The 71124-nt window shown below is 39.5% G+C and overlaps 6 protein-coding genes across 14 annotated transcripts in view; 4 read left to right on the forward strand and 2 right to left on the reverse strand.

Moving 5' to 3' along the window:
- The first annotated feature begins 8807 nt into the window (after positions 1–8807).
- Positions 8808–17087, forward strand: LOC121982470. Of its 4 annotated transcripts, XM_042535552.1 has the most exons (5): positions 12939–13033; positions 13144–13368; positions 14267–15116; positions 15859–16078; positions 16788–17087. In XM_042535552.1, exons 3-4 carry the CDS (start codon positions 14272–14274, stop codon positions 16031–16033), a joined length of 1020 nt encoding a protein of 339 aa, XP_042391486.1. In that variant the 5' UTR covers positions 12939–13033; positions 13144–13368; positions 14267–14271; the 3' UTR covers positions 16034–16078; positions 16788–17087. The 4 variants fall into 4 exon arrangements, with proteins under 4 accessions (XP_042391484.1, XP_042391485.1, XP_042391486.1 ...); XM_042535550.1 differs by lacking the exons at positions 12939–13033; positions 13144–13368 and adding an exon at positions 8808–9031; XM_042535551.1 differs by lacking the exon at positions 13144–13368 and having other exon boundaries at positions 12905–13033.
- Positions 9420–11969, reverse strand: LOC121982472 (putative HVA22-like protein g). Of its 2 annotated transcripts, XM_042535555.1 has the most exons (7): positions 11702–11841; positions 11436–11485; positions 11254–11352; positions 11128–11184; positions 10988–11051; positions 10533–10745; positions 9433–9865 (listed from the first exon to the last, which is right to left on the reverse strand). In XM_042535555.1, exons 2-7 carry the CDS (start codon positions 11465–11467, stop codon positions 9545–9547), a joined length of 786 nt encoding a protein of 261 aa, XP_042391489.1. In that variant the 5' UTR covers positions 11468–11485; positions 11702–11841; the 3' UTR covers positions 9433–9544. The 2 variants fall into 2 exon arrangements, with proteins under 2 accessions (XP_042391488.1, XP_042391489.1); XM_042535554.1 differs by lacking the exon at positions 11436–11485 and having other exon boundaries at positions 9420–9865; positions 11254–11326; positions 11702–11969.
- Positions 17088–17632: 545 nt separating the features above from the next.
- LOC121982473 (ER lumen protein-retaining receptor erd-2.2-like) lies at positions 17633–20271 on the forward strand. Of its 2 annotated transcripts, none has more exons than XM_042535557.1 (6): positions 17633–17896; positions 18443–18669; positions 19212–19352; positions 19422–19502; positions 19861–19985; positions 20088–20271. In XM_042535557.1, the coding sequence occupies exons 1-6, from the start codon at positions 17674–17676 to the stop codon at positions 20134–20136; spliced, it is 846 nt and encodes a 281-aa protein (XP_042391491.1). In that variant the 5' UTR covers positions 17633–17673; the 3' UTR covers positions 20137–20271. The 2 variants fall into 2 exon arrangements, with proteins under 2 accessions (XP_042391491.1, XP_042391492.1); XM_042535558.1 differs by having other exon boundaries at positions 18443–18642.
- A 17157-nt stretch (positions 20272–37428) lies between these two features.
- On the forward strand, positions 37429–38484 carry LOC121983394 (protein STAY-GREEN, chloroplastic-like). Its single transcript, XM_042536332.1, has 3 exons — positions 37429–37646; positions 37751–37927; positions 38005–38484. The coding sequence occupies exons 1-3, from the start codon at positions 37515–37517 to the stop codon at positions 38359–38361; spliced, it is 666 nt and encodes a 221-aa protein (XP_042392266.1). The 5' UTR covers positions 37429–37514; the 3' UTR covers positions 38362–38484.
- A 25559-nt stretch (positions 38485–64043) lies between these two features.
- LOC121983395 (protein STAY-GREEN, chloroplastic-like) lies at positions 64044–65100 on the forward strand. Its single transcript, XM_042536333.1, has 3 exons — positions 64044–64191; positions 64293–64469; positions 64539–65100. The coding sequence occupies exons 1-3, from the start codon at positions 64081–64083 to the stop codon at positions 64917–64919; spliced, it is 669 nt and encodes a 222-aa protein (XP_042392267.1). The 5' UTR covers positions 64044–64080; the 3' UTR covers positions 64920–65100.
- A 1099-nt stretch (positions 65101–66199) lies between these two features.
- The window catches only part of LOC121982474 (ubiquitin carboxyl-terminal hydrolase MINDY-1-like), a 7802-nt gene continuing 2877 nt past the window's right edge, over positions 66200–71124 (reverse strand). The window contains exons 5-14 of one of the 4 annotated variants that reach the window (XM_042535560.1): positions 69228–70224; positions 69059–69113; positions 68887–68968; positions 68642–68722; positions 68364–68468; positions 68222–68268; positions 67463–67637; positions 66673–66772; positions 66470–66523; positions 66200–66382 (exon numbers count right to left, since the gene is read on the reverse strand). In XM_042535560.1, coding sequence (XP_042391494.1) covers positions 66486–66523; positions 66673–66772; positions 67463–67637; positions 68222–68268; positions 68364–68468; positions 68642–68722; positions 68887–68968; positions 69059–69113; positions 69228–70224 — 1680 coding nt within the window. In that variant the 3' untranslated portion in view covers positions 66200–66382; positions 66470–66485. Of the gene's footprint in view, positions 66383–66469; positions 66567–66672; positions 66773–67462; positions 67638–68221; positions 68269–68363; positions 68469–68641; positions 68723–68886; positions 68969–69058; positions 69114–69227; positions 70225–71124 lie in introns of those variants that run through there. The other 3 variants (XM_042535559.1, XM_042535561.1, XM_042535562.1) reach the window with 3 other exon arrangements.

Raw genomic sequence — 71124 nt, forward strand, 5'->3', positions numbered from 1 at the left:
TTTTTTTTTTTGAGATGTACATGATATGCACGAAGCACGATATAAAATTTTTGGCATACCATAATCCTAGGTATAATCCATCTCATGAATAAGAATTAAAAACTAACTGTCCCCGGCAACGAATCCTACTTGTCAAAACTAACTGTTTCTATAAAAAATATTTTAAAAAATGGAGGAAAAAACAAAGGAGTATTTTTCTTTTTCCAATGGAATCAAAAGGCATCCATCCCATCAACGCCTTTAAATGATTTAGTTGTTTTTGATGTTATTATTTTCTTGTCACATACATTCTTTATTATATACAATGTTAAAAAGATAGTCATAAATACTATAATATAAATTTATCTTGTTTAATAATAATTTAGGTGGTAACAACTTTGATTTTATAATTATTACAATATAAATTTATCTTATTTAATAATATGTAGCTATTATTTGTAGTTGTTATAACTATCATAGCGGTTATAAAATAATGACTATTATAATGTGTACTTATCTTATTCGTATAATTGATTGATGTGATTAGAAGATAATATTATGAAAATAACGTAATGAGACGGATGAGAGACAAATAGGGTGGTATACCATTATTTTAATTTTTATCCAAAAATTTATAATAATCTGGAAACTGATCTTACCATAGAGGTCTAGCTAATTCTGATTCTACCGGACCTCATCGCTCTACTAATACCTCCTCCTCCTTGCTTTGCGACGATGGTTGAATTGGTGTTGCAGCGCTTCCCTAACACGGAAGGAGGCCAGAGATGTTAGAGTTAGTTGGCTTCTTTGCGACAATGGCTAGATTCGTGTCTTGCCGTTTTCGGACAGGATCAACTGTTAAAAGTAACTCCACTATTGAAACTCTGTTTGACCTATAGGAGTATACTCGAGTTCTTCTAACCTCTATCAATGGACGACATTGGAATAGAAATGCATGGGAAAATTAAATGAGTACAATTTCACAGTCCCAATGCTAATTAAATTTGGGCTGGGATTTTGGGAGTCTGATAGAACACCTGAAACTGGTGGCGTACCTGACCTGTTGGCTAAAAATTAAACCTATATTTAGATTAGATTAGATTCGATTAGATTAGAATAGATTACGAGGAAAAGAAACTGGCCTTGGCATTGTTATGGCTTCCATTGTTCTCTGACAATCGTACCATGTAAATCATCAGGAAGAAAGCTGGAATTAAGCCGTGTTTGGATCGATCAGCAACTGAATTTACTGTATTATATTACTCTTTGATGGTTGAATGCTATTTATTGGGAGCATGTTTGTTGGCACTCGACTTCCCGGGTGGTGATCATGATGATGCACCGAAAGATGATTATATTAAACCCCTAGGGGGTGTTAAAGCCATTCAAAGGCTGGAACTTCTTATTCAGATCAGAGATCATCAAATATTGCTTCGTCGTGAATCGACGCAAAAGGTTCAAGAAGAAAGCCAGGGAGAGGGGAAAAAATGTAACATAGAGATGACCTCGTCCTTCTTCCATGGACAAGCAAAGCAGATCGCATACCTTTACGTTGGAGATCGAAGGAAGGGTGAGGCGTCTGAAAGCGGAATAAAAAAATATAGATATATTATATTAACGGTTCTTTAGTGCCGGTCTCATAGATATGGAAGAAGATATATACGTCAAACACATGATAAAATATAAACTCCAAAAAAGAGAGAGAGATAGAATGAAGGAGGCTTACTCCTTATTTTCTCCTTCGCTAGGAAAGAGGTTTTATTTATCTCCTTTCATATCTGGACTGACTCAGGTTAATGATGTCGTTATGTATTTTTTTTAAAAGCTTTCCAAATTATTTGAATGTTTTTTACAAACTGGTAAAATAAAAGGGGCTAAGTGAAAAATATTCTCAAAGCTTCGTTAATGAATGCCCTTAATTTGCCATCCAAGGAATATTGTTTTGTTGTTTCTGCAGCGATGAATAATGGCTGCTTCTATAATATTTTATGGATAATAAATTCATATATATATAATAGGTAAAAAAACTCCCATAATTATTAAAATCATAAAAAAAATCTGCTATGTTTAAAAAATAAAATAACATCCTAATGTATTTCTTATCCTAAAATATTATATCAATTATATCATATTAAAATAAGTTAGTTAAACTTAATTAAAAATATTATCTATACAATGCTTTTATATCAAAAAAACATTAATTAAAAATGTTTGATTTAATTTAGGTAATATAATTAAATATGTTTATTTGAAAGTTTTAGTCATTGTTTTTAGAATCACGATCTTATGCCGAATCGATTTAGGGTTAATTAGGATCGGATCGTAAAATCATATGATCCTACCAAAAATCCTTAAAATCTTATCATACATAATTAATAATTAGAAAAAGTACCCTTAAAATCTTATCATACATGATTTGTGATGTCTATTGTTTTAGAGCCTAAATAATCTTCATGAATAAATTTGTTGATTCTTTAATATTAACACCTAACTATGAACTAATCAGTAGATGAACAATGATATTGATTATGACTTTTGTACAATCTTAATTTATTTGTATTGAAAATTTGAGATTATAAGACTCACTCGTTTTATATTTTGATTTGCTAGATTGTCTCAACAAACTTAGTTAGTTTGTTAATATGTATAAGAGAAAAAATTCATCTCACGGAGTTCGAAGACATGTATGCTACTTGCAAAAGAATGAAGGAAGAAATTATTAAATGTAAAAAAAAAAATTATCACATAAAGTAGGAGAGGAAAGAAAAGTTAATTGAGAAAGATAGGCAAAGAGAAGAAAATCTCAATAAGATGATTCGTAAACTGAATCAAAAGATGGAATATACAAATAAATTTTATCTAGGAGGATTTGGTCCCTGAAAATTGTGATATACAATGTAAAACTTAAATTACTTACATGAGAATTAACAATCTATACTGTTACTTATAGTTTGAGCATTAATTAAATTTACTTGATTGATGTAAATTTTTATTTTTCTCAATGTCAAGTGAATGATGCTTTTAGATTTAGAAATTAGTTTTTAAAATATTTTTAATTAATTTTAAATGTGTACCGAATATATAAAAAAATATAATATAATTAAAATTAAAATAAAATTATATATGGATTTATAAATTAAATTATAAATAGATTTATAAATCGATCAAGATTATATTTGATATGTTATTTGAGAGATACTAATAATAACGAATTTAAAATAAAATTTAAAGATAAAATTTATATTTAGCGGATTAGCATGAACATGATTATCCAATACTCAAGTTAAAATCAGCAAAAAAATTAAGGTTGAGTCCTTTCTTGATTCGGCGAGAAGTCCTTTCCTTGACTCGCTGAGTCAACTTAGGCGAGGCATGCGTGGAATACTTATCCACCTCGAATCCTTATTTACCAATACATCGTCCGCTTAGATTAAATAGCGCGTGTAATTATGAACAAACTATTACCATTTATATTGAGAATTTAAAATTTTCAAATTTGATTATTTTTTTTCCGGCTAATATATATTCAGGATTAATTATTTATGGTATGAAATTTCTCTATATTAATAATTAATTAGTTAAACGAATTATTTTTTCCATAAATAATTTATAGAAATATTTGCCCAAAATATTTCTTTCTTAAAACGAACTCGATTATAACTATATTAATCAGCAAACTCCGATTATCATCGGCAACCATGGAGACCGAGCTAATTCCAGGACTGTCCGCCTCCCCTTCTACTCCATCTCCGTTGCTCGAGGCGTCTGCAGGTGGTGGAGGCGCGAACTCTCAGCGTCGTCGTCCTTCTATCACCTCCGCAAGGCTGCCGGCCTCGCTCGCCCCGTCTTCATTATGCTCTTTTATGATATTCCCTCGTTCCCCCTTTACAGGTGGCGTCTAGCCTTTTACGAGCCAGCCACGGGCGCCTGGGGGGTCCGTCCGTTGACAGACGACAACCTCCGCGGCAAGCAGCACTGCTGGCATGTTGTGGTCGTCAGGCGAGAGCTGGTGCTAGTCGGTGGATGGGATGAGTCAAACTGGAAAGACACCGCGAAAGTCAACATCTACGATCTAGTCACCGGCGACTGGCGTCCCGGGGCTCCGATTCCGCGCCCCATGCAGGATGGCTGCGACTTTGCCGTCGGGCCACGGAACGCGTTCGTATCCGGCTGGAAGGACGATCTATCGTCAATGCTAGTTTACGACATGACAATTGACGCGTGGATGGAGTGTCACGTGGTGACCCAGGGCCCGAGCTGGTGCCCGTGGTTGGGATTCATGTCGGCCGCCGACCTCACCGCCCACGAGGAGGAAATGATGTACGAATGCCGGGAGAAAGATGAGGACGAGAAACTAGAGGTGGTCACATGGTGCGACGGCGACAAAGCGAACTTGTGGCGGAGCTTGGGATTGTCGTCGGACAACTTATTTAATTACCGCCGACAATTCTTTGTCTTCCAATTCTAAGAGGACTAGTACTGGGTTATAATATTAAGTACGAATAAAATTTACGCTCACGAGGTGTAAGATATAAAAGATATGAAGTATCAAAACTTTTATATATAAATATTTTTATTGCTGACCGTACTTTCAGACTTCCGACCATACCTTTTAAGATATTTTATCTTTATAGAATTTAAGGTTGATTTTTTTTTTCAGATGTACATGATATGCGTGATATAAAATTTTTGGCATATCATAATCCTAGGTATATTCAATCTACATGTCAAAACTAACCGTTTCTATAAAAATATTAAAAATATGGGGGAAAAAATAAAGAACCCCTTTAAATGATTTGGTTGTTTTTGATGTTATTATTTTCTTATCACATACCTTGTATATTATATATAATGTTATAAAATAACAGTTATAGATTCATAAATACTATACGGGGTAACAATTTAATTAGTTTTATAGTTATTACAATATAAATTTATCTTATTCAATAATATTCATAATATAGTAGTTATTATTTGTAGCTGTTGTAACTACCATAGTGGTTATGAAATAATGACTACAACTTATCTTATTTGTATAATTGATTGATGTGATTAGATGGTAGGAGATAATATTATGAAAATAACGTAATGAGAAGGATGAAAGACTGATAGGGTCCTTCTTGCTTTGCGACGATGGTTGAATTGGTGTTGTAACGCTTCCCTAGCACGGAAGGAGGCCAAAGGTGTTAGGGTTAGTTGGCTTCTTTGGAGGATGTCAAGATTGGTGTCACAAGATCAACTATTAAAAGTAGCTGCACTATTGAAGCTCTATTTGAATTATAAGAGTACACTCGAGTTCTTCTAACCACTATCAATGGACGACGTTGGAAATGAAATGAGAAAATTAAACGAGTACAATTTCACAGTCCCAATGCTAATTAACTTTGGGTTGGGATTTTGGGAGTCTAATAGAACACCTGAAGCTAGTAATATAACATCTGAAACTGATGACGTATCCTGTTGGTTGACAATTAAACCTACGTTTAAATTAAATTAGATTGCGAGGAAAATAAACATTTAAATTTGTAAAACACATGATTTTTAAGATAATTTTATCGATTTTACGCCGTTAACAAAGTGGAACCATTCGATAAAACGATATTGTTTTGGAATGATTTTAGATTTGCACTTTTCTATGAATGATTTATATTAATTTGTTATCTTGTGTTTTATTTATCTTTTGGATTTAAACTTTATACTTGAATTTATTTTTGTGTTATGTTTATATGATAAATATTTAGTTGTTTAAAAGTTTAAAATTATGAGTAGTTTATTATTATATGAATTAAAAATGTTCTATATGTAGATTTATGTTATAATTTTGATTAAAATATTTAATGATCAATTATATATACAAAGAATATATAATTTTTTTTTTAAAATTGATTTAAAGTATGATATAAAATAATATGATTTCATGATTCAATTTTACGATCTAATTTTCTTCTCTCTAATGATTTTATCTAAACTCTCGATTTTGATAACACTTGTCCTTATTTTCTCCTTCGCTCAGACTGGAAAGGAGTTTTATTTATCTACTTCCATATCTGGACTGACTCGGGTTACTGATGTCGTTCCGTATCTTTTTTTAAAAGCTTTCCAAATTATTTGATTTTTTTTACAAACTACTAAAATGCAAGGTGCTAAGTGAAAAATATTCTCAAAGCTTAATGAAGTGTCCTTAATTTGCCACCCAAGGAATATTGTTTTGTTGTTTCTGAGAAATAAAGGTTGCATCTATAATATTTTACGGATAATAAATTCAGATATATATAAAAACAAATAGGCAAAAAAAATCCCATAATTATTAAAATCATAAAAAAAAAACACCTCCTATGTTTAAAAAATAAAATAACGTCCTAATGTATTTCTTATCCTAAAATATTGTATCAATTATATCAAATTAAAATAAATTAGTTCAATTTAATTAAAAATATTATATATACAATACTTTTATAGTAAAAAAAAATCATCAATTAAAATTATCTCTAAATTTAATTAAATTATATATAATTACTGCTATTGGAAGTGTGTTCGGTTCAAATTAGGTAATTAAGATTAGAAAAAATAAAACATAATCAAAAGATGTTTAATTTAATTTAGGTAATATAGTAAAATCATGTTTATTTAAAGGTTCTAGTATATAATCTAGTGTGATATTTTACCATATTATTCTTGGTTTAATGATCATAATATTATTATTATTATTAGTGATATATAAATAAATAAATAAAATTAGATATACATATATATATATATATATATATTATTTTAGAATATTTTAGATGATTCTATTAGGTTTTAGAATATGTTTATTTAATTTATTCCAACTATATCCAGAACTAGGAGTGATTGATTTAATTAACTAAAATTTTAATCAAATACCTAAGTTAAAAAAAAAAAAAAAAATACCATCTTCATCTTCCTTTGTCGCCGCCTGCTGCCCACTACTACCACCTCTGACCGTTGAGCTATCGCTACTACCGTTGTTGTCCGTCGCTGCCCACCACCCACCCTCTACTGACCACTGCTGCTGCTGCCACCTTCGGTCACCACATGAAGTTTCGTGGCAATTTGCACACAAGAAGGAATGTTGTGCTGCTGCCACCTTTGCCCATCCCGTTGTTTATCCAACACTGCCTGATGGCCACTACTGCCACCTCCGCCCACCGCTCCTCTAGGCGCTACACGAAGTTTCGCGGCAATATACTTGCTACCACCTCCATACCGTCCTGTTGTCGATCCGACACCACCAAACTCACTTGACGGTTCTGATCCTTACAAGGGTAATTTCGGGAAAAAATTGCTCAACCTTTGTAATCGAGAAAAACCTTGAATGGTCGATGATTTTCTGATTCCAAGTTCGATGCCAAGATTGACGACATTGGCTAACGTTTCAGAATCGAGAAAAAAATCTCGAACCAAACACAATTATCATAGATGGATAACTTTGGCGGTAATATGCGATATCTTTGAACTAAACATGCCCTAATAATTTTAAGTTGATTTGAATATTTTTAAAATATTATTGATCAAATTAATAACTAATATATATATATATATATATATATATATATATATATATATATATATATATATATATATATATATATATATATATATATATATATATAAAATTTTAAATCAAATTAAACTCGATAACAGAAGAATATGAAAACAATCACACGATTTAAATGCAGAAAATGTACAAAACTTTCCTTTTTAGCAAGTCGCAAGTAGACCTGCCACCGGTCCAAATCCAATTCAGCCCAGGACTTAAATTGGATCAACGGGCTGATTTCCGTAAACGACTTGGTTCAATGAATCTGATCCGTAAATGACCCACCTTTAGACGAGCCAATTAAGGGTTGGGTCTCAAATAAATTGGTCGTTGATGGTATGAATCAATATGAATTAACTCATTTACATTAAAATTTTTTAATATAGAATTATTCTTCCCCTAAATTTTCAATATGTTTTAGTTAAATTATTATCGTGAAACTATTCTTCTACCTTCAATTTATTATATTATTAACTCTCTTAATTATTTAGAAATCTTATTTTATCTTTTCATTTATTTATTCATCACTGAGTTTATAAAAATTATTTAACTTGTATAATATATCCAATAATAAATTTACGTATAGATATAATTTATGTGATATAAAAATAATATTAAAAAAAAATTATCAGGATTTAATAAAAATTTATTTACAACACTCTTGTGACAAAAAATGCCCTGGTCAATCGAGTTCGAATCCTCTATCCTCAAATTTTTCTGTCTCTGTGTCCCCTTGTCGATCGGACGGACTAGATTAAATCTCAAAGATATTTTGCATATCACGAGGATATTACAAACATCTTAAAGATATCATGATATCTTGAAATATAATCTGATCCGTCCGATCGACAGGGGACACGGGGATAGAAAACTATGAGGACAGAGGATTTGAATTGCCGGTCAATCAGTCCCTAAATTAACACGGAGAATTTTACCCATCGAGATTGTTTCAGATCTGGTGGAACCCACTAATAATACAATGAGGATAAATTCTTGAGCAAACGATGGGAGGGATCATCCGATCAGATTCGAAGATAAATTTTTTGTCGAATACTATTTTTTTAAATGATTTAATTATTTTTAAATCATGTAAATTTATACTTCAGAGACAATTTTGAAAACAAGCCAAAGTTGAATTATTTCGTGTGTTAAATACTATTTTTTTTAAAAAATGATTTAATTATTTTTTTTCTTCACTTGAGCCACATCATTAATAGCTTTATTGCAATTACGTGGATCGGCGAGGGCAAAACTGTCAAAGTAATCACGCAAGGTCGGATAAGATATCGTGCTTCACCGAGCACGAAAATGGCAGCAAAAGCAGTGAAGCGAACCAGTAGCCATGGATTCCAGGTTGATGCGTCAACAAGATCGCCTACGCCTTAATCTTCGTCATCGCCAGCGGGTGGATCCTCTTCCGGTTCGTCGGCGCTGCGCTCGGCCTCTACCAGCTCGACTCCGCCCCTCTGTCCCCTTCCGCCATGTTCAAAGGTTCGTCCTAAACCAAGTTAGGGGTTTTTCTTGAACTTCCCTTTTGAACAAGATATTCTGTAATCCTCTCAACTCTCAGTTCAAAAATGCCACCTTTTTGTCAAATTTGCCATAACAAATCGGCTCTAGTGATGAAACCTAGAACCAAACAAATCTTCCGAGATTCAAAGTGAAGAATTATGATCGAGAATGATGCAATATGCATTGTATTGTTAGGAAAAAGAAAAAAGAAAAGTGAAACAATGACCTCCAACCCAGCACCAAAACCTTTAGATGGATAACAAAAACAAACCACTTAAGGAACTATTAAGCAGGGTGAGCAGTTGCACACACTGATCTCAATTATATACCTCTGACAAATCCATAATTTGGCATGGTATTATTTGAACTGGTATGTGTTGTTGAGTAAAACAATCTTGGATCCTTCTACCAAGGAAGACACAGCTATGCAGGGCTGGTTGCAGTAATGGCAACTCGCTTTCTCAAACTGTCGCTTGCTACATGTATTGCTGCCTAGACCGGTGTCTCCTCACCTAGCTGATCTGAGTCTTCAACCGGTTCAGAACCGGATTCCTCATCCCCAATTGGTTCCTCGGCTGGAGTGGGTATGCGAGCAGTTTCTGAACTGTCTATTTCAGGAGCTGTCTCTTGGGACTGGGCTGAAGAAGGCAGGAGAGACATGGCTTCCTTTGTTGGCTGTTCTCGTGCCTGCCTTTTGGTAGGATTGGGCTCAAACCTTGCTTCCTTTCGAGGTTGCTGAGATGGTGCCGGTTGACGAACAGACACAGACGGCATTGCAGAACTTAACCAAGGAGCTTGCTGCTGTTCCTGTGGCTGCAGGAGAGCAATGTCAGAAGATATCCATCAGTTATTACAATATCAATCTTTGGCCTTCAGGTTCATTGTTTGTTTCCTTTATAAGAGCAATACTATGAAACATCTGGTTCGTTATAATCTAAATGGTAGTTTCACAAGACCTGCATATTTCACTTGGAAAACAGATTTTACAGGAAGTGAAATAGGTTCTACAGACTGTTGCTTCAACACAACAGTATCAACCAGATCATAGATCAAGCATAAGTGGAGTACAACAAAAGCATTTAAGTGGTTAACTTAGAGCATGACATTTACATAATAGGTTCACAATCAAATGAAAATGAAGAAGGTGATGAATGCACCACTAGCACCACTAGCAAGGGTTCTTCTTTTGAAATACAATTTGGTTTTAGACAATTATGTAGGTGTTGAATATCATAGAAGTTAAAAGAATGAGAAAAGTAAAGTCATGATTCTAAAGGTAAATACATCACTAGTATAAGATCCTCTTGAGATCTGATTGATTCAAACATGAATGCATAACAATTAGCATTTAGGTAATAGCGACGTCAAAAGTCATATTTCTCCCTGCTTATTTGGGATCGACTACAAGGATAACTAAAAACAGAGTGCTAATATGATTAAAGACAGTAAAAAAACTCTTTTACTTTGCTATCAACCATACCTCTGTAGAATTCATCTTTTTTGCTGGCATCAATGAAATAGCATATTTCATCATCTCAGAAACACTTGTCTGCAAGTAGTTAGCAGCCATCTGCCAAGCTATCAATCCCCTATCTGTGGCCCTTGCTCTAAACTCGAACAACAACCTATCAATCTCAGACTCATGCTCCGCGATAAAAGGCCCTAGGTATGTTTCATAGACAAATGTTGCTCCCTAAAATGATTTAGATTTGTAATACTAGTTAGACCAAGTTGTATGGTAGACATGAAGAAAAAGCAGTCTAGATAGGAAAATATAAACACACTTTACATAACTTCAATCATTATTTATTCTTAAGCTAGTTAAATGAATTGTTTAAAAAAAAGAAATTTCACAAAATGAACCGCAAAAATCTTAGAAACTAGGAAAGCATTGAGTAGCTTAGAATTAGTTAAGTTGCGAAAGGAGTATCATACTTTTGTCCTGGGATGCCACAAATACAGGAAGGCTCCAAGCTTTGCTCCGTAATAGAATGGTAACCTACATGGAGAAAAGGCAAATGATAAGTAGTGTAGATATTGCAACTATCATAAAAAGAGCAAAATTCCTTGCTCACCATGAGAAGAATATATCAGCAAATACTCCCAATGCTGTCAACAATGCAACTAGAATCCTGAAAAGGGAACAAATAATTCATCATGTTTGTTTATGAACACATTTAGATGATTTTTGCTTGACTAACCAATATTGGCACCAGAAACGCAACTGCCCAATCTCTTGCTTATTCAATTCTATGGTCTTGTAACACTTGTAAGCTCGATAAGCATAGCCAAAAACCAGTCTGCGAAGTATAATCAACACACCAGTTTCTCAATATTGTAAACATTGCCCAGTCCAAAGCAACAAGGTTTTTTGGTGTCTTACATCAAAACCCTAAAAATGAACGAAGTTACCATGATCACTCCACCGAGAACCTATTAACAAGATAAACACAAGTTAATCCAGAAGGCTGCAGTCTAGTAGCCCTAGAGAGAGAGAGAGGACGAAGCATTTCTATACCCAAATGCCGGATTCTCAAAACTAAATCGTTAGAGACAAAAAGGTTGCCCATTTACATACTGGAACTTCTCATTCAAAACAGAGATCCAAGGTTCAAGAAGAAAGCAACGGAGAGGGGAAAAAAATGTAACCTTGGATCCGGCGACGAGGGAGGGAGATGCCGAGGGAAGACCGGGAAGTGGATTGGGGGCGAATGAGTTGACATTTATCCACCAAGAATGAGGAGACCGCCACAGGTATCAGCGTTGAATCTAGAGATGACTTCATCTACCTTCGAATTCGCCCCCCTCGTCTCTAGAGATCGATCCCTTTCTCGCCGTCGTCTTCGCTCCGGTCATGCTCTCCGTGATTTTTTTTTTTTTAAAAATTGTTATCTTAACGATCCTTTGTCATAGGAAGGTAATATATGTATAATAGGATAAACCTCATGACATTTCAATTATTTTCCAAGAGTGGGTGGAGCTAGGGATGATGAAAGATAGAATTTGGTAGAATTTTATATGTTTTGTACTCATCCCTATTTATTATTTCTATATCTATATTTATCCTCATATTTATTAAGTATTTAATTTTTATACCCATTTTCATATTCGTCGGAGTTTCAAGTATCCATATCTTATTCATCATACTATTATTCCATACCATTCTCATTTTACTAAATTTTTTTATCTAAGACGAAAATGAACTAAAATTTTTTTTATCTGAATACCCATTTAATATAATTAGATATAAAAATTTTCATCATATCCTCCTCTATTTAAATTGAGTGTTAGATTATCCATCATATTCGGATAAAATTGTAGAGCATGGTGATGGCTTCCATTTTTTTTTTTTTTTGTTTGTAACAATAAGTATATTTTTAAAGCCGAATTCAATTTTATCCAACTTCTATAATTTATAGTTTTTTCAAACTATCTTCTAAGCTTTTATAAAGTGGAAAAATAATATTGTTTTCAGGGAACGTTTTAGAAAATATTGTTGTCAGCTATCAGATGGAGTGGATAGTTCGCTTAAAGAATTAACATACATGTGATTTTTAAATAATATTGCAAATTATGAAGGGGCAAAAGTCTTCCATCTTTTAAATATATTTATTTTTACTTCAGTTTTTTTATATATAAATATAAAATATAGAACGAGATATAAATAGTTTATTAATAAATCGATAATTTACTCAACCGTGTGAATAAATTTTATTATTATTTAAGTTTCAAAATATTCATATCACATAGTGTATTTTTGAGTATATTGATTTTGATTTTTGAAGTTTTATGTGTTTTATTTAAATACGTAAAAAGAATATATTAAATAAATAATAAAACTTAGAAACGAGCGGCCCGAGTTGTTCCGCTGGGCTGGGCGGCCGCGATTGCACTGGTTGATTGTGGCTGGGCAACAAAAGTGAGGAAACGGAAGGGAAGAAAGAAAACCTGCACCGATCGTCTCCCCCTCACATCGCAAAGGTAGCGTTTTGATCGACAGTCTGTTATAGTCCTTGTGAAATCGATCCCTTTGCCCGTCATTGTTGTTGGCAAAATGGTATTTCGATAACTAGGGTTTGGATTCTTTGTAGAATTCTGCGATCGCAGCGATGGATTGGTTGTTTTGGGATTCATGGCAGTCGGGGCATATATGTGTAGTAATTAGGTGCTAGAAATTTCAAAAAACTTGAGCTTTGTGTCCGATTCTATCCTTATCTATCAGATTAGGCCCGGAGGTTTGACCAAGTAATCCTTTGATTGCGCGGAAGCGAAAGAAAAGGGGTGTCGTTCTTGAACAAATGGAGACTCTAGAAACAGTTTGTTTCTTAACTGTGATGAAAATTTCAGAAACGATGTCAGAATTAGGCTTCGTTCGTTGTCTTACTAACATTGTGATTGATACTTGGGAAGGATGAAATGCGGGCTTAATTCTGTTTTTTTTTCTCCTTTCGTGATTCGGATTTTAGGTACTTGTATTTAGGCCTTGTGCTTGTCGCTCTCGAATTGATTGTGTGAAGCACTGATGACATGCATTTGCATGAGTACATTTTCATGTAAATAATCCTCAGGTTTGTCAATTTAGTTACATATTGTGATTTTTTTTTTTATATTCCTTTTGATACATTGTGAAATTCACTACATCTGATAACTTAATTCTCTTCCTGTTTGTAAACTTGACTGATGCTAGGGCTTCCTTAATTTTTGTTTCTGTGTGGAATATCTTATGGAGGAAATGGAGATTATGAAGAAGAGATTTTTGCAAGACCTTATTTGTTGGGCTCATACCATGATTCAATCATGCGGACTTATTTGATTCCTCCATAGAAGTTGATTCTATAGGAATAAGATTCAGAGTTGAAACTAATCCAGTAGCTTCGCCTTCAAGTATTATAACTTTCTTGGATCTGATTCTATTTCTCTCTCAAGAAATGTTCAATTTAGTGATTGCATCCATCCAAACTTTGGGTTACTAAGATTCACTAGGACATTAGTAGCACTTGTTTAGCAAGTATTGGAAAATTTCCAAGTTGCAATTTTATGTGAAATCCAAGAACTTTTTGTGTTGACTTTCTGCAAAAAGCCTCTAGTCATTGACTTCAGATCAGATTAATTCTTTTGGCTAGCTTAGTTAGTTAGTTTTATTAGCGGACACGTTCATCATAATTATTTGCCCCTGTTCAGCTAAAGAATTTTTCCTTACATTCATAAATACAGAGATTATGGAGAATGGAAAGCAGCAAGATGATTTTTTGGTGCTAAGGTGTCAGGACGGTCATACTAGAACCATATGGAAGGACTCTGAGTTGAACCAATCTGAAGTTGACCAACTAAAAGAGGTGGCAGTTACAGAAAACTCTGCGGATAACTCCGAGGAATTAGAACTCCTTCTGCGCAGAGTTAAAACTACTGCAACTTTGTTTACCTACTTGAAATCTAAAGCTAGAATCATGACAATTCCTCAGTTAGCTCATACATCTTGTGGTATCAGACTTCAAGAGGGCATAGGTTTTGTCGACAAACATGGTGTGCCTTTATCCAATTGGTCTAAGGCTGTTGACATGTGCTCTTATGAAGATATAGACGGAGAAGTACAGCTGACAAATTCTCCAAGATATCCTGGATGTGCTGATGTCTCTAATCGAGCATACATTGATGAGATGCTGAGTTCAGTTGGTACTATAACTGATGTTATGGAATTTCTTGTTAAGAGAGTAATTATGGCAGAAACTGATGCTGCTAATCAGAAAGAACTAATGAAGTTGGGATTAGAAGAAAATAGAAAGAAAACCCTTCAGATTGAGATTATGTCAGCAAGGGTTGAAGAGATGGAGCATTTTGCATACAGTGCAAATAGTATTCTAAGTGAAATGCAACAGAAGGTTGAGGATATGGTTGAAGAAACAGCAAGACAGAGACAACAAGCAGAAGAGAATAAGCAGGAGCTTCAGCAGGTGAAGCAGAATTTTGACAGATTGAGATCATTTGCCAGAAGTCTTATAAGTGTTAGAGTAGCTCTCCTTTCAACAGAGCAGCAATTTCACTCCGTCGAGGAACTTTTTGACAGGCACAGCATAATATTCACTTGAGCCTACTTTATTATTTAGTTTTTTCATTGTTGTGCTACTCATTCCATCTACCTTTTCGCATCTTCTACTTTAGGCAGGAGGAAGCATATATGTAATCATCCGGATAAAAACAAAATTAGATGTGTTTTTTCAATGGTTTCACTTAACAATTATGTCCCATTCCTTACAGTTAAATAATAGTGTGTTAGGCTAATTTTTGACACAAATGAGTGCTTAGATTCTTTATAGCTTGCTCCATGCTTATGACTCTGATGGCTAGCTACTCTTGCAGCATATGTGCTTAAGATTTGTATCTTATAAATTTAAGACAATTGATGGCAAGTAATTAATCTAATTTATGGTGCAAGATAATTACATGTTGATCATAATGGCTCACATTGTCAATCTATTTGATGTCTGTACCCATGAATGTGTTCCAAACTTCTTTGTTTTTCTTTTTCTTGCCAGCTATTATTTTCATGATAATTGCTGGATCATTGGATATTTTTGATCTTTAATGATTGTAATTACAAGAACTCAGGCATTTTTATTATCAGACACATTTTCTGCCTTCATTTTGATGTGATTGATGTTAAAGAAGAGTTCTTTTCGGGGGGCTAGAGTGCTGTAACTATTCTTTGAATAGAATTAGATTAGAAGATCTATATGAATATTTCTTCTGTTTGTACATTCTGATTTTGGAATTTAAATCTAGTAACATTTCTTTTGTTTGGTATACAGGCTAAGTGCAGAAAATTCTCACTTGGAGAATGAGAAAGTCCAAAAGGAGGCTGAAGTGCAAAAGCTCATTGAAGAGAATGCAAGATTAATCACTCTTGTAGACAAGAAGGAGGCCCAATTGCTGGCCATGAACGAACAGTGCAAGTTCATGGCTCTGAGGAGTCCTCACACTTAGTTTGTCGTATACTCACAGCATGAAACCTAAGCCACCTTCACGGCAGTGAGTTTCTTCTCTTACGATTTCCCTTTTTTAATTCTTTTTCTCTTGAAACCTTTGACATTTTGTTCAAGGATTGTTAGATTTTTGTTGGAGTTTCCCTATTTAACAGACATATTAAAGGGCTTGACTTTCACAAAAGAAAACTCATTATATCCAGATTTAGAGTTTTATCAAAGTCAAATGAATCAAATTCGTTTTTCTTTTTTATTTTTTAGGGGAAGTTGATTACATTGTGCTTCCTCTTTCACACATTAATAAAAGAAGAGTGAGATCAAAGAAAACTTAATTAGCAATAATAAATAGGATAAATTTATTTAAATTTAGATGATGATATTGTAGGGGATCAAGCTGACATAAGAGAATTCATATGACCGATCCCACTTACTGGGATAAAGGTTTGATTGTTTTGTTCCTCTCAAGGGTTACGGTTGAAGTTTGTTGCGACACTTTATTCCCTAAACACCCCTAATTGGCACGCCATACCTTGTCTAAGTATATTGGTTGTCTTTTGCTGATCAAGGTGAAAAACTGATGAGGTTGTTTCTGTTCTCATTTTTTATTTATTGAAAAATTATTAAACTATATTTTTTGGAGTATACTGATTATGAATATGCATGTCTTGTGTCGATAAATGCCTGTTGTTTTGCGCAAGTTTACTAAAAGAAAATACAACACCCGTAATCATTCATGTGGTCGTTTGGTTTTGCAGATGGATCACTGAAAGAAGAGCTTCACAGGCAATAATAAAAGACGAGGCATTCGATCCAAGCACAACGCTCCATTCTTTTTTGTCGTCGTTGTCAGCCCAAGTTTTTCGATCGATCCAAATGAAAAAGGATCACTTCCCGGAATTAGATGAATTGCTGAATGCATTAATCCTGTTACCACACTCCAAATTCAATCTCTTTCAAGTGTGGAAAATATGAATGCTCAATGATTCATTGCTTGTCACCTTTGAACTAGTAGCAATGTGCGTGTTGAAGCGATATCGCTATTCGCTTGATCTTTAGCTTCTCGATGCACACCGATGGTGTTTATATGCATCTCTCTTGGCGAATCATGTGCTCATTTTTTCACACTAGATGCATATAGGTCCTTTGAAGTTAGAATGCTCCGTGTTCATTAATCTCATTTCGATAAGTTGATGGTAGATTATATTTGTATAGTAAGAAGGTAAAACAATGGAAAATACAAACATGTTTTAAATCCTTTGTTCATCAATGTAGTCTTACATATGACTATGGGACTACTTGAATGACAGATTTTATTTTTTACTACAATCAACATACTCTTGGAGATGAATTGAGTTTGTGTTGAGTTCAACTCTCTTATATGTCATGCTTGACTTGAGCTGGTGTTATGTCAAACTGGCTAACCGTTTTTTTATTGTTGACAATATTATCAAACCATTCTTATGGTTGAAATTGAATTTGAAGGGGTAAAATGGTATTTTAAAAATTATGGCTGTCGAGTGAAAACTTGATAAAATTTGAGGTCTAAGATGAAATTTCTTCGCCTATAAATTGGGGGAAAGGTCCCCCTTTAGCCCTCTTTTCTTCGATTAGCGAGAACTAATCGGAGCGGCGTCGTTGGCGATGAGGGTGGCAAAGCGGCCGATCCATGCGGCGGTGACATGGGTGAAGCGGCAGCCGTCCAAGGTCAAGGCGTTTCTCAGCGTGGTAGCCGGCATCGCGGCCCTGGTCTTCCTTCGCTTCATCGTCTACGACCATGACAACCTCTTCGTGGCGGCTGAAGCCGTGCATGCGGTTGGAATCTCTGTCCTAATCTATAAGCTCACCAAGGAGAGAACTTGTGCTGGTGCCTGCCTCTTTTCTACATTTATTTTCTAACTTGTCTTCTCTTTTTCAGTTTTGGTTTTGCTTTGTTTTGATCTTCTCTCGATTTGAGCAATTGGTCTTCGTGTATTCGAAATATAGTCTAGAAATTTCTCAGCTGCCCGCTTGATCTTTTGTGCATGTAGTGATTTGAAGGCTAATTTAAGTAGGAAATTCCCGATACACTATGACTAGAAAGAAATTCTTAACTTGCCATTAAAAAGCATGCCTTGAATCCTCTGATTATCGATCTCTTTTATCTTTAGGCAAGAAGCACTTTTTCCCCCACTCAACAGGATTGATATACACTATCGCTGGAGCATCTATTAGGAGTCTGGAACACGCTCACTTTTTCGTTTAAGCATTTTCTGAGAACAGAACTACTAATCTTTATAGTTTTTGCCAACATTCATTTTTAGGTATTTGATTGAATTGACCTTCTTATTAGTAACGTATAGGGTGAATAATTACTATTGTTTTGATGTTTTAATTTGTCGATTTCTTTTATTTATACTTTCTTAATATGCAGGACTTTCACTGAAGTCTCAAGACTTAACAGCCTTGTTTTTAGCTGCTCGACTCTATTGCAGCTTCGTGATGGAATATGATATACACACAATACTAGATACTGCAACGCTTGCTACTACATTTTGGGTCATTTACATGATTCGGTTTAAATTGAGGACAAGTTACATGGTGGACAAGGACAATTTTGCTGTATATTATGTCGTGAGATACCTGATCTACATTATGGAGGTCTTCCTAATTCAGTGAAACATATAATGCTTTATTCTAGTATATGAACACTTTCATAGTTGTATGGTGAAAAATGTCATTTTGTTCAAAACTGCACTAATTAGCATTATTAGGCGATAAAGATTCATCCAGCAGATCAAACTATTTCGGTATGTTATCGTATGTAAATGTGTTATTTGCTTGCTTGGTCACACATATGTAAATGTGTTCGGATGGCATGTTTAGTCACTGTTGCAATTAAAAGTGACTTAATGTGTTGTGTATACTTATTTTGGGATAAACATTGGTTTAATAGGTTTGAACCAATAAGTCTAATTTGAATGGTGATTGCCTAGATAAACTTGTACAAGTAGTGTTGTTAAATGCAGCAAACTAATGATTGGAGTTGAGGAATTTCAGAGTTTTGTTTGAAAGTTCATCTCTTTGCTCTAAGGCATCTATGATTGTCTAAAGGCTCTTGAGACTTGTTTCCCTGCTGGTCAAAAATAGCTTACATTTTTATTACAATATCTGACAAACATTGCCTTTATTTCTCTGATTAGGTCGTGCCTTGTGCTTTATTAGCTCTTGTCATTCATCCGTCTACATCACATAATATATTCAATCGGATTTGCTGGGCATTCTGCGTTTACTTGGAAGCTGTTTCAGTGCTGCCCCAGTTACGATTGATGCAGAATGCAAAGGTAGAACCTAAATTGCCAGGTCTCTGTTTTTATGGAACAAAAATCTCTAATTCTTCTAGTACTTTTCAGATTGTAGAACCTTTCACAGCTCACTATGTTTTCGCTCTAGGCATCGCGAGATTTCTGAGTTGTGCTCACTGGGTGCTCCAGGTCTGGTTTAGTTCGAGACTTGGTTGTTCAATATTAATCTTGTTCATATTTTGCATCTTGATTTTTATTTATTTATTCAACTTGTTTAGACTTATGTATCACCAATTTGTGTTTAACCTGGTTTGACTGACAAGGTAGGAATATCGTTCCTTTTGATATTGATTTCTTTTTTTTATTCACATTACTGTATTCGACTATATTTCGTAGTTGGTAATTAAGAATCAGATCAAACGGGTTTTTTTTGTTTATCTAGTTCAGCAAGAACAATGATCAAGTAAAAAACCAGGTCTTCCTCCAAAACTTGCTTCACCTGGATTTAGACAATGAATGTTCTAAAGTTGGTGAATCAATTTCGTAGGTCCTCGATACCCGTGGAAGATTATTGACAGCTTTAGGGTATGGCTTGTGGCCATCCATGGTGCTCCTTGCCGAAATTGTTCAAACTTTCATCTTAGCTGATTTCTGTTATTACTATGTAAAGAGGTAATCGACGAACTATTTCTTATCAGTCTGTTTTACTTCTCCTTTTTTTCACTTGTCTTGCAATTTTTATTTTACCTTTTGTTTTTTTCACTTCGCTTGCAGTCTCATCGGTGGGCAACTGGTGCTTCGGCTTCCTTCTGGTGTGGTGTAGCCTGATCTCTTGCACATACGACTTCGAGTGAGTTTAATTTTGTCTGAATTTCTTTGTTCAAGTCTAACTGTTTACCAGCTATGGATGATTATTAACTATATCTTGTTAAATTAAAAAGGATTTCTTGTCTTTTCATTTTTCTTGGCATGTTTACTTAGATCATCTTCTCTGTTTGGACATTCATTCAAGAGAGGCAGCTTAAGAACTAGTTATCCTAAGAACATTCGCAAGAAGTGTAAGTTTCATTTTGAAATCATTAAGATGTTCTTTAGAGTTTTCGATTAATTCTTCCAATGATCTCCCCAAGGAAGCAACCAGATTTGTTTTTGATGATTTTGGAGTGATAACAAAGTAAAATGGGCAAAATTCGAAAGAGCATCCCTTTTAATTGGAATTGTCTTTTTTACATTTATTATCAAAAGAATATCGCATCCCATATCAGTATTGATGAGATAATAAAAAGGGATTTATTAAGTGTGGGTCAAAAGATAGAGATAGCAGTCAATGTGGAGGTGCAAGTCAAGGAGGTCAACGTCAAAGGACCAATGGACTCACCAAAAGGGGACCGAGCGGAGCTTTACGACAGTGGCCTATCGAGCATAAAGCTTCCAACCAACAAACGACTGGTCCAAATAGAATGCTCGTACATCCAAGACCTTGAGGCGTTTGTCACGGAGCAGAGGACCGTTGGGACGATCAGAGCGTTAGTTTAGTTGGGTGATAACAAGCTACTATACCCAGTCACCATAAGAAAGAACAACAAAGGTCGATCGATTGGAGGAGTCCTAGTCGATCAGTCACCCTGCTCGGTCGAACAACAGGATCATTGTCGTATCTCTCAATATTCTTTTGGGAGATAGTGCCACTGACATGTGACATGGTCAACAGGTGGATCGTACGACGAAAGTTTCTACTGTCTTGTCAGAAATATGTATACCATATTAAGGTATGGTGTTAGAGGCACTTTTCTGACAGGTTCTTTCATAGGACAAATTGGAGAACATGCTCACAATCAATTGGCGAATGTGCCCACGCCTCGAGAAGCATGCACGCCGTCTACCAAGGCACTATATATAGGGGGTCCATATATCAGTGGAAGTACGCGTTATTCACTATTCACGCCTGTGTCTATTATTGTCTCATCTTTTGTCTCTTTTCGATGACTGACTTGAGTGTCGGAAGATCAACGCCGGGGACCCCTTCCTAGGCTCGGCATTAACGTTTCTTGTGTCGTAGAGCGGAACGGAGTTTATATCTAGTCAACGCAATAGCCACATCCTTAACTTGTCATCTCCATGATTTTTGGACGGAATCATATTGACGTCGTTTGTGAGAAAATAGCTTGCATCCGAGACACGAAGATGAATGACGCTAGACGATTCACCACAGTGACTTTGACAAAGGAGCTAAATATGCTGATATAACCTTGAAAGGAAAAAATGATGGAGCAACAACAGTAACAGGCGCTGGTCGAGCGCCAAGTATAGGAGCTCGTGACCTCAGCAGCGGGTCATCAAGCTGGATATGGAGATCGAGCAGAGCGGAGACGCGCCCAATGTGCCGATCTCCTTCCATCGAGCACTGTTCCACACTCTATCAAAGGAGCTAGGACGAGCGGATAAGGAATGAGGATCCTTCTCGGACGATGCGCCTGTTCGAGACGCGCATAAAGGGCAAGCACCAAGGAATGTTGATTCGTCCGAGCGAATCAATCAACAGTTCTCTTAGGGAATCTTGGACGACCCTATGCCAAAACACTACACCCTACTGACGATCGGGAAGTACAACGGAACGATCAATCCGGACGACCACTTGGCCAAATTTGATAACGCGGTCACACTTCATTAGTACACCGAGGGGGTGAAGTGTCGGGTCTTCCTCACGATCATCTCCAAATCGGTGCAAAGCTGGTTCAGGAGATTGTCGAACAAATCAATCCATAACTTCAAAGACTTTCGAGCAGCGTTCTTACATCACTTCGCCAATAACCGTCGTTACCAGAAGACGAGCATTAATTTGTTCGCTTTGAAGCAAGGGCCCAAGGAGGCATTGAGAGCTTACATCAAGCGCTTCAATCAGTGGCTATGGATATTTCATCAGTCTCATCTGAAATATTGGTGAACGCATTCACTCAAGGGCTTACCGAATGAGAGTTCTTCCGTTCACTCATCCGGAAGCCACTGAAGGACTTCGACCACCTGCTCAGGAGGGCCACGGAGTACATAAACATGAAAGAGGCCTAAGTGGCGAAAAAAAAGGAGGCGCCTGCCGAGCCCGTAGCAGATCTTGAGTGACGACCATCGAGTAGCAATCAACCATCCAAGGGGCCCAAAGTGGGAGGAGCAAAGCAACACCAGGAGCCCAGAATGCATGTCGTGTAGCATGTGGTAGTCGGTTGCCCAAAAGCTATCAAAGGCAAGTCATGGACGCTATTGTTCTGCTCCTTCCACCAGTTGATGTACGTAGATTATATGATCATTTATGCATTCTTTGACACACATCTACTTGCATTTCATTAGCATAATCTATGTTTATTGCACCCTATTTCTTTGTAATGTCATACTTTCAGTATATTTTGTTCGGAGATCTGCTCTTTGTTTGTTTTGATTGATAGGACGCTATTTGGAGCGAAAATGGAGCTAAAACGCACACAGGAGCTTGGGCCGTGTAGGCCACACGACCGTGTTGCAATTATTGTGCTTTGGTCGTGCCAATGATCTCGAGAGAAGGAAGGCCACGACTGTGTCGAATGGAACGACCGTGCTAATCATTCCGTGGCCAAGCAACACACGGTCGTGCCAACATTCCAGAGGCAGAGAAGATCACGGTCGTGTGACCTTGGCAGAGTAGTAGAAGGCCATGGCTGTGCGACCTCGCACGGCCGTGTGACTCGATCCGAGAGGGAGCCGTGTGGATCCCACACAGCCGTGTGACGAAGAACACGGGTCGTGCCACACTAAAACAGGGCTGTGCTGAATTCTGGGCAGATTGCAGACCGTTCGTAATTTGACCATAACTTTGCTCTCCGTTGGAGTTTCGGAGCGTTCTTTATACTGAAACGTAGTTGACTTCAAGATCTACAACTTTGCTTTAAATCCAACAGAGAGAAAGCATTGTCTACCCATGCTAAATGGCACGACCGTGCCTCCCAACCGCAGGTTCAACTGGACCTCCGGCCATACCGCAGACCAAATTTCGAATCGCCATAACTTTCGGCTCGGTTGGAGCCAGGGCTCGATCCAAGTATCAGATTGAAGATAATTTCAAGAGCTACAACTTTGGTTTAGGGTAGATTACGAGAAAACCTGGTTTAATGGGTGAAAAACTCGGTTTACCGAACGCCCCGTAATCCTGATTTTCCTGGGCGGCTTGGAGGAGGTATAAAAGGGTCAAGAACCCTATTCTTGGCATCTTGGGTTCGGGGACTTCATCCCTCTCCTTGGGAAAGGGTTTTCTCCTTCGGGGGAAACCCTAGAGCTTCATCCACCGTCGTCCCTTGACGTTCCGTCCATCTCCAGAGCAAGGAGGCATCCCCAAGACATCGGAAATCTCGGCAAGCATCGCTTCTTCCCTTTCTTCTCATATCAAGGGTTGTAAGTATGTTCTTCTTTATGTTTTGGGTTTGTTCTTCCCCCACAATGGAGTAGACATCCTCTTCTAGGATTAGGAAGTATTTGTAATATGATGGAGATGCAGAACTATGTAGATTCGCTATATTTCTATTCAATGACTTGTTAATGCCTTGTTCATGCTTGATGAGTTGTGAATGTGACATGCCTATATTTCTATGCTTTGATTGATTTATGTGGAGGATTGTTGATCCCGCAAGGGGATGCCTTAGAGCGTATTGACCAAGGTACCCTACTAACAGGGGTAACCCTTTCCGGACGTTTAAGACATTCCCTTAAAAGGAGAAACAATCCCTTAGGAACTGCTGTTCTCGTAGAGAGAGTGCTTTAGATCGTATAACCAAGGGGCCCTAGCAAGGGTAACCCGTTCACGGACGTCTAGGACATTCCCTTGAAAGGAGAGGCAATTCCTCCATAAGGAAGTAGGTAATCGTACTAAACCTCTAGCCTTATCCTTATTGTTATTTACTAGATGTGTATCCCAGTGATCTACCGAGGTACCCTCGTGACAGGGGGGTTAACCGTTACAGGATTTCACAGGAATCGTCTCTACGTGATACTTAGGGATACCGACCAATTTAACTTCATGTAAGAGCATATGGACATAGAGGATAGAAACTAAGCAATCCATGTAGTATCTTCTAGTATTATAATGAAATCGAAATCCTAGAGTCCCTTTTCCGAAGCTCAATTCCTTCAAAGGTCAATTCTCTCTCTCCTCTTTCTTCTTCTTAAACTTCTCCTTCTCTCTTAAATCACTCTCGTTAGTTTGCAAGCACCAAAGTCAACTTTCGACCGTCTAGATAACTCACTTTGTGACATCTCTAGTGCTTAATCAACAATCCTTGTGGATTCGACAAATCTTATATATTACTGACGACGAAGTCATACACTTGCAGTTGCGTAACACCAGTCGATGACACACAACACGCACGATTGTTACGACCTGACACCAATTGCGAGTAGACCGGCTACACGGGGATATCGCTGTCGATCACCATCTCCTGATCGGATGATCGATGCCATAGGCGCCGATCAACCGAGCCAAGGGATGAAGAAAGAACAACGACCGAACCACGCCATCATCAGCCTCAGCTGAGGAACAACACTAGTCCGGTTCGAGCTTCCGCTGAATGGAACATACCTTCGGCTTGAGAGGAAGAAAACAGGAGCAATGCCACTCGGGGAGAGATTGGAATGATCGCCTGTGGGCCGACCGACGGTGATTCAAACCGAGCAAGGAAGTCACACGCTTGACGTCTAGAAATACATGCTGTTGGATGCAGCAAGGAGAATGCCAAGGGGCTTGAGATCAATTTCCCCAAGACTTGGAGGGAGTAGAGATCCCTCACGACAACGTCTTGATCATCCGAGCGGTAATATCTAATTATACTATTTACTGAACCTTTGTTAATACAAAAAGTTCTGTGAATATTAAATTCAAGAAGGCGTTCGATCAGCTGCAAATTGACTGAAGCGAATTGCAGCCAATGGCGACCACACTTTACGGGTTCACAGGCAATGAAGTATTGTCGATCGGCCAAGTTCGGCTTGCCATATCGCTCGGAGAGGAGCCGCTCAAGAGGACAAAAACCACAAACTTTATTATGGTGGACGCGTCGTCTGTTTGCAATGTTATATTGGGTCGATCGACCCTTAACAAGTTTCGAACAGTGGTGTCCATTTTTGCCAGAAGATCAAGTTTTCGATGGACAACAAGGTGGACGAAGTTAAAGGTGATCAGCTGACCGCTCGACGATGCTACGTCAGATGGTTAAGTTCGAAGCAAGAGCCACGAGGAATATCCCATGCATGGAAGTAAACGTTATCAGGGAAGAGCCTCCCGTACTGGTCTATAAGGAAAAGGAGGAAATCTAGATCCATCTTATCCAGTCGGAAGCCATCACTTTCAACGCCACTGACTTGACAGAGGAGAAGAAGGCAAAGCTGGTTACCTGCCTTAGGCGAAATCACGATGTGTTCGCTTGGTCGACCCACGAGCTCTTGGGCATCTTACAAAGTGTAGCTCAGTACGAGCTTCACGTCCGATCGGACGCTCGACCGGTAAAGCAGCGGAAGAGGGACTTCAGTGCAGAGCAGAACCAGATCATCCGGGCGAAGATAGAAAAACTATCGGAAGCTTGGCACATTCGCGACATTTAATTTCTGAGCTGGCTTGCCAACGTCTTGCTGGTCTCCAAGCCGGGAAACAAATGGCGAGTCTGCATCGATTTTTACGATCTGAACAAGGCTTGCCCGATGGACTTCTATCCCATACCCAGGATAGACCAGATAGTGGACCCCACGGTGGGTTGCGAGCTGATCTACATGCTCGACGCATACCAAGGTTACCATTAAGTGCCGCTCGTCCGAGAGGATCAAGAGAAGGTCAACTTCATCATGACCGACGGGATGTACTATTACAACGTTATGCCTTTCGGATTGAAGAATGTCGGCGCCACCTACCAGAGACTAATGAACAAGGTATTCCAAAGGCACATCAGACGCAATATGGAGGTATATGTTGATGACATATTAATAAAATCCCTCCGAGCTATTGACCTTTGTGCAAACATCGAAGAAACTTTCCGAACTTTGAGGGCATATGAAATAAAGCTGAATCCGAACAAGTACATGTTCGGAGCAAAGAACGATCGCTTCCTCGGATACATCGTCACTGAATGGGGAATCGAGGCGAATCCAAGCAAGGTGAAGGTACTGCAAGACATATCCCCGCCCCGCAACTTGAAGGAGGTCCAATGACTGACTGGACGAATTATTGCACTATCAAGATTCATCTCCAAATCATCCGATCGGAGTCGTCCGTTCTTCAAGATACTATGCCGAGCGACTAAGTTCCAGTGGGACGCGGAATGCGATAAGGCACTGGAAGAGCTCAAGAAGTACCTTACCTCCTTGCTTGTGTTGGCCAAGTCCATCGCTGGCGAGCTGCTATGGATTTACTTGTCATCCACCAAGTATGTGATTGGCTCGGCGTTAGTGCGCCAGAATCGCTCTGAGCAACAACTTGTATATTTTCTGAGTCATATATTAAAATATGTAGAGTCTCGCTATACTAGTCTTGAAAAATTGACTTACGCGCTAGTACTCGCTGCTCGGATACTCCGTCCGTACTTTCTATCACATCTGATCGTCGTGATGACGAACAACACCTTGGGAAGAGTCCTTAAGCCAGAGACATCCGGACAGCTGATCAAATAGACAACCAAGCCGAGCGAGTTTGACTTATAATATCAGCCCCGGACGACGAGCAAGGCCTATGTCTTAGCTGATTTTGTCACTGAGGTCCAGAACGCCGAGTCGGATGCGACTTGGAAAATATATGTAAACGGATCGTCCACTCGGCAAAGTAGCGAGATCGGTATTCTCTTGATTTTGCCATAGGAGGACAGGATGCAATCGTCCGTGCGGCTAGATTATCGAGCTACAAATAATGAAGTTGAGTACGAGACCTTGATAGTCAGCTTGCAGGCGACTCGGCATGTCGAAGTTGTAAAGGTCCTTATCCACTCGGATTCTCAGTTAGCCGCACAACAACTATTGGACACCTTTGAGATAAGCAACGCATGACTCAAGCTATATGTTGAAGCTTTTGAGAAGCTGAAAGTCAGTTTTCAAGAAGTGGTTATCCATAAGATTCCTCGATTAGACAACTAGGCCGCAGATGAGTTGGCTAAGTTAGTCAGTTCATTGTCGACGATCGTGATAGAACAGTCGATTGATCAGGTCTCACTGATGGCACACATCGACAGGATCGACAGAATAATCTTTTCGAGCAATTGGAGGACTACATTGATAGAGTATCTTCGATTGGGTAGCATTCTGGCTAACTAGGAAGAAGCCTGCCTGTTTAAAAAGAGGGTCGGATGGTTCACTCTGATCGGGGACCAACTATATAAAAAAGCTTTCTCAAGGCCGCTGCTCAAGTGTGTCGGATCGGAAGATGCGGAATACATCCTTTAAGAAGTACATCAAGGCTCCTGCAGAAGTTATTCGAGCGGCAAATCGCTGGCCCGAAAGATCTTATTGGCGGGATTTTTTTAGCCTACATTGCAAGATGATGCCGCTCGGATAGTGGTCACCTGTCTATCGTGTCAAAAATATCACAACATCTTGCACCAACCGACCGAGGAGATGAAGACATCCATGGTATCTTGTTCGTTTGACCAATGAGGCATGGATATTGTTGGTCCATTTCCAATAGCAATCGGTCAGTGCAAATTTCTACTTGTCGCAGTAGATTATTTTTCAAAGTGGGTGGAGGCGGAGCTACTAGCTAAGATAACCGAACACATGGTCATCAAGTTTACATGACAGAGCATCTTGTGCCAGTTCGACATCCCTTACCGGTTCGTCTCAGACAATGGACGACAGTTTGCAGGACAGAGGCTCAGGGAGTGGTGCGAATGCTATGACATTGTGCAAGCTTTCACCTCGGTGGCCTACCCCCAAAGCAACGACCAGACGGAGGTCACCAACTTTAGGGTTACAGTCTCGGCTCGACCACGTTGGGTTGATGAGCTCCCTAGCATACTGTGGGCTTATCGCACTACACCAAGAGAGGCGATCGACGTCACACCGTTCCATCTGGTGTATGGCGGTGAAGCGGTGGTTTCAGTGGAAGTCGGAATAGAGCTCGATCGGGTGCAGCTCTATGACAAGGGGAACGTCGAGTAGAGACTCATGGAGCTCGATTTGGTAGATGGAGCCCGAGATAAGACCGTCGTCTGGTTCATGACGTACAGGCAGCGAATGAAGCAAAATTACAATTGGAGGGTGATCCCAAGGTCATTCCAGGTCGGCAAACTGGTGTGGAAAAGAATAAAATCGGTTGGTGACATCATCAAGCTGGAAGCCCCATGGGGAGGTCCTTTTGAAATTATTCAGAAGCTCCGCTCGAGCCTACTACCTGCAGGACGAGGACGGGAGAAAGCTCGAGCGACCCTGGAGCGCGAACCATCTCTAGCCCTATAGGGCTGGGTGAGAGGTGCGTGGTTAAATCCGGATGTACTTGTGTAAGTGTATGTCTTGTGGATGTATGAAGACAATGAATAAAAATCTCAAGTGTTCTAGACTCTTGTGTCATTCGCCCAAGTTAAAAGTCGAGCGACGACTATAAACCCTATTCTTCGTCAACAGTTGAGCGACGACTATAAACCCTTATCTTCGTCAACAGTTGAGCGGCGACTATAAACTCTTGTCTTCGTCAACAGTCGAGCGACGACTATAAATCCTCGTCTTCATCAACAGTCGAGCGGTGACTATAAAATTCTAGTCTTCGTCAACAGTCGAGCGACGGCTATAAACTCGTGTCTATTACAAATAACAATCAAGCGACGACTCTAAAACCAAGCTGATGATGAATAAAGCCGAGCAGCCTCCATGGAGCCCAAAAGTTAAAGTAACAGGTCGAGTAGTGACTAAAGCAGAGACGCCTCGCTAGATATAGTTGTCCGACCTATGTTGGAATGAGCATTCGGACGTCTCAGAGATTAGTTACACCGACGATCGGGAAAGGAATAAATTATACTTAGAGAAATTTCACAAAACGCTTAGTACACAATCCATTTGAGCCGAACGGCGAGGAGTGAAGGAGGGTTTGCAAAATTTAACAAAGTAAAGCAACGCCGAACGGCAGGGTGCGAAGAAGTGTTTTTAAATCTAGCGAAGTGAAGAGGCGTTGAAAGACAATGCATAAGGGAACACTTGCAAAAAAAAAAAAAAAAAAATTGAAGAAAGATGCGTCGAACGGGCGATCATGCATTGAAACTTAGAAATTTTTTACAATGCATCAGGAGACAGTACAGAAGGCCTGCAGAGCATGGAGGGGGATCACTCGAGATAATCCAACACGCCGTCTAGCAGTGACTCGGTCAACTTCTCTTGATTGATGATTTTGTTAGTCATTGCGGATGATAGATAGCCGTCGTCTTTCAGCGGTCGAGGGTCCCATCAATACCGAAGTTGAAGAGGTGGAATGCGCGGTCCATGAGCAGGTCGTTGAAGGCGTCTAAGCGGAGATAATCCCGCTTGAGGACTTCAAAGCGACTGGGCTCTCCATCTTGATAACTATATAGGGTCGATCGAGAGGACTCCAATTTGGCCTAAACTGAGGCCAAGTCAGCATCCTTGGCGACGAGCTGGACCTTCGCCACAGCTTCCTCTGCCGATCGACCCTCCCGTTCAGCATTCAACATGGTCTCTACCTCCTTCAGATTCTGAACCAGGACCCAAGCCTCTTTATTTTTAATATCCAAGTCCTCAATGGCTCAGAGTTTCCTGGCGTTGGCCGAATTGATCTTCGACTCAAAGAAGCTGTCTTGTTTGTTGAGCCTCGCCAGTTGGGAAACCTATTTGGCGTTCTTGCTCCTTTCCTCCTACAGCAGCTCAGAGCTCTTCTGCAGATTGACCTTTAGCTGAGCGGCCTCAGCGATCAACTGTTCAAGTTGAGCATGGGAGGCTTCAGAGACGCCCTCTGGGCGCGTAGCTGTTGGATTTCGTGCTCCAAAAATGGTAGCCTTTGGCACATGGCCAGACTCTCGACCGAATACTATAGTGGCAATAAAATTATAAGTGCTGAGCGGGATATAAGCAAGTATATCTAGACACAATATACATACCCCGGTGGTCATCCGGGTGTGGTTGTCCGCTAGTTCCCTCGGAGAGATGACCGTCGCGCGGGCCCTAGCATCGGCCCACACTTGTGCTAATGGCCCTTGGTTCTGAATTTAGTGCTCAGGAGAAAGGGCCTCAGTGTTGCCCGGTTGACGCCATTCAGCAATGGGTAAATGGATGATGGTCGTTATATGCCTCTGGTCGCTTGGACTAGAGGGCTTCGAAATCGCTTTGCCTGTAGACTTGGGCATCGGGGACGGTCGGATGATGGATACTTGTGTTGTCAGCAAGGATTGTGGTGGCATGAATGTGATCGACGGTGCACAGATATTCCCCGACGGCAGCCTGGACAGTGAAGGCATTCGATCGGATGATATTGAAGTATGTGTTGTCGCAGCGGGGGGTCGACAAGAGGAGGGTTAATTGCCTATATAAGATAAAATAGAAAAACCCTTTTTGTTCTTTCAAAATAGATTAGCATCACGATAGCACAATTATAATAACAATAAATGAACAACTAATAAAATAAAGAATAGATAAAAGGCCAAAGGTTTATTTGGTTACAACCTAAGTGGTTGTTAATCTAAGACGTTGAAAAGCACTAGCAGATCTCCTTTGTTGAAGGCGGAGAAGTCTTTTACACACTTTGAACTCTCAGAAAGTTGTTAGGAAACGAATAAAGAAGTTGTTATCTATTTCCTAGTCCAGGAGTCTTTTTAGTCCTTGGAAAATCTTATTCGAAGTTGAAAGGCGCCTCCAACGAGGCAAGCGAAGATATTTACCAACGGTTACTTTTGCCCAGTGTAAGGCGCCTTCAAGTAGTTGAAGGCACCTTCTATAAAGACTCGAATGTGCCTTCAAGAGATTAAAGGCGTCTTCCACCAGAAAGACGCGAGGGCACCTCCTACAGATTTGGAGGCACTTTCAGTAGCTCTGTTTGCTCTTTCGCTGCTCCGATCATCTGAGTGATTTCGTTCATCCGAAATTAGGCTCACTCGGACCCATCTTCTGACCTCTTCCTTGAGTAGACTTCCTCCCCGGCTTCTCGTCCCTCGAATGTCGCGCGCGTTCTTCTTATCCACCGGTGTACTCTTTCGTAGCATTTCGTCTCTCGGATGCATCGAACCCGTTGGCTCCTTTCCCGTGCCACCCTTCTCACTAGCTCGTCTTCCGCTCGACTTCTTGTGTTCCTAAGCTTCTGCGCACTTAGATGCAAGGATCAAATACAATAGGGCACAACTGAACTTGGTTAAACATATCAAAACCATTCTGGGGTTCTAACAATATTGAGTGCCGTAGCTCCTTGCTCGAGAAGAGCAAGCGTTGATGTCTCACCCCGCTCGGATGATGGGCGAGAATAGGTATGGGTCGGGGTTTGCAGGGCAGAAGTGGCGGAGCGGGAGGAAGCTTCCTCATGGTGCTTCTTGCGTCGTATTAGAGGCTCTCCGAAGGTAGCTGACTCTGAGGCCACCGCAATCGATAACATGGAAGGCTATTCGGGAGGCAGTTCAACTGTAGCGGCCGCGGCTCCGCTAGCCGCTGTCTGACTCGCTCTGCCTTTGCTGGTCCGCACATGTGTGCCTCCCGCCTCGTCGAGCGGATCGTCAGTGTGGGTGACCGGCTATAGGCCGCGACTCTCCAGATCGGCCACGCCTGCAGCTTTGATTTCTGCATCTGCAAGCTTGTTCTTGCAGGCCAAACATGCCCTCAACATGATTTGGACTGCAAAAAAAGGGAAAAAATCATTTAGATTTAAAGATGAGGAGAAGAAGTAACATACCTAGGCTGGACGACAGTCGCGTGTAGCTCAGGCTCAGTCCGAACACGTATAGGATGCTCTCCAACAGCAGCCGGTGGATGTAATACTTCTGACCGGCCAAATTGGAAGCTGCTTGGAGATAATACGATTGACTTTGGTATCTCCCGAGTGATGGTGGCTGCATCACTTCCATCTGCCAGTCGGTCAGGAAGTCTAGCCGAACAGGAAAGTGAATAAAGAAATAGTGTTTCCTCCTGTGCTTATTGGAGGTTGGTATTTTGTCAAAGAAGACTGAAGAAGATGAGTCCACTCGGGCTTAGAATAAAAAGGTGACAAGCTCAGATAATTTAGGATAATAAAAGTAATGGAAGACCCAAGGCTTTAAAGGGATGTCGTGCAGGCAGAATAATACTACTACCCTACATAGCAACCTAAAAGAGTTCGGAATCAGTTGGTGCAGGGATATAGGAAAATATTTACAGACGATAGAAAAGAAAGGATGAACAGGAAATCGGAGATCGACGTAAAACTGGTCCTTAAAGAAGGGCAAGAAGCCGACTGGAGGCTCATGGGGCTGGTCATATGCAGATGGAATGGCTATTTGATAGTCGTCAAGGAAATGGTAGGTAGATTTCATCTGGTCTATCTCGTCCCCATTAAATTTGGACGTGGTGGAAGTGTACCATAGCTTGGGGACGGGCACAAGCAGTTACGGAGAACCAGCCATCGAAAATAAGGAAAGCGAGAAGAAGCAAAGCACGAACGAAAGGAAGAGAGAAGGACCTTACCGAGAAAGGTCGCTGGAGAAAATGAGGAGGAGAAGCGTCGCTGAGAGTTTTCGATGACGAAAACGCAAGGCAATGACGACGGCGGGCAAATGAAGGTTTATAAACCTCACGGCATCGCCCAGAGTCGTCCGATCAAGGGTTGCGTAAAATTAGGATGAAATCTAGTAGTGGAATTTGAAAAGACGCTTGTCACATTACCAGTGGTCTATCACATTAAACCTACAGTAGCAAAAGGTAGGACATATGGCAGTCGGCCACGAGAGAGCATTAATGAATATTTAATTAAAAGGCATGGCCGCGTGCTTGGCCATAATGATCGAAGATTTACATAGTTTTTCAGAAATTTAAATGACGTTAGCCACTATGAATGAGCGCTCGTCCGTGAAAGCATAGAGAAATGAAAAAATTCGCTAAGTGCTGGCGTCAACACTCCTGATTGGCACAAATATCTTACTATGATATAGCCGAGCGACCGATCCACCACCAGACTTATGAGAAGCTCGGGACATAGAGAGGAATGATCGGTCGGTGAATTAGATCTCTGAGTCGATGATAGAATTTCGACGCTCAGTATATCCGAACGACGCTTGGGCTCAAGTTTATAAACTAAAGTCGAACATCGATTAGAAGATATGAGTCGACCAACATCCAAAGCACAGAGAGCATCCGATCAGAGGTCACCCGATGCAGTACTCGTCCAATCAGTCGGACTTGTAATCTTCTTCGACTAGACTTGAGGGGATGCGGTGATAAAAAGAGGCCCGCTAAGTGTGGGTCAAAGGAGGGAGATAACAGCCTACGTGGATATCAAAATCAAGGAGACCAACGCTAAAAGACCAATGGGCTCACCAAAAGGGGGTCGAGCGAAGCTCTACGATAATGGCCGATCGGACGTAAAGCTTCCGACCAACAAAGGACTGGTTCAAGCAGAACGCCCGTACATCCAAGGTCATGAGGCGCTCGTCACGGAGCAGAGGGCTGTTGTGACGACTGGAACGTTAGTCCGGTCAGGCGATAACAAGCTACTATACACAATCACCACAAGGAAGAACAGCAGAGGCTGACCGATCAGAGGAGTCTCAGTCAATCAGTCACCTCGCTCGACCAAACAGTGAGATCATTATCGTATCTCTCAATATCCTTTTGGGAGATAGTGCCATTGACACGCGACATAGTCAACAGGCGGATTGTACGATAGAAGCTTCTACTATATTGTCAGGGATATGCACGTCCTATTAAGGTATGGTGTCAGAGACACTTTTTTGAAAGATCCGTTTATAGGATAAATTAGAAAACGTGCCAACGACCAATTGGAGAACGTGCCCATGCCTCGAGAAGCATGCACATCGCCTACCAGGACACTATATAAAGGAGATTCATACATCGATGGAGGTACGCGTTATTCACTATTCATAAAAAATGTGGAACCGCCACATCAGCGGCCCCCTAGAGCCGGTCCCACGGATATGGAGGGAGGTAAATGCAGGTACACAGGTGGAAAGTGCATAGCGGAGACGTTAACCCCAGGCAGTGACACCCCGGGGATCGACCCCTGGACCTTTCAGCCACAGAACCATGCACTCCCCATCTGTGCTACGCCCTGGGGACACGTTATTCACTATTCATGTATGTATTTGTTGTTGCTCCGTCTTTTTCCTCTTTCAGTGAATGATTTGAGTGTCTGAGGGTCAATGCTGGAAACCCCTTCCCTGACTCAGTACTGACGTTTCTTGTGTTACAGAGTGGTACAGAGTTTACATTCAATCAACATAACAGCCACATCCCCAACTAATTATTGTTATAATTTTCTTATCGGATCAAGTATATTTTTATTTTTTAAACTATTATTTTTTATGTTATTATTGTAGCAATTAATCATAACTGCTATGTAATTATAGTAGTTATATCTGGTAGTTGATATATAATTATTGTAGTTACGATTTTTTTTTAATTGGTACAACTATACCGTTTTAGTTGTTACGGCGACGGAAGTCATTACACCCTAATGTTAACTTATGTTGATAAGAAGTCATGACACCATAATGTTAACTTATGTTGATAAGGATTAAAAATAAAATATCAGTTTTGATTTCTAGTTATTATGATCCGTGTTGATCAATAAGAATATTAGAGATAAAGTGTTAGTATAGATAAGAGTTAAAGTGTTTCTATAATATAATATTGGCTAGAGATTAAGTGTTCCTATTATAATTGTTATCAACTATTAAACTACAGTATTATTAATGATGATCATAATTGAAGTGTCTATTTTGAAATAATTATGAAATTATAATTGTTATAATTATAGTTGAAGTGTCTATTTTAAAGTAATTATGTAATAACAACGCTAAAATAAGAGTAATTTTGAAAGAAAAAACATATATTTGACGTGGATGGGGCGCTGTAGAGGTGTCATCCGGACCATTTCTATCATCACTTCTAAAACTAGAAAAACAAATTCTTTGAATCGCATTAAAATCTTATTGTACACATCTAAATTTGGTTATAGCCTTCTACTACTATAACCATAAATTATCAAAATATTTTAAATTTGCTTCGATTTCCATGATGATAAACTATAAAAAATTATGCATTTTAGCATGTTTTTTTTTTTTTTGTCAATTTTTGGTGGAAGTCCACCAAAGCAAACCCAAACTCAATAAAACTCGTCGCCGCTCCGACCATCTGCCCCTGGATCCTCCGCGAATCCAGCAAACCAAAATCCACGCCGCTGCAATGAACACGTGCGCGCAATAAACCCGTCCACGTATCTGTTCCAACTGCTGCATTTCCGACCTCTCGTTAAACACGTGCCACAGTACGGCGCCAGCTAACGAAGCAAGTAGACGACATGATCTGAAACCGTGATACTTGCAATGGGGCAAAATAAATAAATAAATAATAAGTCCGCACATTTAACATTATTGTAGAATCAGTGTTTTTTTAATAAAACTTATCAAATGAATATCTTATCATATATTTTATTTTGTTTTTTTTATTTTCAAGGTTATTATATTATCTACTTCATAATTATTACGAATAAAATATAATATTTCAGATCAAAATTATTATACATATAATATTATTATATCTAATATTTTTATATTTTACTTAAAAAATTTTAAACTCTATCAAAATTCCTTTTAAATTCTGTTAGTCACTATACAAATTACATAAACTACTTAGATAGTTGTTATAAATACTATAACAATATTATATTAGGTATTACAGTCTTGTAATAGCTTTTACCGTTCGACGGGTCATATGAACATGATAAGTGTACTTTGTAACCATTATAAAATATTAGTTAGTGTAACAATAATAAAATATTAGTTACTATAATATGATAGTAATTATGATTTTATTATTATATGATAGTTATATAGCAGTTATAGTTTCATAATTGTTATAATATGAATATTGTTGAATAAGAGTAGTAATTATAAAATTATAATTGTTATAATTATGATAGTAACTATGAAATTGTAGTTTACACACATTAAATTCTAAATCGGCCAGTCAATTGTTTAAACAAGATAAGTCTGTGTTGTAATTATTTGCATTGTAACTGCTACGAAATTGTAACTGTTACAACGTGAATATTATTAAATAAGACAAGTCTGTGTTGTAGTAATTATGAAATTATAGCTATTATAACTACAATAGCAACTATAAAATCGTAGCTCATGTGCATTAAATTATAAATCAATCAGCCAATTTTATGAACATGATAAATTTATATTGTAACAACTACGAAACTGTAGTTACAGTCGTAGTTATAACTACAATTTTATAGGTTGCTACAACATGAATATTATCAAACAAAATAAATCTGTATTATAGTAGTTATGAAATCGTAACTATTATAATATTATAATAGTTAGTTTGGTAGCTGTTACAGTAAAACTTGTCTTGTTTATATAATAAACTGATCGGTTTAGTGTTCGATTAGGAATTAGTTGATAATAATATCGAATGTCATTTAGAGGAGCAAGGATTTTCTAGTCCATTTTTTTGTAAATCAGGAGATGATCCATAATATAATTGTGGTCAGATCACGATCGTGATGTGGTCGTTATTAATTACGATCTTTTTCTGGATTTACCTTTCCATCGAAATTATAGTTTGGATCAGGTAGACGGTCGGACTGTCGTGCGACGAGTGAGGGGCCGCCACTGGGTAACTTCCGGCTGTCTATCTCGATCCAAATTATAATATAAATGGGAAAATGAATCTAAAAATGAATCTAAAAACTGAATTACAACTAATTGTGACTAAATAGCCATCTCAAATCGACCGTAATTAATTATGAAATATCGCTTGGTAACAATGAACCAGGTAATTCGATTTGTATTTGAAGGGGATTCAGCGGTGAGCTGTAGTATTCATAAATATTAAAATAAAGACGCGTGCCATCTTAATGATTAAAAAAGGCGGAGTTTTTTTTTCCCAAGAAGGAACGCCCATTCGTTCGACGATTTGTTAAATGTGAGGCACTTGCCCCTTACGTTTGATTTGCCTCCACTTCCAACGATATCGGAGAATATTACTTCTCCTTCTTCCAGGATGGGATTCGCAGCCGCCATGTTTCTGCAACCTGTACAACTGAAGCAGCAGCAGCAGCAGCAGCAGCAGCAGCAGAAGAGCTCCTTGTTAGTCTTCAGTAGGCAGAGAAAAGGAAAGAGATCAATAGCTCCGGTAGGCCTTCTTTTCCTGCTTGCTCTGTTTCCAGCTGAAACTTTTGAAGTCCGCCGGCGATCGATGACCGGAAATAAATTAAACGAGGTGTACGTTTATTTCAGGTCGCGAGGCTGTTTGGGCGTTCGATCTTCGAGGCGTCGAAGCTGAAGGTGCTCTTCTTGGGGACGGAGGAGGAGGAGGAGCAGCCGGGGAAGCTCCCCAGGACCTACACGCTCACTCACAGCGACGTCACCTCCACGATCACCCTCGCCATCTCCGGCACCGTCAACAGCGCGCAGGCACGTACGATCTCGATCAATCGGTCAATCGATCGTATGGCTGTCGGTGATTGATGTGCGATCGGGTTTTGGTGCAGTTGCAGGGGTGGTACAACAGGTTGCAGAGGGACGAGGTGGTGGCGGAGTGGGAGGAGGTGCAGGGGAGGAGGTCGCTGCACGTGCACTGCCACGTCAGCGGCGGCCACGCCCTGCTGGCCCCGATCGCGGGGCTCCGCCGCAGCATCTTCCGCAGGGAGCTGCCGATGGTGCTGAAGGCGTTCGTCCACGGCGACGGCGCGCTGTTCGGCAGCCGCCCGGAGCTGGAGGAAGCCGCCGTGTGGGTCTACTTCCACTCCAACCTCCCCGAGTTCGACCGCGTCGAGTGCTGGGGGCCGCTCAGGGAAGCCGCGTCATCGGGGCCACCGTCGTCGCCGCCGCCTCGGGCGTCGGAGTGACCGCCGGAGGAACGGCCGCAGCGGTGGGGGGCGGAGTGCGAGTGCTGATTCCCTCCGGATTGCTTGATCACGTGGCAGTGTTAGAAATATTATGCGTCCTCGTCCCTTTAGATTTATTATGCGCCCGCGTTTCTTTATCTAATGGTTTATCAATTATTACATCATTAGGGAAAATATATTTATAATATGAAATGTAATATATTATAAAAATAGAAAAATATTTTTTTTATATTACGGTCCGTCCATATCATATGAATTCATATCAAATGTTTTAAAAGTTTATTAACTTGGTAAATATTATTCATCCTGTTCGAAGGCGCGAAGCTGAAAAACTAGAGAGATGATAATTTCATTAACTGGATGAAAGTCTCGCTCTCGGTAAAACAAAATTAAAATCAGGGAAGAGGTCCTTGACGTTGACCCTCTGATATTCAAATCAGAAACAAGCGAGGAAAATAGTAAGTACATAGGATAAAGATTTTTCTTGCCTTCTTCATCCCTGGCATGTCCTTTTTATACCTTTTCTGGCGACCCTTTATCTTCCCCTGTTTAATGATATTAATTACCGATAGTGGATATCTTTGTCTTGACTTCTTCTCATTCAATGATAGATGACATGTTCTATTTGATTTTCTCTTTCCTTTATTAATCATCCATTTTATTACTTTATTAAGTGTAGTATAATGCCAACGTCATTCTTCAAGCCAGACGAGTGGTCCGCACGGCTCGGGCTCCCGGCCCACGTAGCTTGTTCTCCCGCCAACCGGACTAATTATACTATTTATTCAGATGACTGATAGGATAATATGATGGACGATCGGACAAGGACCTCTCCGATCGGCCGATGTTCCGCTTCCTTAGTGTTGACCGTCTTGACTTTGACCTACTCCGTGGCAATTGACTCGTGCCAGGTAGGCTCTTGACCTCTCTAATCGGTCGATGATCCACTTCCCTGGTGTTGATCGCCTTGACTTGGACCTATTCCGTGGCAATTGACTTGTGCTAGGTAGGCACTTCCTTACCGCCGCATCATAAGCCTATCCTTCAAGTCTAGTCAAAGGACGCTGTAAGTCTGACTAACTGGACAAGATATCGTTGACGACTCTAAAGCCCATTCAACCCGAATGCTATAGTGTCCGGTCGGACTGTGCTCGATCTGTGATTGCTAGTTGGTCCACAGGTTGACGTCGCTAGGCTTCATTTCGCCATCGCTGGGTTCAGTCCTGTGGTTCGTTCCTCAAACCGATCGGAAGATGAGCAGCAACACTTGGCAAATTGTCTTCCGTTATATGTGTCCTGGGGAGAGTTCGATCATGGTTGACGTCATCCATATATCTCGAAGATCGTGCAAATCCTTGTTAATTATGGCCGAGCACGCGACCATGCCTTTTTAATTAAGTGCATTAAATGCTATCCGGTGACCACAGGACACGTGTCCCCTACTGCCGCCGCATGCTCGATGTGACAGGAGCGCATTCGCTGGCGACGAGACGCACGCCTTTTCAAAATCAACGGTTAGATTTATTTCTAGGTTTTCGTGATCTTGGATCGGACGGTTGAGGTCGATCGGCCGCGAGGTTTATAAACTCGCGTGCTTTGCCGTTTTCCTCACTTTGCATCTTCGTCTGTGTCAGTGAGAATCTCTGCGTTGCCGTGTTCTACGTCTTCTCCGGCGATCCTAGCAATCTTCCTAGTAAACTTTCGCTTCCATTCAATAGAATCTGTTCAGTGTTCGTAGCGTCTTTTCTCTCAATCGAACTTCGTGATTTTCCGTCGACTTTTATTTCCGATGGCAAGCTCCTCACAGCCTCCTGCCTCTGTCCCCGGGCTCTGGTATGCATCCCTTGAGTCCAAGTTTGACAGAGGCGATGCTGAGAGTTTGAGAGATGCTTTTGAAATTTCCTCTGATTATCAAATTGGCCTCCCCTCGATTTTCGACCGCCCGTACGAGTCGCTTCCGGGTTTCGTTTGCTTCTTTAGGGACCAATTTACCGTCGGTCTGTGGTTCTCGATCCACCATTTCTTCTCAGCCGTTTGTAAATATTTTCGTATTTATCTGCATCAATTAGTACCGAACTCCTTTCGACTTCTGTGCGGGGTTATCATTCTATTCTGCCTGCACGGCATAGCTCTTACTCCCCGACTCTTCTATTATTTCTATTATCTCAAATTGTCCGAGCCGGGGACTTTTCTCTTTCAAGCCCGAGTGGGCCTAGTTTTCTTTGACAAGATGTTGTCCTCCAACAAGCATTAGAGGAACTACTACTTTTTCGTTTGCTTTCTCAAGCGGTCGGACTTCCCGACCGGGTGGTAATTAGAGGTGCTGAATCTTTCAGAGCTCAAAAAAATACAAGAGCCGCTCAGATTATCTTCATGAGGCTTCCAGCTTGGCTGGTTAAAAATACCATATACACAAGTTGCTGTTGGACGGTGTCCTCTATGTATTTGGCTTGAGCCCGATCTGCACAAGACTTCCGTCTAGTCTAGGTACGCTTCTTCTTGATCTAACTTTTGAATCTAACTGATTTCTCCTTTTCTTTTGCAACCCAAGTTATGTTGCATGCACGTCTGACCGGCAAAGTCAAACTTGCAAATGCGGAGATAAACGCTGTGGCCGATGCCGAATTGGAGAGCCGCAGTTTGCTGCCAATTGGTTCACACGAGGATCCGCTCGGCGAAGAGAAAGGAACTCAAGTGTTGGGAAGCGACGTTGGAGGAAGCCTGCGGCGGCTGTCACAGCGGACCTTCTACCTGAACGGTTGTCCATGGTCCCGATAGTTGTCGCTTCAGAGTCGACAACTTCCGACGAGCCCCATCAACACCGCAAAAGGCGCCGAGCAGAAGGTTCCTCCCGAACTGCTACTTCTGTCCTATAGATCCCCACCACGACAGCTCTCAACCCCCATCCGAGCGAGGTGAGACTCCTCTTCCACCTCCATACGAGCGAGGTGAGACTCCTCTTCCACCTCCATCCGAGCGAGGTGAGTCTTCCTTTCCACATCCTGAGCAGAGCCTTAGGGAATTCCCTACGTCTCTGTCCTCTGACCTGACAACTTCACTGTCTGGGCTGCCTTAGGGTACTATCTGCTTGTCGCTGATCACCTTCATGCCCCCATCTATGCCTATAGCGCAAGTGTCCCACATCCAGTCGGTCTCCTCACAGTCCACCGGCCGGACGACTTCTGCACGTTCTGGCCCGAGCGACTAGAGATCAATAACGACAATTATCCACTTGCCAACTGACGAGTACCGCTATCTGGACGACCCAGCGCCCCTCACCCCCAAACATCAAATAAGAATACAAGGGTCGTTTGCACAGATATGGGCTAACGCCCGAGCCTCTGCGGCGGTGGTAGCTCCGGGAGAACTGGTGAACAACCACACCAAGTTGTCAACTAAGGTATGTTATCTTTTTCCCCTTTCTTTCGTCTGCTCAGTTTGTATAATGTTTAACGTTCTTTGCAGTATTGGGTGGAAAACCTAGCCATATGCCATAGGCTTGCTTACCTGGAGCGTGAAGTCCAGCAGCTCCATGCTTCGAGCGGCCAGTCATCTGCTTCTCAAGCACAATTGGAGCAGATGAATGTTGAGATGACTTAGTTAAGGGCCGATCTGAATAAAAGCTCTGAGCAGCTCGAAGCGGAGAAAGGTAAGAGCGCTGAGCAGGCGGTACAGTTGGCCCGACTTAATAAACAAGCAGCATCCTTTGAGTCCAAAATCCACTCGGCCAACACCAGGAAACTTCGAGCCATTGAAGATCTAAAGATAAAAAAACAAAGAATTTCATGTGTTGGCTCAGAATTGAAGGAGGCCGAGGCCAGCTTGAAGGACGAGCGGGATGGACGATCGACCGACCAGACCGCAGCGAAGACCCAGCTTGCCGCTAAAGATAAAGAGCTAGTCAAGTTGAAGGAAGAGCTGAAAGCTTTCCACGCGGCCTTAGAGACTTACCAGGGAGCAGACTGTTAGTCCGATGAAGAACAACCGTATTCTAATACCACTTGTTAGGATCAAAAGAATTCACATATTTCTATAATAATATAATATTGTCTACTTTGGGTCTAAACCCTTGTGGATTTATTTTTAAATTCTACCTAAAAGATCTCGTACCAATAAAAATATCTTTAATCTTTTAATCTATTATCTTTTCTATATATTTTCAATATAAAACTCTAATTATATTCTCAAAACACCTCAACTTTCATCAACCCAAATAAACTGTATCTTAACAGATATAATTCATAGTTGTTTAACATAAATACTTCAACTTTAATTAATACTAATAAATTATATTATAGTAGCTGTGAACTATTATTATTACAATAAGAACATTTCATTTCTAATCAATACTAATTAATATTATGTTATAATAACATTTCAACTCTGATCCATACTAATAACGTTGTGTTATCGTAATTATAATTCATAATTCTTATAATATAAATTTTTTTATCTTTGGTCAATATCATATTATAGTAAATTATAAAATATAACTATTATAATATAGATAATTTATTTCTAATCCACAGTAGTCAGTATTATATTGTTACAGCTACAAATTAATACGAGCTATAATTATGTAGTTGTAGCAGTTGTTATAATTACATATAATAACATTAACCATAAGGATAATTTTAAAAATAAAATATACACGCAATGCGATATCCCTCTGAGGATGAATGAAAACAAATCTCCTTTCAACCGTTCCAATAAAAAAATAACGGGTGCATGTGGTATACGTATTTTTTATTTTCATTTTCTGAATTGGAAAACACGTGTTTTCTGAAAAATAATATTTGATTTATGTTTTTTGTGCTTATTTTCTAAAAAAATAATTAGTATTTTTTAGAAAAATAGAAAATGACAAAAATTGTTTTCTATTTTTTAGAAAACATACATTTTATAAAAAATAAAAATGAAAAATACTTATACCAAACACTCCCAATATTTTTTAACTTTTGCTTATTTTGTTTTAAATTAACAAAAATACATTTTTATTTGTACATGCTTGTTGAGTAAACCGAGCCAAACTTTGTATAAAGTTTATTTGATAACATATAATAGAACCAAACTAATGTAAGTCTAATTTAAAATGAATTAAGTTATTAAAATAATTAATAAATTTAATAATTACATTTGGGTCATCTAGATATTATCAAACTCATTTAAAAAATAAACTACAACTTAAACAGGTGACTTGTCCTGTACTGTCTAATCATGCCGAGCATAAAAGATAGCCGACACCATATCACAATCCCAAGGTTGCAAAACTTATTGTATATTATGGCATTGTTTGCACATGTTATTTACATCAAACTTTAAATAATGCACTTGAAGTTAACCAGCTTATAAGTGTTTGGGCGTAAATGATGTGAATAGAAAAAAGATGAAAAAAAAAATTTATTTTGAATGAGATTTTAGTTTTATATTAGGAGTTTTAAGATAAATTAATTCGTTTATATTGATTCATATATTTTGTTGATATGAATAAATATATAAGAAGAGACTTTTTCTCATGCGTGAGTGCGCAGGGGATGAAAATTCAGGGTTCCAATTGCACTGAACCATGTTAACTCATGTGCGGGTACGACCTGCGCATGTCGAATACCGGACTGATCGAGGCAAAAAATGTTGAGTTTTTCGGGCCGCAAAAATCGCTTTTTGCGTTACGGAAATCCCGAAATTCTCACGCCACCGGATCCGTGCGAAGATTAAAATTTCGTAAAAACTTTCACGTACGAGTTTTCTAAGCCTAGATCTAAACTCGATCTACAAAGGAGAAGAGTTTTACCCTTGATGCGATGCCCTTCGCAATCCCGCTCGTCCAAGGTTCGCTGGATCTCGAGAGTATCAAAATAGATACTCCTCTATGTGTATCCACACAAGCAAGATATGGAGAAACCAAACAAAAAGGTGTGCTAGCACCTTTGAATGCTTCGGCCAAGGTGGAGGAGAGGGAGAGAAGAGAGAGCTTGAGGAAGAAGATGAGAGTTACACTAAGCACACAAGCACATTCAACACCCTTGAATGTGGCCGGCCACTAAAGGAGGAGTTTTTATACTCCATGGGATATCAAGAATCACAACTCTTGATCTCCCTCATGAGGTGGCACACACACATAAGCAACCATGATGATGTGGAGCATCATCATTGGTCCACTTTTTGCCAACTCACCAATGAGGTGGCAAATGGTCAAGTCAAACTTGACTCTTCATCTTCCTCTCAAATCAAGTCAAACTTGACCACTTTTCTCCCATGGTTGATCAAATCTAACCATTGGTTCAAGTCAATTTTAATTTAATGAATCTCTATTCATTGAATTAAATTGACTCAATGAGTCTAAATCGAAATTAGACTCATCTAACACATGAATCAAATTGAGTCCAACTCAATTAGCCTAATTTGGATTACTCTTTATCCAATTTGGTTCATCACATGAACCTAATCCTTTAGGTTCATCAAATGAACCTAATCTCCATCTAATTGCCTTTTGTGTGTGACCCTATAGGTTCTTATAACATTGACAATGCTCCTAAACCCATTTAGAAGCATAAGTAATGAGCGGTATCTAGCAACACATCATTACTACCCAAGTTATAAGAATATTGAGATCCAACATCACCTTGTGACTACTAATTGTGACTCTTCACAATATATGATAAGTGTCCTTCTATCCTTGACATCTAGATTGATCAATGTGAGGCATAGACCGTGTCATCCTCTAATCAATCTAAATCTTGAATCCCAAGTAGACTCACTCAATCAAATGAGTTCAACATCTCATATTGACTCATTTGGGCATGACCATGCACTTCGTGGTCTCACTCTATCAAGAATATCGATGTCACTCCCGTCATATAGGAGGGATAGATCTCATCTACATCACTTACATCCCTCCGCATAATTTGTTACATACCCAGTAATCGCCTTTATAGTCCACCCAGTTACGGGTGACGTTTGACGAAGCCAAAGTATGTAACTCCTTATGTAGGAAACCATGGTGACTTCAGGTCCAAGGACTAAAAGTCATACTAATAGTCACATGAGAAAGTATATGACACTTATATAACGATCCATGATACTTTCTCATGGTGGGTCATTCAGTATACATTCTCCAATGCATACTCATGTGTCAACTTGATATCTCCATATCCATGACTTGTGAGATCAAGTCATCGAGTTGACCTACATGCTAGTTTCGTCGCACTAACATTGTCCCTGAATGTTAATTCTTGACTTGGAATGATTAAGAGTAGTTCTCCCTATATCATCTCACTATCGATTCAACCAATCGATTGATATAGGTAAGAATCTTATACTCAAGGACGCTATTATACTTAGTTATTTGGCACCAATACAAGTAAGTATAATAACAAAAAACAAATACCTTTATTTATATACAAGAATATGATACAACGAGTCCATACAACAATCATCAAATGATTGGCTCTAGGGTTCTAACTAACAATCTCCCACTAGCACTAGTGTCAATCAGTGTAGGCTCTAAGGCCTAATGACCTAGTGTGACCATCATGCTTTCTCTGTGCCAAAGCCTTGGTCAAGGGATCTGCGATGTTAGCCTCTGTGGGTACTCTGCAAATCTTCACATCTCCTCTCTCGATAATCTCTCGAATGAGATGGAAGCGCCGTAGTATGTATTTGGTCCGCTGGTGTGAGCGAGGTTTACTTAGCCTGTGCTATTGCTCCATTGTTGTTATAATAGAGCTCTATGGGATCAGCTATGCTATGAACCACCCCAAGTTCAGTAATGAACTTGCGGATCCAAACTGCCTCCTTTGCTGCTTCTGATGCAGCAATATACTCGGCTTCTGTTGTAGAATCAGCAACTGTGTCCTGCTTCGAACTCTTCCAGCTCACAGCACCACCATTTATTCAAAACATGAACCCGGACTGCGATCGATAATCATCTTGGTCGGTCTGGAAGCTGGCATCACTGTAACCCTTTACAGCTAGCTCATCATCGCCTCCATATATCAAGAAATATTCTTTAGTCCTTCCCAAGTACTTAAGAATATTCTTGACGGCTATCTAGTGACTTTCACCTGGATCTGACTGGTATCTGCTCGTCATGCTCAAAGCATACGAGACATCAGGACGAGTACATAACATGGCGTACATGATAGATCCTATGGCTGAAGTATAAGGGATCTGATCCATGCGGTCTCTCTCCTCTCTAGAAACAGGACTTTGAGTTTTCAAAAGACTCACACCATGTGGCATCGGCAGAAATCCTTCTTGGAGTTCTACATGGCAAACCGAAGTAATACCTTGTCAATGTATGTACTCTGACTTAGGCCAAGCAATCGTAGATCTATCTCTATAGATCTGTATGCCTAAAATGCGGAATGCTTCACCTAAGTCCTTCATTGAGAAACAGGTCCCTAGGCAAGTCTTGACAGACTGCAATAAAGGGATGTCTTTCCCAATGAGTAGTATGTCATCCACATACAATATAAGGAAGACAACTGTGTTCCCTACAACCTTCTTGTAGACACAAGGTTCATCTTCATTCTTAATGAAACCAAACTGTTTGATTGCATCATCGAATCGAAGATTCCAGCTCCGAGAAGCTTGCTTTAGTCCATAAATGGACCTATGCAGCTTGCATACTCTGCCAGTATGCTGTGGATCTACAAAACCCTCAGGTTGTGTCATGTACACATCCTCGAGTAGGTTTCCATTCAGAAATGCGATTTTGACATCCATCTGTCAGATCTCATAATCATGGCACGCTGCAATAGCAAGCATGATCCGAATGGATTTAAACATCGCTACTGGAGAAAAGGTTTCATCATAGTCAATACCATGAATTTGCTTGAAACCTTTAGCTACCAAGCGACCCTTATAAATAAGTCCATCCATGTCAGTCTTTCTCTTAAAGACCCAATAGGTTTGACCCCTTCAGGTGGATCAACCAAAATCCATACTTAGTTAGTGCACATGGATTCCATCTCGGATCTCATGGCCTCTAGCCATTTCTCGGAATCTGGTCTCATCACAGCTTCTTGATAGGAGGTAGGCTCATCCTCAATGAGTACAACGTCATCATGGTCAGACAAGAGAAATGAATATCTCTCAGGCTGACAACATACTCTATCAGATCTGCAAAGAGGTAGGTCTACTTGAACTGTTGTTGTTCCTCAACTCCTTGTGGAACAACATCATCCACAACACTTTGTGGTTCCAGTTCAACTTCCATCGTGGCTTCTGTGCTATGGTTCACATCTTGAACTTCTTCAAGATCGAACGTACTCCCACTAGTCTTTCTAGAAACAAAATCCCTTTCTAGAAATACCCAAGTCTTAGCCACAACTATCTTGTGTTGACTGGGAATGTAGAAGTAATTTCTCTTCGTTTCCTTGGGATATCCAATAAAATAGCATTTATCGGATTTAGGTCCCAATTTGTCCGACACTTAACGTCGAACGTAAGTCTCACAACCCCAAATTCTCATAAAAGACACCTGAGCATCTCTCCCAGTTCATATCCTATATGGTGTCTTTATTACAGCCTTAGATAGAACTCGGTTGGGAATGAAGGTTGCTGTGTCTAGAGCATAGCCCCAAAGATACATAGGAAGATCTGTGTTACTCATCATAGACCGTACCATATCTAATAAGGTACGATTCCTCCTTTCGGATACACCATTCCACAGTGGTGTTCTAGGAGGAGTAAGTTGGGATAGGATCCCACACTCAGCAAGATAGTCACGAAACTCATGGCAAAGGTATTCTCTACCTCGATTTGATCGAAGTATCTTAATACTCTTGCCAAGCTGGTTTTGTACTTCATTCTTGAATTTTTGAACTTTTCAAAGGATTCTGACTTATGTGTCATCAGGTACACATAACCATATCTACTGAAGTCATCAGTAAATGTAATGAAGTACCTATAACCACCTCTAGCAGTGACATTGAAAGGGTCACATACATCACTATGTATAAGACCTAACAAGTCAGTCGCTCTCTCACTGTATCCACTAAAGGGAGTCTTGGTCATCTTGCCTAGAAGGCATGACTCGCATGTCTCATATGATTCAAAATCAAATGAGTCTAGCAAACCATTCTTATGGAGCTGGGATAAGCGGTTGTCATTTATATGACCTAAGCGACAGTACTAGATATAGGTTTGGTTCATGTCATTTGACTTAAACCTCTTGGTACTTATGTTATAGATAGGGTTTTCAAGGTCTAGAATGTAGAGTCCGTTCATCAGAGGTGCACTACAATAGAACATATCATTTAAATAAACTGAACAACATTTGTTCTTTATTATAAATGAAAAGCCTTTCTTGTCTAAACAAAAAACTAATATAATGTTCTTAGTCAAAGCAGACACATAACAACATTCATCTAATTCTAATACAAGCCCAGAAGGCAGATATAGATGATAAGTTCCTACTGCAACAGTAGCAACCCGTGCTCCATTGCCTACTCGTAGGTCCACCTCGCCCTTTGTCAATGCCCTGCTATTTCTCAACGCCTGCACATTAGTACAAATGTGAGAAGCACATCCGGTATCTAATACCCATGATGAAGAAATAGATAGATTGACTTCTATAACATATATACCTGAAGTGGAAGTCTCACTTCTCTTCTTCTTAAGATCTTCCAGGTAGATTTTGCAGTTCCTCTTCCAGTGTCCGGTCTGACCGCATTGGAAGCAGGTAGCATCCTTGGCGACCCCTCCTTTGGGTTTCAATGCCTTGCCTTTGCCCTTGGCTTGGGACTTTCCCTTGCCTTTGGGCTTGCCCTTGCCCTTATGTTTCTGAACCATCAGAATAGAATTGGGCTTAACCTTCTTAAGGTTGAGCTCAGTAGTTCTTAACATACTCAGAAGCTCAGGCAGTGGCTTGTCAATTTCATTCATATTATAATTTAGAACGAATTAACTATAGCTATCCGGCAAGGATTGCAAGATCAGGTCAGTGGCCAGCTCTTGGCCAAGCAGGAATCCCAACCTCTGTAGGTTTTCTATATACCCAATCATTTTGAGTACATATGGGCCTACGGGAGTCCCATCTTGCATCTTGCACTGAAACAGTGCCTTAGAGATCTCGAATCTCTCGTGCCTCACTTATCCTTGATATAGTTGACGAAGATGCTCAACCATATCATAAGTGCCCATCAACTCATGTTGCTTCTGAAGCTCAGAGTTCATGGTCACGAGCATGAGACAGGACACATCTAATGTGTCATCTTGATGCTTCTTGTAAGCATCACGATCAGCTCGTGTGGCAGTGGCAGGAGGTGCTTCGGGAATGGGCTGCTCTAGGATGTACAGTTTTCTTTCTTGAGTGAGAACTATTCTCAGATTTCTGTACCAGTCCAGGAAATTAGCTCCGTTGAGCTTGTCCTTCTCAAGGACGGAACGTAGAGAGAAAGAGTTCGTATTTGACGTCATGGTAATCTACAACAGAAAAATACAAGAAAATAAATATCATATTCCAATTAATCATCTAATTAGGCCTTTAATTAAATGATCCTCCCACTGAATTCTATAATTCATGTGGGACAAGATCCACATCATACTACGCCCTGAGTTAGCTTTGGCTAAAACGCCCAAGACTTAGTATGATCGGTAGGTAACTAATTACCAATTACATTTCTATGCAACTCTTGTTTATAGGATCAAAATACGCATTTATATTAAAACTCGAGTTAGCTTTGGCTAATACGCCCAAGAGTTAATATAAACGTGATTTTGTCCTATCTACCAACAATTGGAAAATGTCTATAGTTAAACTCGATCCAATTGAGTTAACTAGTTACTCAATCTAATTGAGTTGTACTCACCCATGCATTGATAGGCGGGACCAAGATTGTCCCTCCGCACCCTACCAAGATAGTATGCGTTGCTCTGCTTTGGCAGATTGAACAACAACATGCGATTGAGGTAGTGATGGGTATCACGGCGTGGTAGGCATTTCGAGTTGACGTGATTGAGATCTAATCTAATCGTCGATATGTATCATATACTCGATTTAGATCTAATCTAATCATGGAGGTGCATCATGTGCGCGACTTAGATCTAATCTAATCGTTAAGGCACTAATTAATTACTAATCTAGCATGCATCACATATACACACACAAGCAATTAATTAAACTTTTTGTGATTAATCATGACCCTACTACGATCTTCTCAAGCCAATGAGAAGATCGGATGGTCAACCTAAGGTCAACAGCTTCTCAAGCTCCTTCCTTTGACCACCTCGTGTTGCTCGCACCCTCCTCGTAACTCCGTCTCGAGTGAACCTTCCACCGCCTCAATTTTTGTACATTATAAAAGGTGAAACTCGAGTTACATTCGAGTCTAAACTATTTACAACAGGAATAAATAAATAGAATGACATGACGCGCAGGTCGCGAATCAAATATACAACACGCACAATCACATGACGACACGCAGACGGTATTATGAATTACAACACATAATATCCAATCAAATTGGGTATTTTGGGCCATGACCATCACAAAATAATACATAATTCTAAATTATGTAATTTCTATAAATTTCTGTAATTTTTCTTACAGAAGCCCCTTCGGGGTCAGGGGAAGCACCCCTACCCGCGATATAACCATCGCGAGTGTTCCTAAGCGATCCTACAACGCCTTAGTCTGCTGTCCCAAAATGATTTGGGGTGAAACCTTACCGTTTCGGAAATATTTTTTCGGTAGTCGAAGCCTACAAGTGTCTAAACACTTGTGCTTCGCTTCTACGAGAAAATTACCCATAAAATCTATAAAAATCATAAAAACACAGAAACTTACAGATCTGTAAAATTTCATAAAATTCAAAATAAAACTCGTACGCGCTTTGCACGTGGCTCTGATACAATTGTTGGATTTTTCGGGCTGCAAAAATCGCTTTTTATGTTGCGGAAACCCCGAAATCCCCACGCCACCGGATCCGTGCGAAGATTAAAATTTCGTAAAAACTTTCACGTACGAGTTTTCTAAGCCTAGATCTAAACTCGATCTACAAAGGAGAAGAGTTTTACCCTTGATGCGATGCCCTTCGCAATCCCGCTCGTCCAAGGTTCGCCGGATCTCGAGAGTATCAAAGTAGATACTCTTCTATGTGTATCCACACAAGCAAGAGATGGAGAAACCAAACAAAAAGGTGTGCTAGCACCTTTGAATGGTTCGGTCAAGGTGGAGGAGAGGGAGAGAAGAGAGAGCTTGAGGAAGAAGATGAGAGTTACACTAAGCACACAAACACATTCAACACTCTTGAATATGGTCGGGCACTAAAGGAGGAGTTTTTATACTCCATGGGATATCAAGAGTCACAACTCTTGATCTCTCTCTTGAGGTGGCACACACACATAAGCAACCATGATGATGTGGAGCATCATCATTGGTCCACTCTTTGCCAACTCACCAATGAGGTGGCAAATGGTCAAGTCAAACTTGACTCTTCATCTTCCTCTCAAGTCAAGTCAAACTTGACCACTTCTCTCCCATGATTGATCAAATCTAACCATTGGTTCAAGTCAATTTTAATTTAATGAATCTCTATTCATTGAATTAAATTGATTCAATGAGTCTAAGTCCAAATTTGACTCATCTAACACATAAATCAAATTGAGTACAACTCAATTAGCATAATTTGGATTACTTTTAATCCAATTTGGTTCATCACATGAACCTAATCCTTTAGGTTCATCAAATGAACCTAATCTCCATCTAATTGCTCTTTATGTGTGACCCTATAGGTTCTTATAACATTAACAATGCTCCTAAACCCATTTAGAAGCATAAGTAATGAGCAGTATCTAGTAACACATCATTACTACCCAAGTTATAAGAATATTGAGATCCAACATCACCTTGTGACTACTAATTGTGACTCTTCACAATATATGACAAGTGTCCTTCTATCCTTGACATCTAGATTGATCAATGTGAGGCATAGACCGTGTCATCCTCCAATCAATCTAAATCATGAATCCTAAGTAGACTCACTCAATCAAATGAGCTCAACATCTCATATTGACTCATTTGGACATGGTCATGCACTTCTTGGTCTCACTCTATCAAGAATATCGATGTCACTCTCGTCATATAGGAGGGATAAATCCCATCTACATCACTCGTATCCATCCGCATAATTTGTTACATACCCAGTAATCGCCTTTATAGTCCATCCAGTTACGGGTAACGTTTGACGAAGCCAAAGTATGTAACTCCTTATGTAGGAAACCATGATGACTTCAGGTCCAAAGACTAAAAGTCATACTAATAGCCACATGAGAAAGTATATGACACTCATATAACGATCCATGATACTTTCTCATGGTGGGTCATTCAGTATACATTCTCCAATGCATACTCATGTGTCAACTTGATATCTCCATATCCATGACTTGTGAGATCAAGTCATCGAGTTGACCTACATGCTAGTTTCGTCGCACTAACATTGTCCCTGAATGTTAATTCTTGACTTGGAATGATTAAGAGTAGTGCTCCCTATATCATCTCACTATCGATTCAACCAATCGATTGATATAGGTAAGAACTTTCTACTCAAGGACACTATTATACTTACTTATTTGACACCAATACAAGTAAGTATAATAACAAAAAGCAAATGTCTTTATTTATATACAAGAATATGATATAATGAGTCCATACAACAATCATCAAATGATTGGCTCTAGGACTCTAACTAACAAAAAATTGTCCAAGTGGAACAACCAACATTGTCACGTTCCTTTTTGCTGCTTGTGTAACAGATGCATTAAAGTGAGATTAATGCATAATCTAAATGGACGAGTGAAATGCTGACGTTTCACGGCTCGGTGAGTAATGGTCATTAATCGATCATTTACATTATCGTTGATCAGAACTCCTATATAAGGAGGCTGTGATCAACACTGGTGTAGGCAGCAATATATGTAACAAGCAACAATTTGAGAAAGCGAGTTGCCATTTTTCAAAACTTTCTGGTTGTATAAATTCTCGATCTTCTTGATTACTAGTGACCAACATAGCTTCTTCTGCTCTATTAATATATACCCTCTGATGTGCATCATCTCTCCGGGAATGATAGAGAACCTCCGCTGGTATTAATGCTACTCTTTCCTGCATAGAAAGTCTTAATTGTACCTGAGGATCCAGTTGTTGCTCAAGAGTTTGATTATAGTCACTCTCTCTGATTCTTCTGGCAGCTCTTTGATGCAGCCAACCCTGCATAGCTGTGTCTTCCTTGGTTAGAAGGGTGCAAGATTGTTTTACTCAACAACATATATCAGTTCAAATAATATCATGCCAAATTATGGATTTGTGACAGGTAAATGATTGAGATCATTGTGTGCAACTGCTCACCCTGCTTAATAGTTCCTGAAGTTGTTTGTTTCTATTATCAATCTTAAGTTTTTGGTTTTGGGTTGCAAGGTCATTGTTTCACTGTTCTTTTTTTCCCCATAATAATACAATGCATATTGCATCATTCTCAATCATAATTCTTCACTTTGAATCTTGGAAGATTTTTTTGGATTCTAGGTTTCATCACTAGTGAGATCAAAGTAAAGAATGCAAATAGAGGTAAGCAACAAAGCGAAGGAGAGAAAGAGATAGCTGTAAAAAGGAGGCTATAAAATTGTATTGAGAAAATTTAGGTTTACAAAGAAAATGGAAATATAAATAGACAATAAAAATAATAATAAAAGACTATTAATCTACCCTTATATAATAATAATTTATCATATATTAACATTTCTCTCAAACTCACAATGTACCAACAGAAAGCATTGAGAGTTTGTTAATCAGAAATTGAAACCGTGCAGTGGAATGCGCCTTGGTGAGCAAGTCTGCAATTTGCATAGAAGATAAGACAAATGGCAAAGTGATGGTGTCGTTCTGATAGTAATGGCGAGTGAAATGACAATCAATCTCGATATGCTTGGTGCGCTCATGAAAGATAGAATTGCGAGTAATTTGAATAACACTGGAGTTGTCACAATGCATAGGGGTAGAGTTCAAGAGAAAAACACTCATATCAACAAGTAGTCAACGTAACCAAACAATTTCAGCAGTAGTAGAGTTCATAGCTTGATATTCTGCTTCGATAGAAGAACGAGAGACAACATCTTACTTTTTATTCTTCCAAGATATAAGATAATCTCCCAAGAAAACACAATATCTGTTGGTCCCCTAGTGGCCGACTAGAGAGGAGTGAATAGCTTGAAATAAGAAAACGAGCACCTTTCTCGACGTTTCAAACTAAATTAAGAAAAGACTTATATAATAACAAAAAATAAATGCATAAATTAAAAAGTAGAGGCACAAAGATTTTATTTGGTTTGCAATTAGAAAATTGCTAATCCAAGATGTTGAAAGCTCACTAAAGTCTTCTTCAGGCGGAGAAGCCTCTCACAGAAGTTAAAGCACTGAATTGTGCTTAGCTTCTGGGATTAGGGTTGTATTGATAATGCTGATTGGGGCGCCTGGAAGGGTTCTAGTCGCCTAGACGTGGATAGAATTTTATCAACTTCGTAACGGATCATGATAGTGTGTGTTTCAATAAACTTTCTAGTCCAGGCACCCGGACCAGGCTGAATCAGCTCGACTAGGGCGAGCACACTGGGTCCGAGCGGTCCGAGCGCCCAGAGCATAGTTAACCTCTGGTTGACTTTTTGTCTGGGTCTTCTGCTCCGGCTTCGCTCGCTTGGCTGATTTCGGCCATCTAGAATAGGGCTCACCCGAACTCATTTTTCGGCCTTCTCGAGCAACTTTTCGCTCTGACTTCTTGTCCCTCAGAAATGCTGCCTTCTTCCTTCTCGTCCGCCAGCGTACTCTTCCGTAGCACCTCGTCCCTCAGACGCACCGAGCCCATCGAATCTCTCCTGTGCCATCCTTTCCATTAGCTGCTGTTAGGATCGACGGACACGGCTAGAGGGGGGGTGTGAATAGCTGACCCCAAATTCTCGTTTATTTCTACAAATCTAGTTAGCGCAGCGGAAATACAATAATAGAAACGAGAACGAGAAGATCAAACCTTAGACGCAGCGATGTAACGAGGTTCGGAGATGAAACTCCTACTCCTCGGCGTGTCCGTAAGGTGGACGAAGCCTATCAATCCGTCGGTGGATGAAACCCCGGATAACCGGCTAATATGAACTCCTTCTGGGTGGAGAAACCTCACCACAAAGTCTTTGCAACAGCAAAACAGAGGAGTACAACAATAGAGGAAACAAACAAGAACAATAGAAATTGTAAACACACTTGCTTGCCTTCTCGTCGGAGTCCATTGATGAAGCAGCAGCTTCACGGCTCCAGCAGCTAGAAAACCAGCACGAAGCTCACGCGAAGCTTCAGCAAACCGAGAGCTCAGCAAAGCTCAAATCGCAGTAAGGAGGAAGAGCAAGAACTATTTTTGTAGAGGCCCTAGACCTCGATATATATCTTGCGAAGAAGAAGACACATAAACTAGCCGTTGTGTCGCAACGGCTAGGGCCTGGACCGATCAGGCACACTCCTGATCGGTCCAGAGTTCTCGATCGGTCTTGGGGACCGATCGGGACCTATGCTGATCGGTCCCAGACCTAGGAGAACGAGCTGCCGAGCCTTCTCCGACTTTGTCCGGTCCAGAAAATGAGCTCAGAGCCACGAGCTACCGAGCCCTCTCCGACTCCATCCGGTCCAGAGCGAGCTCACAGCCCTCTCGACCTAGTCAGGAGAGCGAGCCGAGCTACCGAGCTACCGAGCTACCGGGCTACCGAGCTACCGAGCCCTCTCCGACTTCATCCGGTCCAGAGAACGAGCTACCGAGCCCTCTCTGACCTAGTCCGAAGAGCGAGCTGCCGAGCTACGAGCTACCGAGCTACCGAGCTCTCTCTGACTTCCCATGCCAAGCTTCCATACTTGGACTTCTCCCATGCCAAGCTCCCTGCTTGGACTTTTCCGTGCCAAGTCTCCATACTTGGACTTTTCTCGTGCCAAGCTCCCTGCTTGGACTTTTCACCAGATGTCTGGTCAACCTTGACCTATCTGGATTTCCCTTGCTTGGCTTCACTCACCAGGACTTTCCAACTGCCTGGCTTCACTCACCAGGACTTTCCATCTGCCTGGTTTCACTCACCAGGACTTCCAAACTGCCTAGCTTCACTCACTAGGTCTTTCCCTTGCCTGGCTTCACTCACCAGGACTTTCACTTTCACCTAGCTTCACTCACTAGGATTTTCACCTAGCTTTACTCACCAGGATTTCCCGACTGCCTGGTTTCACTCACCAGGACTTTCCGAACTGCCTGGTTTCACTCACCAGGACTTTCCGAACTGCCTGGTTTCACTCACCAGGACTTTCCGAACTGTCTGGTTTCACTCACCAGGACTTTCCGAACTGCCTAACATCCCAGTTAGGACTTCCCAGTCAAGTATCCGGTCAACCTTGACCTACTTGACTCTTCTTCATCCAACCTGATCAGACCCTGATCAGTATCTCTCCGCATGGACAACTAAACCTGCATTGTCCATGTCTACATGTCTTTCTGTATTGTCAAACATCGAAACCATGACCAAGGTTTACGCTTGGTCAACTACGTCAACCTTGACTTACTGAAAATTGCATCAACAGCTGCGTCTTTCGCTTGATTTCTTGTGCTCCTAAATTCTTGCACACTTAGACACAAGGATATCAAAACATAACAGGACCTAACTTGACTTAATTGATCACATTAAAACTATCATGGGATACTTACAATATCCTGTGGTAGACTTACGATCTGTAGAATCACCACCCCAATCTGCATCTGAGTAGGCCTAAAACTCTAAGGTAGAAGTAGAAGGATAAAGAAGACTATGAAACTAGGTACCTCGAAGATATCGAAGGATGCGAAGCACAACTCGATCCCCAATGTACTGAAGTGGGAGAAGCAACAAATTGGCTAACAATATGTACAACATAAGCAATGTCAGGTCTACTAATGGTGAGATATACTAGACTACCAACTAGAGTGTGATATAAAGATGGATCTGGCAAGGGAACACCATCAGTAGAAGAGTACTGAGCATTAACCTCAAGCGGAGTATCAACAGTGCGAGTGTCGGATATATGAGCTTACTCTAGAATGTCACCAATATATTTGGGTAGTCAGAGAAGATAGCCACGAGGAGAATAAGCTACTTCAAGTCCCAAAAAATAACGCAGAGGACCCGAATCTTTCATATCAAACTCACGAGCCAAATGTAATTTCAACTCTTCTATTCCACTTAAATCATCCCCTTTAATAATCATGTCATCAACATAAAGAGAGAGTAATGTGCGACCTGACAAAGTCATCATGCTGGCTAGGAAGAAAGCCAAGAGATCCAATCACAATGGAGAACTTATCAAACCAAGCTCGAGGAGCTTGTTTAAGGTCATAAAGAGTTTTCTTTAGTCTGCAAACTTCACCAGGGTTGTGAGTGACACCTGGTGGAGGCACCGCATAAACTTATTCTTGAAGATTTCCATTTAAAAAGGCATTTTTAACATCCATCTAGAAAATAGACCACTGACGAACTAATGCAACTGCAATGAGAGTACGAATAGTAACAAGCTTGGAAACTGGAGCAAAATTTTTCTCATAATTCATACCATACTGTTGGGAAAATCCTTTAGTAACCAAACAAGCTTTATATCTCTCAATTGACCCATCAGATTTAGTTTTGATCTTATACAGCCATCAAGAACCAATCACACGCTTCCCCAAAAGAAGAGGAACAATATTCCAAGTACCTGTTTGACACAAAGCAGAAAGTGTTAGGGCCCTTAGCGGCTGGCTAGAGTGGGGGTGAATAGCTCTGCACAAATTAAGACAAAAATACCTTCGTCGGACTTATAACTTAAATAAAATGAACACTTGCATAAACAAAATAAGAAATAAACTGAAAAGAAAGAGGCACAACGAATTACTTGGTTACAACCGGTGAAGTTGTTAATCCAAGGCGAAAAAGCGCACTAACAAAATCTCCTCTGGGCGGAGAAGCCTCTTATAACATTCAAAGTTCACAAAACAAAGCTAAACTCTAATAAACTCAAGCACAAGTGTTGTTTCAAACTATTCTGCGTTATTATAAAGGTTTAGAAGCAAGGCTGCTTATATAGCCTTGCTCAGGGCGCTTGAAAGGGTTCCAGGCGCCTGGAGTGGGATAAAATCTTATCTTCGACTCATCGGTCAAAGTTCACGTTGATCTTGATAAAACTTGGGTTGTGGGTGTCCAGATTGCTCCGGGCGCTCGAAATGGTTCCGAGCGCCCCGAAGGGGAAAGTCAACATTTTGTTGACTTTCACTCTGGGCCTCCAGCTTCGGCTCCGTTTGCTTCAGTCCGGGTCTTCCACTCCGGCTCTGTTCGCTTGAATGATTTTGGCCATCCGTAATAGGGCTCACCCGAACCCAACTTCAGGCCTTCTCCTCGAGCAAGCTTCCGCTCTGGCTTCTCGGCCCTCGAAAACACTACGGGCCTCCTTCTCGTCCGCCCGTGTACTCTTCCGTAACACCTTATATCTCAGACGCATTGAGCCCGTCAGCTATCTCCCGTGCTGTCCTTCTTGCTAGCTGCGTCTTTTGCTCGATATCCTGTGCTCCTAAGTTCCTGTATACTTAGATACAGGATTAAACACAACAGTACATAACCTAACTTTTTTGATCACATCAAAACAAACCTGGGGTATCAAAAGAAAGTTCTTCCACTATAGTCTGCTGCCAAAGAGGATCAAGAACAACTTCTCTATAACAGGAGGGCTCAGAAATTGGTAACCATAAAAAGAAGAAAAAGAACCAGAATAGTAGAATATACAAAATCAAGTAATCGAGTAGACTTACGAGATCATTGAGAGTAACGAGAAGGAGGATCTGCTATCACAGGAGCATCATGGAAAGTAGTAGGAGCAGAGGGATCATTGGGGAGCTGAAGACTAGAATCTGTATAAGTGTCAATCCTGCAAGTAGCATCATTAAAAAGAGAGGTGTTAGGGTGATCTAATTGTGGGGAAACATGAGATGACATATCATCAGAGTCAATACAAAAAGGATCAGTACGAGTAAGATCAGATTTTCGAAGATTAAGAGTCTCAGAGGGAATGGAATATAATGGGATGTGTTCAAGAAAAATAACATAATGTGAGACATAGAGTTTTTGACTAATAACTGGATCATAACATCTATATCCCTTTTGACCCTCGTCGTAGCCAAGAAATATACAAAGAGCGGACCGAGAACTAAGCTTACTACATTCAACATGAGGGCGAAAGACAAAACATATGGATCCAAAAACTCTTAAGACGGAATAGTCAGGAACATAACCATATAGTTTTTCAAAAGGAAACAAACCGGATGTAATAGAAGATGAAATTCTATTGATAGAATTGACTACAATAAGAATAGCTTTGCCCAGAACTCGCTAGGAACATATGCAGATAATAGTTCATAAAAAAGATTGGATGTATATTCACCATCCAAATCACATCAAAAACATTTAATAACAACATTATGTTGAGTTTTTACCATGGTAGAAAACAGTTGATAGATACCAAGGAAATCAGAACGATGTTTCATAAGATAAACCCAAGTGTAATGAGTACAATCATCAATAAAGGAAACGTAGTAACGGGATCCACCAGGTGTACGAATAGGAGATGAACCTCATACATCAAAATGAACTAACTCAAATGGTGCAATAGAAATAGAGATATTATTTCTATAGAAAGGTAAAGCAGAGAATTTTGCTAATTTGCAGTCACAACAATCTAAAATATCATGAGTTTGTAATTTTCCTAAATTTCCTTTAGAAGATAAGTATTTCAAACGAGAAGAAGAAACATGTCTAAGATGAAAGTGCCATAAGTAAAAATCAGAAGAAGTTGAGCTTAACCGAAAGGATGACAAATCAACACTAGAAGCTGTAATATCTGGAACTTTCAGTTATTTTAATACATATAGTTCCTCCTGCCTACGACCTATCCCAATCAGCTTCTGGGATCGCGGATCTTGTACATAATAAGAAGATGAAGTAAAAGAAACTGAGAAACCATAGTCACATAATTGACCGACAGAGACAAGATTCGAAGTAAGATTAGGAATATGATATACATTAGACAGAGATAAATTAGACATACAAATAGGGGACTAATGACATGGGAGAACCATCAGTGGGCATGATCGACATAGAAGGTGATGAATTTATAGATATAAAAGAATTGACATTAGACGATATATGATGTGAAGCTCCAGAATCAAAGATCCAAATAGGGGAATGTATACTTGAGGTACCATTGGAGGGCAAGCCTATGTGAGAAGAGATAGACATGGCATGTGGATGAGATGCAAGGAACTTCTGAAATTGTTCAATAAGAGCAGCACCACCATAGCCATCTCCAGAAGCACCACCCCCGCCACCATAGCCACCACTACCATAGCTGCCTCCATAACCACCACCACCACCATGAAATCCACTTGTTCAATCAGTAGCATAATTAACTTTAACCATCCGACCATGAACATCCTTTCCATCCATGCCACTATTGGCAGTAGAGGTTTCTTTCCTAGAAGTAAATATCACAAATCCAAACCCCCTGGATTGTCTAGCTTCCCTATCCATGATAACTCAAGCTTCAATCACTTCACCAAAACTAGTAAATACTTCTCTCAGACTTTAATCGTTTGTGTCATATGAAAGTCCTCCAACAAAAACTTTTGAGGATGACATCCACCTTGTTGCTTGAAATAATGAACTGGAAGTTACAGATTTCTTCAAGAGATTACCAATTCAATTTGCAAAAGTCATCCTTGCGTCGAGGATTCATAGAGGTCGACAGCTCCACACAGCCAAAACTCAATAGTTATGTTTTTTGGTTGTCAGGTGGACTTAAAAAAACTGAAAATCCGATCTCCACCGTTCAAAATGTATCCCTAGATGTGAGAAACATTCTCTCAAAGTTTCAAGGCGATTCAACGATTGAAACTCAAGAAAATATATTTTTTTCTACAACCGTTTTAAAGAATTCCGAAAATAAAACTATTCCACGATTCACTAAGAGAGAATATGAGAAAATGGATTGACTCTGATACCATGAGAACAAAGCAAAGAATGCAAATAGAGTGTAAAAGACAACCAAGCAAAGGAGAGAAAGAGGTAGTTGCAAAAAGGAGGCTATAAAATTACATTACGAAAACTTAGGTTTACAAAGGAAAAGGAAATATAAATAAATAATAAAAATAATAATAAAAGATTAATTTATTCTTATAATAATAATTTATCATATACTAACAAGTAGATCCTATTTGTTATGGCAAATTTGAGAAAAAGGCGACAGTTTGAATTAAGAGTTGAGAGAATTACAGTATCTTGTGCAAAAAAAAACCCTAACTTGGTTTAGGATGCGCCTTTGAACATGGCGGAAGGGGGCAAAGGGGCGGAGTCGAGCTGGTAGAGGCCTAGCGCAGGGCTGACAAAGCATAAGAGAATCCACCCGCCGGTGATGACGAAGATTAAGGTGTAGGCGATCTTGTTGAGCCGAAAGAAGAGGCCCTTCTCCCCCATTGTCATGACCTCATCACCTCCCAATCCTTCTCGGGTGACGGCTGCTTCCGTGCAGCACTTTGCTGCTACTGTTGCCACACCCGCGACCAGGGTCAGTACTTGATGTTGAGCGCGGGCAGAGTAGTGGAGTAGGCGGCCACCGCGTTGCCTTCCGCCAACTTGTTGCCGGTCGCTCGAGGAAGGAGAAGGCTATTACTTCGCTTCACTACTTTTACTTTGCTCCGCTACCATTTTCGTAGAGATATTTTAAATTTTATATTTAAATATTCCATCAATCAAATATTTATAATTTTATTAATATTTTATTAATTTATATCTAATTTTTTCTTTAAATAAAATCAATTACATTTTCAATTAAATTTAAATACGTTAAATTTAAAATTAAAAAAAACAAAAAATATTAAAGATAAGGCTGCAGCAGGGCTGCATGCAACGCTGTACAACTCTTTTTTTTTTAATCATTTTTAAAAATAAAAAAATAAAAATAATCGAACAAATTGTTTATGTTCGATCAGTTCCAATATCTCCGACCTCCATCTTTATCATATCTTTCATGATACTTTGACAGTTTTGCCCTCGCCGACCATCGTAATTACAATAAGCTATTAACCATGTGGCTCAAGTGAAGAAAAGAATAATTAAATCATTTTTAAAAAATAGTATTTAACAAACAAAAAAAAATAGTAGTGGATGAGATTGATTACGTAAGTATAAACTTTGGCATTGTTGTTCATGGCAATTAAAGTTTTCTCATTTGTTCATATAAATCGTAATTTGTCTAGGCGTAGGTGAAGATGAAGGTGAAGGATTGTCGGATTTTATTTCTTTAATGGGCTCATTGAGATTTATTAGCGTATGGATTTATATCGTTACTAATTCAAACTCAATAAGTGATCACCTTAAGTTAATTAAGACTTTGACTATTGGATGTGGACTTGCTTATACAGAACATCATTAATGATAATAATGTTATATCCTCTTTTCATGGTGCTCCTTGTCGAAATTGTTTAAATTTTTGTCTTAGCTAATTTCTGTTATTATTACGTAAAAAGGTAATCATCAAATTATTTGATGTTGGATAGGATAATGATTATCTTGTGCACTAATCATGAAAAAGATTGAGGAAAAGCGAGAAGAGAACCCGTCTAAAAGAAAAAAATTTGTTACTAATAAAAGATTAATCTTCAAACAGTTAAACATGTGATTATATATATATATATATATATATATATATATATATATATATATATATATACTTTAGATTCTAAATTACTAAAAATAGTAAACAGATATCCAAAGGCTCTGAATTTTTTTTTTAATTTGATTTTTAGTAACCAGCATAGATTTTTAAATTTTACAAGCATAAGTACAGATAAAATATAATTTCGAATACCAAAAATTATTACCTTTCAAAATTCAATGGATTGGTCCTTCACTATTGCTTATCAGTCGGGTTTACTTCTCATTTTTTCACTTGTATTGTAATTTTCATTTCGCCTTTTGTTTCTTCGGCTTCCTTCTGGTGTAGTGTAGTCTGATCTCTTGAACATACGACTTCGAGTGAGTTTAATTTTGCCCGAATTTCTTTGTTTATCCTAAATATTTCCTAACATTTTGAAATCATTAATGATGTTCTTTAGAGCTTTCGATTAATTCTTCTAATGATCGCCCCAAGGAAACAACGAGGTTTGTTTTGATGATTTTGCACATTTAAATTTGCTTCAACTACTATAATAATAAATTATCAAATTATGTGTTTTAGCAAAGATTTTTTTTTTAAATTACCGAATCAAACGTGAACTCGATAGACACTCTTCCCGACTCCGACCATCTTGCCATAGATCCTCTCCGAATCCAACAAACCAAAATCCGCGCCGGCGTTATCTTTTTTACCGTTAGATTCCTTCCCGAAACTCGCGTTGAACACGTGCGCTCAGTAAACCAGTCCAGGTTCCTCCTGCTGCATTCCCACCTCCCGTTAAACACGTGCCACAGTGGCTGACGAATAACCAGCCGACACGACACGACGCAATGGCCACTTGCCCTTGTCCTCTTCCTCCGTTCCCTTGCCGTCTGATCTATTAACCATCTGGCCCCACTGGAGGGCCTATCCTTATTTACCATCGGCCTGACTTTCCAAAGCGATCGGAGAACATTACTTCTTCTTCTTGAATGGGATTCGCAGCCGCCATGTTTCTGCAACCTGTGCAACTGAAGCAGCAGCAGAAGAGCTCCTTGTTAGTATTCAGTAAGCAGAGAAAAGAAAAGAGATCAATAGCTCCGGTGGGTATCCTTTTCCTGCATGCTCTGTTTCCAGCTGAAACTTTTCAAGTCCGGCGATCGATGACCGGAAAGAAATTAAACGAGGTGTACGTTTATTTCAGGTTGCGAGGCTGTTTGGGCGTTCGATCTTCGAGGCGTCGAAGCTGAAGGTGCTCTTCTTGGGGGCGGCGGCGGAGGAGAAGCAGCCGGGGAAGCTCCCCAGGACCTACACGCTCACTCACAGCGACGTCACCTCCGCGATCACCCTCGCCATCTCCGGCACCGTCAACAGCGCTCAGGTACCTACGATCTCGATCGATCGATCGTATGGCTGTTGGTGAATGATGTGCGATCGGGTTTTGGTGCAGTTGCAGGGGTGGTACAACAGGTTGCAGAGGGACGAGGTGGTGGCGGAGTGGGAGGAGGTGCAGGGGAGGAGGTCGCTGCACGTGCACTGCCACGTCAGCGGCGGCCACGCCCTGCTGGCCCCGATCGCGGGGCTCCGCCGCAGCATCTTCCGCAGAGAGCTGCCGATGGTGCTGAAGGCGTTCGTCCACGGCGACGGCGCGCTGTTCGGCAACCACCCGGAGCTGGAGGAAGCCGCCGTGTGGGTCTACTTCCACTCCAACCTCCCCGAGTTCAACAGCGTCGAGAGCTGGGGGCCTCTCAGGGACGCTGCGTCATCGGGGCCCCCGCCGTCCTCGCCGGAGGAACGGCCGCGGCGGTGCGGGCCGGAGTGCGAGTGTTGATTCCCTCCGTAGAGCTTGATCACGCGGCACTGTTAGACATACTATGCGTCCACGTCCCTTTAGATTTATTATGCGCGGCCACGTCCCTTTAGATTTTTTATGCGTCCGCGTTTCTTTCTCTAATGGTTTATCAATTATTGTATCATTAGGTAAAATATAAATTTCATATCAAATTGTTAAATGTATGTATTTCTGTCTCTCTGTATATATAATATGAATAGGAAATGAATAGCTTAATCTCTCTGCTTTCTAATTAAAAGGTAAATGACATTGGCAATTATTCTAATTGCATTGTCAATGTAAGAATATGTTCAATTTTCAAATTGTTGACTATTTGGATCCTCTGTCCTCAAATTTCTTTGTTTCCGTGTCTCCTTGTCGATCGGACGGATTAAATTACATCTCAAGGTATTATGACATCCTTAAGATGTGTACAGTATCCTCGTGATGTGCAAGTTATTCTTGAGATGTAATCTGATCGGTCCGATTGACAAGAGAATATGGGGACAGAAAAATTTAAGGACAGAAGATCCGAACTCGTTGGAGAATAGAGTTAACCATATTTTTTTTTTTGGAGGGAATCAAAAGGGCATTTTTTTATTGGAATAGTTAAATGGGTATCTCTTTCATTTTTTTTATTTTCAAAATTACCTTTAGTTTTGACATTATTATTATTATAACATTGATATTTCAATTTTGATCAATATAAATAAATTATATTATAATAACTATAGTTTATAGTTGTCTCAACAATATCGATATTATAAATGCACTTCAATTGTAGTCATCAATATCGTATTATAATAATTAATAATTATAATTACTACAACGTGGAGTCGTGGACCCGTTTATTTCGGATCAATATTAATATCTTATAGTTGATATAATAATGCTAAAATTAAAGAAAGTTTTAAAAGGAGTCCTTTTGTAGAGACTACATGAGATAGCATGCTTTTAACTTTTGCCTATTTTATTTTAAATTAGCAAAATGCTTGTTAAGTAAACTGAGCCAAACATTGTATTAAGTTTATTTGGTAACACATAATAGTACCTAACTAAGGTAAGTCTAGATTAAAATGAACAGAACCATTAAAATAATTAACAAATTTAATGTTTTTTAATTTAAATTTAGTTCATTTAAATATTATCAAACTCATTTAAAAGATAAACTGCATGATAAACTAGTAAAGTAACTTGACCTATAGAATCATGTCGAGCATGTTAAACTCAGCCATGCCCAGCTCGATTGGCCATTTTGACACCTTATCAAAATTCCAAGGTTGCAAAATTTATTGTATATTATAATATTGTTTGCACCATGTTATTTACACCAAACTTTTAATAATGCACCTGAAGTTATTGTATATGAAGAAGAACATTTACATCAGACATTTTCACATGACGACGCACTTTTCTCTTGCCTTGGATTCGCTCCTCTGTGGTGGACCTGAACTCCTCGAAACCTGTAGAATGTTTGGATAAAACTTGTTACATCTAAAAAAAGAGGCCAAATGTAGATTCAACAAGTTGATACCATTAAATTATTTTACATTGTTCGATCAAGCTCTAAAGTTCAATAATGACTTGCAATTTCCATGTCACAGCTACAATCCAGATAGCTTGTTCAGGCATGAATGCTTTACACATCTAATTCAAATGTAAGTAATGAACCACTTTCATCTTATAGAGATCTGAATACTATGGCAACTGAATTGAGCTTAGATGGAAAGAAATGAGAATTGGAAATATTAACCTAATAGGATGGGACTTGCCGTCGCTTGGACTGGTCGATCAGGTAGGAAAAACTGGATCTGCCAGCTCAGTTCTGTAAGTGGGTTTGATGTCTTCAGAACCTGGGGGCGACTTTATTTCAAAGTCCTTTTTTTCAGTAAAAGCTAGTACTGGGAAGATGGATGCACTAGGTTGGTCCTTTTACCATTTTAAGCGGATAACTTGTACTTTCCATGTCACAACTACAACTCGACTAGCTTGTTCAGGCAAGAATGTCTTTAATACTAACTCAAGCTTTCAGTGTCGTGACTACAAACGGAAAGCTTGTTCAGGCAAGAATGTTTTAGTGCATTCAGTTCACGATGAGGTTATGACTGAAGTTACACAAGTAAATCACTTTTAACTTAAAAAGATATGTCCGCCACAGCAATATAACTTAAATGAGTAAAGTAGATTGAGCAGAATAGAGATCATTGGAGACATCCTAGTTGGGGGCAAATCATATTGGTAGGAAATGCAAATTGGATGTCAATATCAAAATATTCAACCCAACAAAACCTTTTTTCCGTGCCAAAATGATGGTAAGTCATAATGAATGATGCATCTTTTGCGAGTAGTAGATAGCAACATGTTGCAAACAAATTCTTTGGTAGAGCTATAAGATGTTCCCTTATATTTTTAGATAAAACCTTACTAAGATTCACATCATTTTTTCACGGTCAACATATCTCAACTACTTCGAGTAGCAAGTGATTATTTAGAAATGTCAATTCAGGCACTGCATATAAATTCTTATCGGATGAAAGTAATACCTGAGGACCTGTGATGAGCCGTGAACGACCCGGAATAGATGGCTGCTGGGAATGTTGTTGTCGTGGTTGTGGTGGTGGTTGTTGTTGTTGTTGCTGCTGCTGCTGCTGCTGTGGTCGCTGTGGCTGTTGCCCAAACTCCTCTTGTTGAAGAGCTATCGCCAATTGCAGATCAGAACTGCGATATGTTTATGAAACAATTTGTTCATAAAAAGGAAAACATCAAAATAATAAAAAGGTAATTCTATTCTATTGAAAACCAGAGAAGCATAAAACTGACTGTCGCATTAAGTATTTACAAAGAGTCCAAAATTAAGAAAAATAGGAAATTATACAGATTTACATAAATAAGGATAATATTGAGAAAAATGGTGTCTCTTGACTGAAAAACCCAAAGAAGGGTTAAACTTTTCTCCCAGGTTTAAGCTACTTTCTCTCTTAGAGCAATTTTTGTTGAATACCTAAGATGCAACAAAAAAGAAGTTGCTACTATCAAATGCAGCTTTGCTACGGGTACTTTCATTATGAGTGCTTATACACTACTAAGAATATACACAACAGAAACACATTGCAAATCAAAAAATTTTGTAGTCATTAAGGATGCATACATCCAACAAAAGGTAAGTCGGGTACGCTTAAAAACACTAACTTTTAATAGAACTACTTAATTTAACCACTCAAATTTATGATATTACTCAAGTAAAATCCTAAGTAATAAGTTCCTTACTACTGAAACTAAATTGTGTGGTAGAAAATACATACTTCAAAGCTGATGGATGACCTGCGCTTTGAAGTGCAGCTAGATAATCCTGCACGGCAACAGAAATGTTTATCAGATTATATTGATGCTATTACGCAGAGAGAGCAATTTTCTTAGTTAAATTTTTGGTGATGATATACATACAGCTGTATTAGTCATAGCACTTTGTTCATTCCACGAGTCGTGGACCTGACTATCAGCTTTAAATTCCATAAAGTTTCCAGTCATGAAGATTGTGTCTCCGTTGACCTTATCCATACAAGTAGAAGAAATTATGGCAGAACTACTTTAAAAATGAAATGGAATTAACAAAAAAATCTACACATTCAAAAGCATAGGTAACAACACTATTAAGAAAATCAAGTAAATAATTTAGAAAAGGACTTGATAATGAGTCATATATTCCTGGAAAGAAGACATACCTCATTCAACTTCTCCCAAACCAAGTCTGGCTGGTTCAAATACCCCTGATCTGTAGCTAAAAGATATAGTTCACCATTGTACTGCACGAAATAATAATTTAAAAGCTCTCTATCAAAGACAACACCAAACCCTAAACACAGAAAATCATCATTGTTTGTACAGGTAGTAATACAATCTACTGTATCTCATTGAAGCAAAAGGCAAAAGCCAATGTGAGCTCAAATGCTACATCATTTGAATGTACCTTAAACATAGTGCTGAAGTGATTATTTCGGAAAAAAACGCAGAGCTCTCTTTCCTTTAGACCTTCTTGCAAACAAAATAGGCTGTGAAAGAAACAGAAAATATTAAACAAGATACAAGAATGCAAGAATGTGGGAAAAGAATTAGAAAGCAATTGAATGATGATACTTCACCCATAAATTGTCAATTGGTTAGCATTGTGTTCCAGAAAATTCTTTATCAGGTGCCCTAGAAACAAGAATAGGTATCATTTCACTGAATCTTTGACAAGATTTGAAAAATCAATAGAACCAAAATATTAATAGTAAACCTCCAATAAACAAATACAAGATCTTGTCTTACATTGTTCATTAACAACGTTATCTTTTATATTTGCAGGGTGCTCAGTATCTTCTATTTTCTCAGTTTGCACAGCAAGAATCATTTCACCTTCATAAACTGGCTCTGGATTGACACACGCCACAGATCCAGATAAGATGCATTCTTCTCCTTCATAAATGGGCTCATTCTCCTGGAGGCTTGAGGCTATGCCATCAGAAACATTTGAAAGCTCTTCTTTCCCATTTTCAGCAGTAACTGATCTCCCAGCAGGATTTTCATAAACTGGAACTGTGAGGTCATCATGGAATGATTTTTTGAGAAACTGGTCATTTTCTGAAACAGCTGTAAGGTTATGAGAATCACCATCATCAGAAGACTGCAAATTTGGAACCTGGTTGGATTCTGTTTCAGTCTGTATATCCTCATCTGATTTACTAGATTTTTCACAATGTTCAGGTCCATTGGAGTCTGCTTGACTTGTAGAATTTACAGCAAGATTGTTGTTTAGTAGAGAGTTATTTTCCGCTAAAACATCATCTTTGAGATCATTATTGATATGTAATTCTTTGGAAACAAGTATATGCGACTGGTAGACAATGCTAGACCCATCTCCAGTTTTTATGTCTAAATAATCAGTAGTTTCTGTTTCAGACCTCTGAACACTTTCATTTTCATCCAAATTAACATGAATTATAGGCAACATAGAGTCACTAACAGGAACTGCAACATCAGATTTTGAGAGAGTCAAAGCTCTCATAAGCTCCTCTTCCTCCTCGATATCACCTTTCCTCCTTTGTTGAATAGAAGCTGGATTTTGATCCTCAAATGATCTACCTCTTGAAAGCAAAGGTGAGGGAACACCAAGAGTAGCAGCTGTAGCTGCAGAAAAATCAACACAATCTTCCTCCTCTTCACCCTTAATATCTCCTTCAGCCTTTTTCATTTCAAAGGCTTGTACAAGCTCACTAACAATAGTATTGTAAGATCGTGAGCCTATTGCTGCTGCAGTATCAGTATCCTGGAACAGAGTGTATATTTTAAACAACATTGATGACTTATATAATCCCATCTGACCCTAAATAGTTAGGACAAACAATGATGACAAGGAAACTAGGCCAAACATAACAAGTTGAAAAGAGCATTTAACCCAAGAGATGTCAGAAAAAACTAAAATAAATAGTGTGTACCGCAAACCTTTAGAAAGCTTCATTCCTTTAAATAAATTCGTGGATAAAAATGTTTCATAGCATTTATAGTACCAAACATGGATAATTTTTTTAAAATGAGAAAATCAGGAGTATAATCAGCAAAAGACGATTTGCTCGCCCCCAGCACCCCCGCCAATCCGTCCCTAGGCCAACACGGAGGAGGTAAATCACAAGTGGCTATTAGCCATTAGTACAGGTGGCCAAGGCATGGGGGAAGGCATACTTGGAAGCGCCGAGTTTGGACCCCAAGACCTCATGTGGCAACACCCCATGCCTCAAGCACCGCACCGCCCCAAGGGGACAACGACAAGGGTCACTTAGAGAAGATTCCAGGTTGTCTGCCCTATTCCTTAGCAAAGAACAGATATCCTGAAAGGGTATTCAACAGCACTTGCAATGAGACAACCAATTATGCCAATCGAGGAGAAATCTAAGGGTACCATCTACTTCTCAATCCTAAATAAGGAAGTCTCATGTTTAGACCATTTGGTAGAATGTGATGTAGCTTCAAACTATTTATGATTTTCACCAATTACCACAATGTATCACTATCAATCAAAGTAAGAACATGAACCTAGGTTATAAATATCTTTCCCACCTCATATGTGAAGTGGAATTATTGGAGTGGGTACAAATGTGAGTGCTGAGTTGGTTGCGATTCTTAAAGGGTTGGAGTTATGTGTGGAGAACTACTTCTTTCCTATTTGGTT

The sequence above is a fragment of the Zingiber officinale genome, chromosome 5A (genome assembly GCF_018446385.1).
Source record: "Zingiber officinale cultivar Zhangliang chromosome 5A, Zo_v1.1, whole genome shotgun sequence".
In the NCBI taxonomy this organism is placed as follows: Eukaryota; Viridiplantae; Streptophyta; class Magnoliopsida; order Zingiberales; family Zingiberaceae; genus Zingiber; species Zingiber officinale.

Excerpts from the sequence above, each read along its gene's own strand:
- LOC121982470 (XM_042535550.1), top strand. Across the intron at positions 15,117-15,858 it reads GTCGAGGAACTTTTTGACAG|GCTAAGTGCAGAAAATTCTC; the intron begins GCACAGCATAAT and ends TTTGGTATACAG.
- LOC121983395 (XM_042536333.1), top strand. The coding sequence starts at position 64,081 with ATGGGATTCGCAGCCGCCATGTTTCTGCAACCTGTGCAACTGAAGCAG. Across the intron at positions 64,192-64,292 it reads AAAAGAGATCAATAGCTCCG|GTTGCGAGGCTGTTTGGGCG; the intron begins GTGGGTATCCTT and ends CGTTTATTTCAG. Across the intron at positions 64,470-64,538 it reads GCACCGTCAACAGCGCTCAG|TTGCAGGGGTGGTACAACAG; the intron begins GTACCTACGATC and ends GTTTTGGTGCAG.
- LOC121982473 (XM_042535557.1), top strand. The coding sequence starts at position 17,674 with ATGAGGGTGGCAAAGCGGCCGATCCATGCGGCGGTGACATGGGTGAAG. Across the intron at positions 17,897-18,442 it reads CAAGGAGAGAACTTGTGCTG|GACTTTCACTGAAGTCTCAA; the intron begins GTGCCTGCCTCT and ends CTTAATATGCAG. Across the intron at positions 19,353-19,421 it reads GATTGATGCAGAATGCAAAG|ATTGTAGAACCTTTCACAGC; the intron begins GTAGAACCTAAA and ends AGTACTTTTCAG.
- LOC121982472 (XM_042535554.1), bottom strand. The coding sequence starts at position 11,837 with ATGAAGTCATCTCTAGATTCAACGCTGATACCTGTGGCGGTCTCCTCA. Across the intron at positions 11,327-11,701 it reads CCCTCGTCGCCGGATCCAAG|CTTACAAGTGTTACAAGACC; the intron begins GTTACATTTTTT and ends ATGCTTATCGAG. Across the intron at positions 11,052-11,127 it reads GCTGATATATTCTTCTCATG|GTTACCATTCTATTACGGAG; the intron begins GTGAGCAAGGAA and ends TTCTCCATGTAG.
- LOC121983394 (XM_042536332.1), top strand. The coding sequence starts at position 37,515 with ATGGGATTCGCAGCCGCCATGTTTCTGCAACCTGTACAACTGAAGCAG. Across the intron at positions 37,647-37,750 it reads GAAAGAGATCAATAGCTCCG|GTCGCGAGGCTGTTTGGGCG; the intron begins GTAGGCCTTCTT and ends CGTTTATTTCAG. Across the intron at positions 37,928-38,004 it reads GCACCGTCAACAGCGCGCAG|TTGCAGGGGTGGTACAACAG; the intron begins GCACGTACGATC and ends GTTTTGGTGCAG.